This window comes from Hippopotamus amphibius, chromosome 3 (genome assembly GCF_030028045.1).
Source record: "Hippopotamus amphibius kiboko isolate mHipAmp2 chromosome 3, mHipAmp2.hap2, whole genome shotgun sequence".
Lineage (NCBI taxonomy): Eukaryota > Metazoa > Chordata > Mammalia > Artiodactyla > Hippopotamidae > Hippopotamus > Hippopotamus amphibius.
In genome coordinates, this window is record NC_080188.1 from 101,583,258 (window position 1) to 101,655,346 (window position 72,089).

Sequence of the window (72,089 nt, forward strand, 5' to 3'; positions counted from 1 at the left end):
TGGTGGCTGAGATGACTTGCCACGTGGGTGGCTAGCACGAGGTGGCACCCAGCTGTGCGTGGTGTGAACGGGCCAAGATGATACCCGGCAGCCGTGACAGCCTTGCCACGCTGGTTACCCCTGTGTGGTGGCATCCTACTGGGTGGTGTATGACTGGGCCAAGGTGACAACCAGCAGCCATGAAGGCCTCACTACATGGGTGACATTCGTGAGTTGAAACCCCACTGGGTGGTGTGTGCCCAGGCCTAGGAGAAACATGGCGGCCGTGAGGGCCTCAACACACTGGTGACCCGCATGAGGTGGTATCCTGCTGGGTGGGGTGTGCCCATGCCGAGGTGACATCTGGTTGCTGTGATTGCCCTGCAACGTGGGTTACCAGTGCTGGGTGGGGTGCACCCAGGTTGAGGTGACACATGGTTGGTGTGACAGATGAGCAATATGGGTGGCATGTGAAAGGTGACTCTCCACTGGGGAGGGTGTGACCAGGCTGAGGTGACACCTTGTGGCTGTGATGGCCTTGCCATGTGGGTGGCATGTATGAGGTAGCACCCCACCAGGTAGGGAGTGATGGGGCCGAGGTTCCACCAGGCCACTGTAATGTCCTCAACATGCGGGTGACCAATGAGATGTAGCATCCCACAAGGTGGGGTGTGCCCAGGCCTAGGTGACACCTGGCAGCCATGAAGGCCTCACATTTCAGGTGACTCATGCGAAGTGGCATTGCACACGGCAAGGTGCACCTGGGTTGAGGTGACACATGATGACTGTGATGGACTCACAACACGTGTGGCTTGCATGAGGTGACACACTGGAGGACAGAGTGTGATTGAGCTAAGGTGACACCTGGTGGCTGTGGTGTCCTCATCACATGGGTGGCATGCAAGAGATGACACCCCCCCAGGTGTGGTGTCATGGGGATGAGGTGACAGCTAGTGGCTGTGACTGCATTGTCATGTGGGTGGCACATGTGAGGTAGCACCCCATCAGGTAGGGAGAGTTGGGGCCGAGGTGACACATGGTGGCTGTGACGGCCTCACCACATGGGTGACCTGCATGAGGTGGCATTCCACCATGAGGTGTGTGTCTGGGCCATTTTGACACCCAGTGGCTGTGAAGTCCTCACCACGTGGGTGGCTCATGCAAGGTTTCACCCTGCCAGGTGGTGTGTTATGGGGCTGAGGTGACACGCCACGGTCATGATGACCTTGCCATGCTGGTGACATTTGTGAGGTTTTACCTGACCTGGTGGGGTTTGACAGGACTGATGTGACACCTGGCGGCCATGATGGGTTTGCCTCACAGGTGACCCGTGTGAGGTGGCACCCTGATGGGTGGAGTACAATGGGGCTGAGGTGACACCTGGTGGCTGTGACGGCCTTGCAATGTGGGTGGCCTGTACGAGGTAGCACCCCACCAGGTAGGGAGTGATGGGGCCGAGGTTCCACCAGGCCACAGTAATGTCCTCAACATGCGGGTGACCAATGAGATGTAGCATCCCACCAGGTGGGGTGTGCCCAGGCCTAGGTGAAACCTGGCAGTGTGTGGGCCTCACCAAATGGGTGACCCTGGCTGGCTGGAACCCCACTGGGCAGGTGTTTCTGGGCCAAGGTCAAACACAGTTTCTGTGATGGCCTCACCACATGGGTGGCACCCCACCAGGTTGGGTGTGCCCAGGCTAAGGTGACACTCAGGGGCCATGACAGCCTTACCACGTGGGTGACCAGTGTGATGTGGCAACCTGTTGGGCAGCACATGACTGTGCCAAAGTGACACCTGGTGGCTGTGATGGCCTCACCATGCAGGTGACCTGTACAAGGCCTCACCACATGGGGCATGCATGAGGTTGCTCTCCACTGGGCAGAGTGTCCCAAGGCCGAGGTGACACCTGGTGGCCATGATGGCCTCACCATGCGGATGGCACATGTGGAGTGGCATCCCTCTCAATGGGAGTTGCCCAGGCCGAGGTCAAACCCCACTTCCATTATGGCCTCAAAACGTGGGTGACCCACATGAGGTTGCACCCAGCTGGGCGGGTTGTGCCAGTTCTGAGGTGAAACCCAGTGGGCATCTAGGCCTAGCCACACGGGAGACCCACACATGGTGGCACACAGCCAGGCAGTGTGTAACTGGGCCGAGGGGACCCCCAGTGTCCATTACGGCCTTGCCTCATGGGTGATATGTGTGAAGTGGCACTCTGTTGGGTGGGGTGTGACCAGGCCTAAGTGACACCCTGGCCATGAGGGTCTTGCCATGTGCATCACCTGCATGAGGTGGCTCCCCACTGGGCAGGTTGTGAAGTGGCCGAGGTGAAACTCGGCATCCTGACCACATCGCCATGCAGGTGGCATGTGCGATGTGTCACCGTGATGGGTGGGGTGTGCCCAGGTCTAGGTGACACCCAGCTGCCATGCAGGCCTCATCAGGCAGATGCACCACAGTATGTGGCACTCCTCCAGTTGGTGTGTGCCCAGGCGAAGGTGAATCCCATCCTTCATGAGGGCATCAACATGTGGGTGACCCATGCGAGGTGGCAGCCCCCAGGTGATGTGTGACTGGGCTGGGGCAACACCCAATGGCATGACAGCCTCACCACATAGGTGACCCTGGTGTGGTGGCATCCCACCAGGCGGCGTGTGCCCAGGCCAATGTCAAACACAGCTTCTGTGATGGCCTTGCCACTCGGGTGACAGGGGCAAGGTGGCTCCCCATCAGGTGGCGTGTGCCTGGGCTGAGGTGACAGCCAGCCGCTATGATGTACTTGCCACGTGGGTTACCTTTGTGAGGTGGCACCCCACTGGGTGGATATGCCCAGGTTGATGTGACACCTGGCAGCCCTGATGGCCACAGCACGTGGGTGACTGATGTGACGTGGCACTCTGCTAGGTGGGGTGTGATGGATCTGATGTGACATCTGGCAGCCATAATGGCCTTGCAACATGGGTGGCACATGCAAAGTGGCACACCGCAGGTGGGATGTGAGGGGGTCTAGGTACCCCCGGTGGATTTGACGGTGCAGCTATGTGTGTGACAAGTGCAAGGGTGCTCCCATCAGGGTGGGGTGTTACTGGAACGAGGTTACACCTTGTGACCATAATGGCCTCAGCACTTGGGTGGTATGCATGATGTGGCACCCTGCCAGCAGGGTGTGATGGGGCCAATGGACACCCCGTGGTTGTGACAGGCTCTCAACACGGATGACCCATGTGAGGTGGCTTTTTGCCAGGCAGGGTGTGACTGAGCTGAGGTGACATCTGGCAGCCATTACAGCCTCACCACATGGCTGACCCATGCATGGTGGCATCCTGTTGGGCTGGATGTGCCTGGGCCTAGGTGACAGCCGGTTGCCATGAGGGCCATGCCACAAGTGTGACCCTTGTGAGATGGCACTCTGGTGGGTGGGGTGTGCATGGGCCTAGGTGCCACCTGGTGGCTGAGAGGGCCTCACAACCCAGGTGACCCTCACGAGATGGCACCCTGCCTGATGGGGTGTGCCCAATTCAAGGTGATACCTGATGGTCATGACAGCATCACCACATGCATGGCATGCCCAAGGTGGTACACTGTTGGGCTGTGTTTGATAATCCTAGGTGACACCCTGTGGCCGTCATGGCCTTGCCATGTGGGTGGCATGCACGAAGTGGCTCTTGGCCAGACATGGTGTCCCTGGGCTGAGGTGAGACCTGGCAACACTGACAGCCTCACCACATGGCTTACATATGTAAGGTGGCACCCCACAGGGTGGATGTACCTGGGCTGAGGTGAGGCCTGATATCCCTGATGGCCTCACCACGTGGGTGAATCACATGAGTTGACACCCCCCAGGCAGGGTGTGGCGGGGCTGAAGTGACACCCAGCAGCCGTAATGGCCTTGCAATGTGGGTGGAACCTGCAAAGTGCCACTGCTCTGGGCAGGGTGTAAGGGTGCCAAGGTGACACATGGTGCTGTGATGGCCCAGCTACATGAGTGGCAAGTGCAAGGTTGCACCCAACCAGGTGGGGTGTTACAGGGCCGAGGTGGCACCTGGTGGCTGTGATGGCCTCACCACTTGGGTGGCACACACATGGTAACACCCTGCCAGGCAAGGTGCGATGGGGCCAATGGACACCCTGTGGCTGTGACAGCCTCACAACCCTGGTGACCTATACTAGGTGGCTTCCTGCTGCGCAGGTTGTGACTGAGCTGAGGTGACACCCGGCAGCAGTGATGGCCTTGCCACATGGGTGACCTGCAAGAGGTGGCACCATGCTGTGTGGGTTGTGACCAGGCCAAGGGGACACCTGGCGGCCATGACAGCCACACCACAATCATAGCAAGTGTGAGATTGCACCCTGCAGGCTGCAGTGTGAGCAGGCCAAAGTGATCCACAGCAGCTGTGAGAGCCACATCACATGGGTGACCCTTGCAAATTGGCACCCTGTTAGGTGGTGTGTGACTGGTCCAAGGTGATGCCCAGTGGCCATGAGGACCTCACCACATGGGTGACCCACATGAGCTGGCACCCTGCCTGGCAGGGTGTAACCAGGCCAAGGTGACATCTGGTGGCATAGAGGTGCTCACAACGTGAGTAACCATGCGAGGTGGCATCTCACATGGTGGGGTATGCCCGGATTGAGGTGACACACTTTGACCGAGACAGACTTGAAGCACAGGTGGCATGCACCAGGTGACACCCCACTGTGCAGTGTGTGATCGGGCTGAGGTGACACCTGGTGGCTGTGATGGTCTCGTCCTGAGGGAAGCACATGCTAGTTGACACCCTGGCAGGTGGGTATTGACCAGGAAGAGGTGACACCCAGTTGCCGTGATGGCCTCACTACATGGGGGACACACAAGAGATGACATGGTGCCAGGTGTGGTGTCACAGGGACAAGGTGGCATCTAGTGGTGTGATTGCCTAGCTATGTGGGTGGCACATCAAGGTGGCACCTGGCAGGGTGGGGAATGACGGGGCTGAAGTGACACCCAGTGGCCATGATGGCCTAGCCATGTGAGTAGCATGCACTATGTAGCACCCCATCGGGCAGTGTCTGAGTGGGCTTAGGTGACACCTCGCGGCCTTGATAGCCTCACCATGCTGGTGACATGGGTGAGGTAGCACCTTGCCTGGTGGGGTGTGATGTGGCTGAGATGACACATGGTGGTCATGATCCCTTGCCTCTTAGGTGGCTCTAGCATGGTGGCACCCTGCTGTGAATGCTATGAAGGGGTCAAGGTGACATCCCATGGCTAGGACAGCCTCACCACATGGGTGACCCAAGTGAGGTGGCTCCCCACAAGACATGGTGTGACTGAGCTAAGCTGTCACCCAGTGGCAGTGATGGCTTCTCCATGCAGGTGACCCATACGAGGTTGTACCCCTCTGGGTGGTGTGTGAAGCAACCAGGGTGACACCTGGTGGCTGTGAGGGCCTCATCACGTGGGTGATCTGTGCATGGTGGCTCCCCACCAGGCATTGTGTGCTCAGGCAGAGGAGACATCTGGCAGCCATGACAGCCTCACCATACAGTTGACATTTGCCAGGTGGCAACCTGCGGGGTGGGGTGTGACCATGCAGACGTGACACCCAGTGGTGTGACCACCTTGCCATGCAGGTGCCATGTTGAGGTGACATTCTCCTGGGCAGGGAGTGACGGGGCTGAACATTGGTGGCCGTGAGTGCTGCACCATGTGGGTGGCACATGCTAGGTGACATCCCAATGGGCAAGGTGTACCCAGGTCGAGATGACACTCAGTGGCTGTGAAGGCCTCACAACACAGGTGACCCATGCGATTTGGAATCCTGCATGGTGTGTTGTGACTGGGTTGACATGACACAGCGACCAGATTGGACTTGCAATGTGGGTGGCATGCATGAGGTTAGCCCTGCCAGGTAGGGTGTGATCGGGCTGAGGTGACACCCAGCAGCCATGATGGGCTTGCCACATGGATGGCACACAAGAGATGACACACCACTGGGCATGGTGTCATGGGGATGAGGTAAAACACTATGGCTGTTACTGCCTCACCATGTGGGTACACATGTGAGGTCACACCCCACCAGGCCTAGAGTGATGGGGCCAAAGGGAAACATGGTGGCTGAGATGACTTGCCACGTGGGTGGCTAGCACGAGGTGGCACCCAGCTGTGCGTGGTGTGAACGGGCCAAGATGACACCCGGCAGCCGTGACAGCCTTGCCACGCTGGTTACCCCTGTGTGGTGGCATCCTACTGGGTGGTGTATGACTGGGCCAAGGTGACAACCAGCAGCCATGAAGGCCTCACTACATGGGTGACATTCGTGAGTTGAAACCCCACTGGGTGGTGTGTGCCCAGGCCTAGGAGAAACATGGCGGCCGTGAGGGCCTCAACACACTGGTGACCCACATGAGGTGGTATCCTGCTGGGTGGGGTGTGCCCATGCCGAGGTGACATCTGGTTGCTGTGATTGCCCTGCAACGTGGGTTACCAGTGCTGGGTGGGGTGCACCCAGGTTGAGGTGACACATGGTTGGTGTGACAGATGAGCAATATGGGTGGCATGTGAAAGGTGACTCTCCACTGGGGAGGGTGTGACCAGGCTGAGGTGACACCTTGTGGCTGTGATGGCCTTGCCATGTGGGTGGCATGTATGAGGTAGCACCCCACCAGGTAGGGAGTGATGGGGCCGAGGTTCCACCAGGCCACTGTAATGTCCTCAACATGCGGGTGACCAATGAGATGTAGCATCCCACCAGGTGGGGTGTGCCCAGGCCTAGGTGACACCTGGCAGCCATGAAGGCCTCACATTTCAGGTGACTCATGCGAAGTGGCATTGCACACGGCAAGGTGCACCTGGGTTGAGGTGAAACATGATGACTGTGATGGACTCACAACACGTGTGGCTTGCATGAGGTGACACACTGGAGGACAGAGTGTGATTGAGCTAAGGTGACACCTGGTGGCTGTGGTGTCCTCATCACATGGGTGGCATGCAAGAGATGACACCCCACCAGGTGTGGTGTCATGGGGATGAGGTGACAGCTAGTGGCTGTGACTGCATTGTCATGTGGGTGGCACATGTGAGGTAGCACCCCATCAGGTAGGGAGAGTTGGGGCCGAGGTGACACATGGTGGCTGTGACGGCCTCACCACATGGGTGACCTGCATGAGGTGGCATTCCACCATGAGGTGTGTGTCTGGGCCATTTTGACACCCAGTGGCTGTGAAGTCCTCACCACGTGGGTGGCTCATGCAAGGTTTCACCCTGCCAGGTGGTGTGTTATGGGGCTGAGGTGACACGCCACGGTCATGATGACCTTGCCATGCTGGTGACATTTGTGAGGTTTTACCTGACCTGGTGGGGTTTGACAGGACTGATGTGACACCTGGCGGCCATGATGGGTTTGCCTCACAGGTGACCTGTGTGAGGTGGCACCCTGATGGGTGGAGTACAATGGGGCTGAGGTGACACCTGGTGGCTGTGACGGCCTTGCAATGTGGGTGGCCTGTACGAGGTAGCACCCCACCAGGTAGGGAGTGATGGGGCCGAGGTTCCACCAGGCCACAGTAATGTCCTGAACATGCGGGTGACCAATGAGATGTAGCATCCCACCAGGTGGGGTGTGCCCAGGCCTAGGTGACACCTGGCAGTGTGTGGGCCTCACCAAATGGGTGACCCTGGCTGGCTGGAACCCCACTGGGCAGGTGTTTCTGGGCCAAGGTCAAACACAGTTTCTGTGATGGCCTCACCACATGGGTGGCACCCCACCAGGTTGGGTGTGCCCAGGCTAAGGTGACACTCAGGGGCCATGACAGCCTTACCACGTGGGTGACCAGTGTGATGTGGCAACCTGTTGGGCAGCACATGACTGTGCCAAAGTGACACCTGGTGGCTGTGATGGCCTCACCATGCAGGTGACCTGTACAAGGCCTCACCACATGGGTGGCATGCATGAGGTTGCTCTCCACTGGGCAGAGTGTCCCAAGGCCGAGGTGACACCTGGTGGCCATGATGGCCTCACCATGCGGATGGCACATGTGGAGTGGCATCCCTCTCGATGGGAGTTGCCCAGGCCGAGGTCAAACCCCACTTCCATTATGGCCTCAAAACGTGGGTGACCCACATGAGGTTGCACCCAGCTGGGCGGGTTGTGCCAGTTCTGAGGTGAAACCCAGTGGGCATCTAGGCCTAGCCACACGGGAGACCCACACATGGTGGCACACAGCCAGGCAGTGTGTAACTGGGCCGAGGGGACCCCCAGTGTCCATTACGGCCTTGCCTCATGGGTGATATGTGTGAAGTGGCACTCTGTTGGGTGGGGTGTGACCAGGCCTAAGTGACACCCTGGCCATGAGGGTCTTGCCATGTGCATCACCTGCATGAGGTGGCTCCCCACTGGGCAGGTTGTGAAGTGGCCGAGGTGAAACTCGGCATCCTGACCACATCGCCATGCAGGTGGCATGTGCGATGTGTCACCGTGATGGGTGGGGTGTGCCCAGGTCTAGGTGACACCCAGCTGCCATGCAGGCCTCATCAGGCAGATGCACCACAGTATGTGGCACTCCTCCAGTTGGTGTGTGCCCAGGCGAAGGTGAATCCCATCCTTCATGAGGGCATCAACATGTGGGTGACCCATGCGAGGGGGCAGCCCCCAGGTGATGTGTGACTGGGCTGAGGCAACACCCAATGGCATGACAGCCTCACCACATAGGTGACCCTGGTGTGGTGGCATCCCACCAGGCGGCGTGTGCCCAGGCCAATGTCAAACACAGCTTCTGTGATGGCCTTGCCACTCGGGTGACAGGGGCAAGGTGGCTCCCCATCAGGTGGCGTGTGCCTGGGCTGAGGTGACAGCCAGCCGCTATGATGTACTTGCCACGTGGGTTACCTTTGTGAGGTGGCACCCCACTGGGTGGATATGCCCAGGTTGATGTGACACCTGGCAGCCCTGATGGCCACAGCACGTGGGTGACTGATGTGACGTGGCACTCTGCTAGGTGGGGTGTGATGGATCTGATGTGACATCTGGCAGCCATAATGGCCTTGCAACATGGGTGGCACATGCAAAGTGGCACACCGCAGGTGGGATGTGAGGGGGTCTAGGTACCCCCGGTGGATTTGACGGTGCAGCTATGTGTGTGACAAGTGCAAGGGTGCTCCCATCAGGGTGGGGTGTTACTGGAACGAGGTTACACCTTGTGACCATAATGGCCTCAGCACTTGGGTGGTATGCATGATGTGGCACCCTGCCAGCAGGGTGTGATGGGGCCAATGGACACCCCGTGGTTGTGACAGGCTCTCAACACGGATGACCCATGTGAGGTGGCTTTTTGCCAGGCAGGGTGTGACTGAGCTGAGGTGACATCTGGCAGCCATTACAGCCTCACCACATGGCTGACCCATGCATGGTGGCATCCTGTTGGGCTGGATGTGCCTGGGCCTAGGTGACAGCCGGTTGCCATGAGGGCCATGCCACAAGTGTGACCCTTGTGAGATGGCACTCTGGTGGGTGGGGTGTGCATGGGCCTAGGTGCCACCTGGTGGCTGAGAGGGCCTCACAACCCAGGTGACCCTCACGAGATGGCACCCTGCCTGATGGGGTGTGCCCAATTCAAGGTGATACCTGATGGTCATGACAGCATCACCACATGCATGGCATGCCCAAGGTGGTACACTGTTGGGCTGTGTTTGATAATCCTAGGTGACACCCTGTGGCCGTCATGGCCTTGCCATGTGGGTGGCATGCACGAAGTGGCTCTTGGCCAGACATGGTGTCCCTGGGCTGAGGTGAGACCTGGCAACACTGACAGCCTCACCACATGGCTTACATATGTAAGGTGGCACCCCACAGGGTGGATGTACCTGGGCTGAGGTGAGGCCTGATATCCCTGATGGCCTCACCACGTGGGTGAATCACATGAGTTGACACCCCCCAGGCAGGGTGTGGCGGGGCTGAAGTGACACCCAGCAGCCGTAATGGCCTTGCAATGTGGGTGGAACCTGCAAAGTGCCACTGCTCTGGGCAGGGTGTAAGGGTGCCAAGGTGACACATGGTGCTGTGATGGCCCAGCTACATGAGTGGCAAGTGCAAGGTTGCACCCAACCAGGTGGGGTGTTACAGGGCCGAGGTGGCACCTGGTGGCTGTGATGGCCTCACCACTTGGGTGGCACACACATGGTAGCACCCTGCCAGGCAAGGTGCGATGGGGCCAATGGACACCCTGTGGCTGTGACAGCCTCACAACCCTGGTGACCTATACTAGGTGGCTTCCTGCTGCGCAGGTTGTGACTGAGCTGAGGTGACACCCGGCAGCAGTGATGGCCTTGCCACATGGGTGACCTGCAAGAGGTGGCACCATGCTGTGTGGGTTGTGACCAGGCCAAGGGGACACCTGGCGGCCATGACAGCCACACCACAATCGTAGCAAGTGTGAGATTGCACCCTGCAGGCTGCAGTGTGAGCAGGCCAAAGTGATCCACAGCAGCTGTGAGAGCCACATCACATGGGTGACCCTTGCAAATTGGCACCCTGTTAGGTGGTGTGTGACTGGTCCAAGGTGATGCCCAGTGGCCATGAGGACCTCACCACATGGGTGACCCACATGAGCTGGCACCCTGCCTGGCAGGGTGTAACCAGGCCAAGGTGACATCTGGTGGCATAGAGGTGCTCACAACGTGAGTAACCATGCGAGGTGGCATCTCACATGGTGGGGTATGCCCGGATTGAGGTGACACACTTTGACCGAGACAGACTTGAAGCACAGGTGGCATGCACCAGGTGACACCCCACTGTGCAGTGTGTGATCGGGCTGAGGTGACACCTGGTGGCTGTGATGGTCTCGTCCTGAGGGAAGCACATGCTAGTTGACACCCTGGCAGGTGGGTATTGACCAGGAAGAGGTGACACCCAGTTGCCGTGATGGCCTCACTACATGGGGGACACACAAGAGATGACATGGTGCCAGGTGTGGTGTCACAGGGACAAGGTGGCATCTAGTGGTGTGATTGCCTAGCTATGCGGGTGGCACATCAAGGTGGCACCTGGCAGGGTGGGGAATGACGGGGCTGAAGTGACACCCAGTGGCCATGATGGCCTAGCCATGTGAGTAGCATGCACTATGTAGCACCCCATCGGGCAGTGTCTGAGTGGGCTTAGGTGACACCTCGCGGCCTTGATAGCCTCACCATGCTGGTGACATGGGTGAGGTAGCACCTTGCCTGGTGGGGTGTGACGTGGCTGAGATGACACATGGTGGTCATGATCCCTTGCCTCTTAGGTGGCTCTAGCATGGTGGCACCCTGCTGTGAATGCTATGAAGGGGTCAAGGTGACATCCCATGGCTAGGACAGCCTCACCACATGGGTGACCCAAGTGAGGTGGCTCCCCACAAGACATGGTGTGACTGAGCTAAGCTGTCACCCAGTGGCAGTGATGGCTTCTCCATGCAGGTGACCCATACGAGGTTGTACCCCTCTGGGTGGTGTGTGAAGCAACCAGGGTGACACCTGGTGGCTGTGAGGGCCTCATCACGTGGGTGATCTGTGCATGGTGGCTCCCCACCAGGCATTGTGTGCTCAGGCAGAGGAGACATCTGGCAGCCATGACAGCCTCACCATACAGTTGACCTTTGCCAGGTGGCAACCTGCGGGGTGGGGTATGACCATGCAGACGTGACACCCAGTGGTGTGACCACCTTGCCATGCAGGTGCCATGTTGAGGTGACATTCTCCTGGGCAGGGAGTGACGGGGCTGAACATTGGTGGCCGTGAGTGCTGCACCATGTGGGTGGCACATGCTAGGTGACATCCCAATGGGCAAGGTGTACCCAGGTCGAGATGACACTCAGTGGCTGTGAAGGCCTCACAACACAGGTGACCCATGCGATTTGGAATCCTGCATGGTGTGTTGTGACTGGGTTGACATGACACAGCGACCAGATTGGACTTGCAATGTGGGTGGCATGCGTGAGGTTAGCCCTGCCAGGTAGGGTGTGATCGGGCTGAGGTGACACCCAGCAGCCATGATGGGCTTGCCACATGGATGGCACACAAGAGATGACACACCACTGGGCATGGTGTCATGGGGATGAGGTAAAACACTATGGCTGTTACTGCCTCACCATGTGGGTACACATGTGAGGTCACACCCCACCAGGCCTAGTGTGATGGGGCCAAAGGGAAACATGGTGGCTGAGATGACTTGCCACGTGGGTGGCTAGCACGAGGTGGCACCCAGCTGTGCGTGGTGTGAACGGGCCAAGATGACACCCGGCAGCCGTGACAGCCTTGCCACGCTGGTTACCCCTGTGTGGTGGCATCCTACTGGGTGGTGCATGACTGGGCCAAGGTGACAACCAGCAGCCATGAAGGCCTCACTACATGGGTGACATTCGTGAGTTGAAACCCCACTGGGTGGTGTGTGCCCAGGCCTAGGAGAAACATGGCGGCCGTGAGGGCCTCAACACACTGGTGACCCGCATGAGGTGGTATCCTGCTGGGTGGGGTGTGCCCATGCCGAGGTGACATCTGGTTGCTGTGATTGCCCTGCAACGTGGGTTACCAGTGCTGGGTGGGGTGCACCCAGGTTGAGGTGACACATGGTTGGTGTGACAGATGAGCAATATGGGTGGCATGTGAAAGGTGACTCTCCACTGGGGAGGGTGTGACCAGGCTGAGGTGACACCTTGTGGCTGTGATGGCCTTGCCATGTGGGTGGCATGTATGAGGTAGCACCCCACCAGGTAGGGAGTGATGGGGCCGAGGTTCCACCAGGCCACTGTAATGTCCTCAACATGCGGGTGACCAATGAGATGTAGCATCCCACCAGGTGGGGTGTGCCCAGGCCTAGGTGACACCTGGCAGCCATGAAGGCCTCACATTTCAGGTGACTCATGCGAAGTGGCATTGCACACGGCAAGGTGCACCTGGGTTGAGGTGACACATGATGACTGTGATGGACTCACAACATGTGTGGCTTGCATGAGGTGACACACTGGAGGACAGAGTGTGATTGAGCTAAGGTGACACCTGGTGGCTGTGGTGTCCTCATCACATGGGTGGCATGCAAGAGATGACACCCCACCAGGTGTGGTGTCATGGGGATGAGGTGACAGCTAGTGGCTGTGACTGCATTGTCATGTGGGTGGCACATGTGAGGTAGCACCCCATCAGGTAGGGAGAGTTGGGGCCGAGGTGACACATGGTGGCTGTGACGGCCTCACCACATGGGTGACCTGCATGAGGTGGCATTCCACCATGAGGTGTGTGTCTGGGCCATTTTGACACCCAGTGGCTGTGAAGTCCTCACCACGTGGGTGGCTCATGCAAGGTTTCACCCTGCCAGGTGGTGTGTTATGGGGCTGAGGTGACACGCCACGGTCATGATGACCTTGCCATGCTGGTGACATTTGTGAGGTTTTACCTGACCTGGTGGGGTTTGACAGGACTGATGTGACACCTGGCGGCCATGATGGGTTTGCCTCACAGGTGACCCGTGTGAGGTGGCACCCTGATGGGTGGAGTACAATGGGGCTGAGGTGACACCTGGTGGCTGTGACGGCCTTGCAATGTGGGTGGTCTGTACGAGGTAGCACCCCACCAGGTAGGGAGTGATGGGGCCGAGGTTCCACCAGGCCACAGTAATGTCCTCAACATGCGGGTGACCAATGAGATGTAGCATCCCACCAGGTGGGGTGTGCCCAGGCCTAGGTGAAACCTGGCAGTGTGTGGGCCTCACCAAATGGGTGACCCTGGCTGGCTGGAACCCCACTGGGCAGGTGTTTCTGGGCCAAGGTCAAACACAGTTTCTGTGATGGCCTCACCACATGGGTGGCACCCCACCAGGTTGGGTGTGCCCAGGCTAAGGTGACACTCAGGGGCCATGACAGCCTTACCACGTGGGTGACCAGTGTGATGTGGCAACCTGTTGGGCAGCACATGACTGTGCCAAAGTGACACCTGGTGGCTGTGATGGCCTCACCATGCAGGTGACCTGTACAAGGCCTCACCACATGGGTGGCATGCATGAGGTTGCTCTCCACTGGGCAGAGTGTCCCAAGGCCGAGGTGACACCTGGTGGCCATGATGGCCTCACCATGCGGATGGCACATGTGGAGTGGCATCCCTCTCAATGGGAGTTGCCCAGGCCGAGGTCAAACCCCACTTCCATTATGGCCTCAAAACGTGGGTGACCCACATGAGGTTGCACCCAGCTGGGTGGGTTGTGCCAGTTCTGAGGTGAAACCCAGTGGGCATCTAGGCCTAGCCACACGGGAGACCCACACATGGTGGCACACAGCCAGGCAGTGTGTAACTGGGCCGAGGGGACCCCCAGTGTCCATTACGGCCTTGCCTCATGGGTGATATGTGTGAAGTGGCACTCTGTTGGGTGGGGTGTGACCAGGCCTAAGTGACACCCTGGCCATGAGGGTCTTGCCATGTGCATCACCTGCATGAGGTGGCTCCCCACTGGGCAGGTTGTGAAGTGGCCGAGGTGAAACTCGGCATCCTGACCACATCGCCATGCAGGTGGCATGTGCGATGTGTCACCGTGATGGGTGGGGTGTGCCCAGGTCTAGGTGACACCCAGCTGCCATGCAGGCCTCATCAGGCAGATGCACCACAGTATGTGGCACTCCTCCAGTTGGTGTGTGCCCAGGCGAAGGTGAATCCCATCCTTCATGAGGGCATCAACATGTGGGTGACCCATGCGAGGGGGCAGCCCCCAGGTGATGTGTGACTGGGCTGAGGCAACACCCAATGGCATGACAGCCTCACCACATAGGTGACCCTGGTGTGGTGGCATCCCACCAGGCGGCGTGTGCCCAGGCCAATGTCAAACACAGCTTCTGTGATGGCCTTGCCACTCGGGTGACAGGGGCAAGGTGGCTCCCCATCAGGTGGCGTGTGCCTGGGCTGAGGTGACAGCCAGCCGCTATGATGTACTTGCCACGTGGGTTACCTTTGTGAGGTGGCACCCCACTGGGTGGATATGCCCAGGTTGATGTGACACCTGGCAGCCCTGATGGCCACAGCACGTGGGTGACTGATGTGACGTGGCACTCTGCTAGGTGGGGTGTGATGGATCTGAGGTGACATCTGGCAGCCATAATGGCCTTGCAACATGGGTGGCACATGCAAATTGGCACACCGCAGGTGGGATGTGAGGGGGTCTAGGTACCCCCGGTGGATTTGACGGTGCAGCTATGTGTGTGACAAGTGCAAGGGTGCTCCCATCAGGGTGGGGTGTTACTGGACCGAGGTTACACCTTGTGACCATAATGGCCTCAGCACTTGGGTGGTATGCATGATGTGGCACCCTGCCAGCAGGGTGTGATGGGGCCAATGGACACCCCGTGGTTGTGACAGGCTCTCAACACGGATGACCCATGTGAGGTGGCTTTTTGCCAGGCAGGGTGTGACTGAGCTGAGGTGACATCTGGCAGCCATTACAGCCTCACCACATGGCTGACCCATGCATGGTGGCATCCTGTTGGGCTGGATGTGCCTGGGCCTAGGTGACAGCCGGTTGCCATGAGGGCCATGCCACAAGTGTGACCCTTGTGAGATGGCACTCTGGTGGGTGGGGTGTGCATGGGCCTAGGTGCCACCTGGTGGCTGAGAGGGCCTCACAACCCAGGTGACCCTCACGAGATGGCACCCTGCCTGATGGGGTGTGCCCAATTCAAGGTGATACCTGATGGTCATGACAGCATCACCACATGCATGGCATGCCCAAGGTGGTACACTGTTGGGCTGTGTTTGATAATCCTAGGTGACACCCTGTGGCCGTCATGGCCTTGCCATGTGGGTGGCATGCACGAAGTGGCTCTTGGCCAGACATGGTGTCCCTGGGCTGAGGTGAGACCTGGCAACACTGACAGCCTCACCACATGGCTTACATATGTAAGGTGGCACCCCACAGGGTGGATGTACCTGGGCTGAGGTGAGGCCTGATATCCCTGATGGCCTCACCACGTGGGTGAATCACATGAGTTGACACCCCCCAGGCAGGGTGTGGCGGGGCTGAAGTGACACCCAGCAGCTGTAATGGCCTTGCAATGTGGGTGGAACCTGCAAAGTGCCACTGCTCTGGGCAGGGTGTAAGGGTGCCAAGGTGACACATGGTGCTGTGATGGCCCAGCTACATGAGTGGCAAGTGCAAGGTTGCACCCAACCAGGTGGGGTGTTACAGGGCCGAGGTGGCACCTGGTGGCTGTGATGGCCTCACCACTTGGGTGGCACACACATGGTAGCACCCTGCCAGGCAAGGTGCGATGGGGCCAATGGACACCCTGTGGCTGTGACAGCCTCACAACCCTGGTGACCTATACTAGGTGGCTTCCTGCTGCGCAGGTTGTGACTGAGCTGAGGTGACACCCGGCAGCAGTGATGGCCTTGCCACATGGGTGACCTGCAAGAGGTGGCACCATGCTGTGTGGGTTGTGACCAGGCCAAGGGGACACCTGGCGGCCATGACAGCCACACCACAATCGTAGCAAGTGTGAGATTGCACCCTGCAGGCTGCAGTGTGAGCAGGCCAAAGTGATCCGCAGCAGCTGTGAGAGCCACATCACATGGGTGACCCTTGCAAATTGGCACCCTGTTAGGTGGTGTGTGACTGGTCCAAGGTGATGCCCAGTGGCCATGAGGACCTCACCACATGGGTGACCCACATGAGCTGGCACCCTGCCTGGCAGGGTGTAACCAGGCCAAGGTGACATCTGGTGGCATAGAGGTGCTCACAACGTGAGTAACCATGCGAGGTGGCATCTCACATGGTGGGGTATGCCTGGATTGAGGTGACACACTTTGACCGAGACAGACTTGCAGCACAGGTGGCATGCACCAGGTGACACCCCACTGTGCAGTGTGTGATCGGGCTGAGGTGACACCTGGTGGCTGTGATGGTCTCGTCCTGAGGGAAGCACATGCTAGTTGACACCCTGGCAGGTGGGTATTGACCAGGAAGAGTTGACACCCAGTTGCCGTGATGGCCTCACTACATGGGGGACACACAAGAGATGACATGGTGCCAGGTGTGGTGTCACAGGGACAAGGTGGCATCTAGTGGTGTGATTGCCTAGCTATGCGGGTGGCACATCAAGGTGGCACCTGGCAGGGTGGGGAATGACGGGGCTGAAGTGACACCCGGTGGCCATGATGGCCTAGCCATGTGAGTAGCATGCACTATGTAGCACCCCATCGGGCAGTGTCTGAGTGGGCTTAGGTGACACCTCGCGGCCTTGATAGCCTCACCATGCTGGTGACATGGGTGAGGTAGCACCTTGCCTGGTGGGGTGTGACGTGGCTGAGATGACACATGGTGGTCATGATCCCTTGCCTCTTAGGTGGCTCTAGCATGGTGGCACCCTGCTGTGAATGCTATGAAGGGGTCAAGGTGACATCCCATGGCTAGGACAGCCTCACCACATGGGTGACCCAAGTGAGGTGGCTCCCCACAAGACATGGTGTGACTGAGCTAAGCTGTCACCCAGTGGCAGTGATGGCTTCTCCATGCAGGTGACCCATACGAGGTTGTACCCCTCTGGGTGGTGTGTGAAGCAACCAGGGTGACACCTGGTGGCTGTGAGGGCCTCATCACGTGGGTGATCTGTGCATGGTGGCTCCCCACCAGGCATTGTGTGCTCAGGCAGAGGAGACATCTGGCAGCCATGACAGCCTCACCATACAGTTGACCTTTGCCAGGTGGCAACCTGCGGGGTGGGGTGTGACCATGCAGACGTGACACCCAGTGGTGTGACCACCTTGCCATGCAGGTGCCATGTTGAGGTGACATTCTCCTGGGCAGGGAGTGATGGGGCTGAACATTGGTGGCCGTGAGTGCTGCACCATGTGGGTGGCACATGCTAGGTGACATCCCAATGGGCAAGGTGTACCCAGGTCGAGATGACACTCAGTGGCTGTGAAGGCCTCACAACACAGGTGACCCATGCGATTTGGAATCCTGCATGGTGTGTTGTGACTGGGTTGACATGACACAGCGACCAGATTGGACTTGCAATGTGGGTGGCATGCATGAGGTTAGCCCTGCCAGGTAGGGTGTGATCGGGCTGAGGTGACACCCAGCAGCCATGATGGGCTTGCCACATGGATGGCACACAAGAGATGACACACCACTGGGCATGGTGTCATGGGGATGAGGTAAAACACTATGGCTGTTACTGCCTCACCATGTGGGTACACATGTGAGGTCACACCCCACCAGGCCTAGAGTGATGGGGCCAAAGGGAAACATGGTGGCTGAGATGGCTTGCCACGTGGGTGGCTAGCACGAGGTGGCACCCAGCTGTGCGTGGTGTGAACGGGCCAAGATGACACCCGGCAGCCGTGACAGCCTTGCCACGCTGGTTACCCCTGTGTGGTGGCATCCTACTGGGTGGTGTATGACTGGGCCAAGGTGACAACCAGCAGCCATGAAGGCCTCACTACATGGGTGACATTCGTGAGTTGAAACCCCACTGGGTGGTGTGTGCCCAGGCCTAGGAGAAACATGGCGGCCGTGAGGGCCTCAACACACTGGTGACCCGCATGAGGTGGTATCCTGCTGGGTGGGGTGTGCCCATGCCGAGGTGACATCTGGTTGCTGTGATTGCCCTGCAACGTGGGTTACCAGTGCTGGGTGGGGTGCACCCAGGTTGAGGTGACACATGGTTGGTGTGACAGATGAGCAATATGGGTGGCATGTGAATGGTGACTCTCCACTGGGGAGGGTGTGACCAGGCTGAGGTGACACCTTGTGGCTGTGATGGCCTTGCCATGTGGGTGGCATGTATGAGGTAGCACCCCACCAGGTAGGGAGTGATGGGGCCGAGGTTCCACCAGGCCACTGTAATGTCCTCAACATGCGGGTGACCAATGAGATGTAGCATCCCACCAGGTGGGGTGTGCCCAGGCCTAGGTGACACCTGGCAGTGTGTGGGCCTCACCAAATGGGTGACCCTGGCTGGCTGGAACCCCACTGGGCAGGTGTTTCTGGGCCAAGGTCAAACACAGTTTCTGTGATGGCCTCACCACATGGGTGGCACCCCACCAGGTTGGGTGTGCCCAGGCCAAGGTGACACTCAGGGGCCATGACAGCCTTACCACGTGGGTGACCAGTGTGATGTGGCAACCTGTTGGGCAGCACATGACTGTGCCAAAGTGACACCTGGTGGCTGTGATGGCCTCACCATGCAGGTGACCTGTACAAGGCCTCACCACATGGGGCATGCATGAGGTTGCTCTCCACTGGGCAGAGTGTCCCAAGGCCGAGGTGACACCTGGTGGCCATGATGGCCTCACCATGCGGATGGCACATGTGGAGTGGCATCCCTCTCAATGGGAGTTGCCCAGGCCGAGGTCAAACCCCACTTCCATTATGGCCTCAAAACGTGGGTGACCCACATGAGGTTGCACCCAGTTGGGTGGGTTGTGCCAGTTCTGAGGTGAAACCCAGTGGGCATCTAGGCCTAGCCACACGGGAGACCCACACATGGTGGCACACAGCCAGGCAGTGTGTAACTGGGCCGAGGGGACCCCCAGTGTCCATTACGGCCTTGCCTCATGGGTGATATGTGTGAAGTGGCACTCTGTTGGGTGGGGTGTGACCAGGCCTAAGTGACACCCTGGCCATGAGGGTCTTGCCATGTGCATCACCTGCATGAGGTGGCTCCCCACTGGGCAGGTTGTGAAGTGGCCGAGGTGAAACTCGGCATCCTGACCACATCGCCATGCAGGTGGCATGTGCGATGTGTCACCGTGATGGGTGGGGTGTGCCCAGGTCTAGGTGACACCCAGCTGCCATGCAGGCCTCATCAGGCAGATGCACCACAGTATGTGGCACTCCTCCAGTTGGTGTGTGCCCAGGCGAAGGTGAATCCCATCCTTCATGAGGGCATCAACATGTGGGTGACCCATGCGAGGTGGCAGCCCCCAGGTGATGTGTGACTGGGCTGAGGCAACACCCAATGGCATGACAGCCTCACCACATAGGTGACCCTGGTGTGGTGGCATCCCACCAGGCGGCGTGTGCCCAGGCCAATGTCAAACACAGCTTCTGTGATGGCCTTGCCACTCGGGTGACAGGGGCAAGGTGGCTCCCCATCAGGTGGCGTGTGCCTGGGCTGAGGTGACAGCCAGCCGCTATGATGTACTTGCCACGTGGGTTACCTTTGTGAGGTGGCACCCCACTGGGTGGATATGCCCAGGTTGATGTGACACCTGGCAGCCCTGATGGCCACAGCACGTGGGTGACTGATGTGACGTGGCACTCTGCTAGGTGGGGTGTGATGGATCTGATGTGACATCTGGCAGCCATAATGGCCTTGCAACATGGGTGGCACATGCAAAGTGGCACACCGCAGGTGGGATGTGAGGGGGTCTAGGTACCCCCGGTGGATTTGACGGTGCAGCTATGTGTGTGACAAGTGCAAGGGTGCTCCCATCAGGGTGGGGTGTTACTGGACCGAGGTTACACCTTGTGACCATAATGGCCTCAGCACTTGGGTGGTATGCATGATGTGGCACCCTGCCAGCAGGGTGTGATGGGGCCAATGGACACCCCGTGGTTGTGACAGGCTCTCAACACGGATGACCCATGTGAGGTGGCTTTTTGCCAGGCAGGGTGTGACTGAGCTGAGGTGACATCTGGCAGCCATTACAGCCTCACCACATGGCTGACCCATGCATGGTGGCATCCTGTTGGGCTGGATGTGCCTGGGCCTAGGTGACAGCCGGTTGCCATGAGGGCCATGCCACAAGTGTGACCCTTGTGAGATGGCACTCTGGTGGGTGGGGTGTGCATGGGCCTAGGTGCCACCTGGTGGCTGAGAGGGCCTCACAACCCAGGTGACCCTCACGAGATGGCACCCTGCCTGATGGGGTGTGCCCAATTCAAGGTGATACCTGATGGTCATGACAGCATCACCACATGCATGGCATGCCCAAGGTGGTACACTGTTGGGCTGTGTTTGATAATCCTAGGTGACACCCTGTGGTCGTCATGGCCTTGCCATGTGGGTGGCATGCACGAAGTGGCTCCTGGCCGGACATGGTGTCCCTGGGCTGAGGTGAGACCTGGCAACACTGACGGCCTCACCACATGGCTTACACATGTAAGGTGGCACCCCACAGGGTGGATGTGCCTGGGCTGAGGTGAGGCCTGATATCCCTGATGGCCTCACCACGTGGGTGAATCACATGAGTTGACACCCCACCAGGCAGGGTGTGGTGGGGCTGAAGTGACACCCAGCAGCCGTAATGACCTTGCACTGTGGGTGGAACCTGCAAAGTGCCACCGCTCTTGGCAGGGTGTAAGGGTGCCAAGGTGACACATGGTGCTGTGATGGCCCAGCTACATGGGTGGCAAGTGCAAGGTTGCACCCAACCAGGTGGGGTGTTACAGGGCCGAGGTGGCACCTGGTGGCTGTGATGGCCTCACCACTTGGGTGGCACACACATGGTAGCACCCTGCCAGGCAAGGTGCGATGGGGCCAATGGACACCCTGTGGCTGTGACAGCCTCACAACCCTGGTGACCTATACTAGGTGGCTTCCTGCTGCGCAGGTTGTGACTGAGCTGAGGTGACACCCGGCAGCAGTGATGGCCTTGCCACATGGGTGACCTGCAAGAGGTGGCACCATGCTGTGTGGGTTGTGACCAGGCCAAGGGGACACCTGGCGGCCATGACAGCCACACCACAATCGTAGCAAGTGTGAGATTGCACCCTGCAGGCTGCAGTGTGAGCAGGCCAAAGTGATCCGCAGCAGCTGTGAGAGCCACATCACATGGGTGACCCTTGCAAATTGGCACCCTGTTAGGTGGTGTGTGACTGGTCCAAGGTGATGCCCAGTGGCCATGAGGACCTCACCACATGGGTGACCCACATGAGCTGGCACCCTGCCTGGCAGGGTGTAACCAGGCCAAGGTGACATCTGGTGGCATAGAGGTGCTCACAACGTGAGTAACCATGCGAGGTGGCATCTCACATGGTGGGGTATGCCCGGATTGAGGTGACACACTTTGACCGAGACAGACTTGAAGCACAGGTGGCATGCACCAGGTGACACCCCACTGTGCAGTGTGTGATCGGGCTGAGGTGACACCTGGTGGCTGTGATGGTCTCGTCCTGAGGGAAGCACATGCTAGTTGACACCCTGGCAGGTGGGTATTGACCAGGAAGAGTTGACACCCAGTTGCCGTGATGGCCTCACTACATGGGGGACACACAAGAGATGACATGGTGCCAGGTGTGGTGTCACAGGGACAAGGTGGCATCTAGTGGTGTGATTGCCTAGCTATGCGGGTGGCACATCAAGGTGGCACCTGGCAGGGTGGGGAATGACGGGGCTGAAGTGACACCCAGTGGCCATGATGGCCTAGCCATGTGAGTAGCATGCACTATGTAGCACCCCATCGGGCAGTGTCTGAGTGGGCTTAGGTGACACCTCGCGGCCTTGATAGCCTCACCATGCTGGTGACATGGGTGAGGTAGCACCTTGCCTGGTGGGGTGTGACGTGGCTGAGATGACACATGGTGGTCATGATCCCTTGCCTCTTAGGTGGCTCTAGCATGGTGGCACCCTGCTGTGAATGCTATGAAGGGGTCAAGGTGACATCCCATGGCTAGGACAGCCTCACCACATGGGTGACCCAAGTGAGGTGGCTCCCCACAAGACATGGTGTGACTGAGCTAAGCTGTCACCCAGTGGCAGTGATGGCTTCTCCATGCAGGTGACCCATACGAGGTTGTACCCCTCTGGGTGGTGTGTGAAGCAACCAGGGTGACACCTGGTGGCTGTGAGGGCCTCATCACGTGGGTGATCTGTGCATGGTGGCTCCCCACCAGGCATTGTGTGCTCAGGCAGAGGAGACATCTGGCAGCCATGACAGCCTCACCATACAGTTGACCTTTGCCAGGTGGCAACCTGCGGGGTGGGGTGTGACCATGCAGACGTGACACCCAGTGGTGTGACCACCTTGCCATGCAGGTGCCATGTTGAGGTGACATTCTCCTGGGCAGGGAGTGACGGGGCTGAACATTGGTGGCCGTGAGTGCTGCACCATGTGGGTGGCACATGCTAGGTGACATCCCAATGGGCAAGGTGTACCCAGGTCGAGATGACACTCAGTGGCTGTGAAGGCCTCACAACACAGGTGACCCATGCGATTTGGAATCCTGCATGGTGTGTTGTGACTGGGTTGACATGACACAGCGACCAGATTGGACTTGCAATGTGGGTGGCATGCATGAGGTTAGCCCTGCCAGGTAGGGTGTGATCGGGCTGAGGTGACACCCAGCAGCCATGATGGGCTTGCCACATGGATGGCACACAAGAGATGACACACCACTGGGCATGGTGTCATGGGGATGAGGTAAAACACTATGGCTGTTACTGCCTCACCATGTGGGTACACATGTGAGGTCACACCCCACCAGGCCTAGAGTGATGGGGCCAAAGGGAAACATGGTGGCTGAGATGACTTGCCACGTGGGTGGCTAGCACGAGGTGGCACCCAGCTGTGCGTGGTGTGAACGGGCCAAGATGACACCCGGCAGCCGTGACAGCCTTGCCACGCTGGTTACCCCTGTGTGGTGGCATCCTACTGGGTGGTGTATGACTGGGCCAAGGTGACAACCAGCAGCCATGAAGGCCTCACTACATGGGTGACATTCGTGAGTTGAAACCCCACTGGGTGGTGTGTGCCCAGGCCTAGGAGAAACATGGCGGCCGTGAGGGCCTCAACACACTGGTGACCCGCATGAGGTGGTATCCTGCTGGGTGGGGTGTGCCCATGCCGAGGTGACATCTGGTTGCTGTGATTGCCCTGCAACGTGGGTTACCAGTGCTGGGTGGGGTGCACCCAGGTTGAGGTGACACATGGTTGGTGTGACAGATGAGCAATATGGGTGGCATGTGAATGGTGACTCTCCACTGGGGAGGGTGTGACCAGGCTGAGGTGACACCTTGTGGCTGTGATGGCCTTGCCATGTGGGTGGCATGTATGAGGTAGCACCCCACCAGGTAGGGAGTGATGGGGCCGAGGTTCCACCAGGCCACTGTAATGTCCTCAACATGCGGGTGACCAATGAGATGTAGCATCCCACCAGGTGGGGTGTGCCCAGGCCTAGGTGACACCTGGCAGTGTGTGGGCCTCACCAAATGGGTGACCCTGGCTGGCTGGAACCCCACTGGGCAGGTGTTTCTGGGCCAAGGTCAAACACAGTTTCTGTGATGGCCTCACCACATGGGTGGCACCCCACCAGGTTGGGTGTGCCCAGGCTAAGGTGACACTCAGGGGCCATGACAGCCTTACCACGTGGGTGACCAGTGTGATGTGGCAACCTGTTGGGCAGCACATGACTGTGCCAAAGTGACACCTGGTGGCTGTGATGGCCTCACCATGCAGGTGACCTGTACAAGGCCTCACCACATGGGGCATGCATGAGGTTGCTCTCCACTGGGCAGAGTGTCCCAAGGCCGAGGTGACACCTGGTGGCCATGATGGCCTCACCATGCGGATGGCACATGTGGAGTGGCATCCCTCTCTATGGGAGTTGCCCAGGCCGAGGTCAAACCCCACTTCCATTATGGCCTCAAAACGTGGGTGACCCACATGAGGTTGCACCCAGCTGGGTGGGTTGTGCCAGTTCTGAGGTGAAACCCAGTGGGCATCTAGGCCTAGCCACACGGGAGACCCACACATGGTGGCACACAGCCAGGCAGTGTGTAACTGGGCCGAGGGGACCCCCAGTGTCCATTACGGCCTTGCCTCATGGGTGATATGTGTGAAGTGGCACTCTGTTGGGTGGGGTGTGACCAGGCCTAAGTGACACCCTGGCCATGAGGGTCTTGCCATGTGCATCACCTGCATGAGGTGGCTCCCCACTGGGCAGGTTGTGAAGTGGCCGAGGTGAAACTCGGCATCCTGACCACATCGCCATGCAGGTGGCATGTGCGATGTGTCACCGTGATGGGTGGGGTGTGCCCAGGTCTAGGTGACACCCAGCTGCCATGCAGGCCTCATCAGGCAGATGCACCACAGTATGTGGCACTCCTCCAGTTGGTGTGTGCCCAGGCGAATGTGAATCCCATCCTTCATGAGGGCATCAACATGTGGGTGACCCATGCGAGGTGGCAGCCCCCAGGTGATGTGTGACTGGGCTGAGGCAACACCCAATGGCATGACAGCCTCACCACATAGGTGACCCTGGTGTGGTGGCATCCCACCAGGCGGCGTGTGCCCAGGCCAATGTCAAACACAGCTTCTGTGATGGCCTTGCCACTCGGGTGACAGGGGCAAGGTGGCTCCCCATCAGGTGGCGTGTGCCTGGGCTGAGGTGACAGCCAGCCGCTATGATGTACTTGCCACGTGGGTTACCTTTGTGAGGTGGCACCCCACTGGGTGGATATGCCCAGGTTGATGTGACACCTGGCAGCCCTGATGGCCACAGCACGTGGGTGACTGATGTGACGTGGCACTCTGCTAGGTGGGGTGTGATGGATCTGATGTGACATCTGGCAGCCATAATGGCCTTGCAACATGGGTGGCACATGCAAAGTGGCACACCGCAGGTGGGATGTGAGGGGGTCTAGGTACCCCCGGTGGATTTGACGGTGCAGCTATGTGTGTGACAAGTGCAAGGGTGCTCCCATCAGGGTGGGGTGTTACTGGACCGAGGTTACACCTTGTGACCATAATGGCCTCAGCACTTGGGTGGTATGCATGATGTGGCACCCTGCCAGCAGGGTGTGATGGGGCCAATGGACACCCCGTGGTTGTGACAGGCTCTCAACACGGATGACCCATGTGAGGTGGCTTTTTGCCAGGCAGGGTGTGACTGAGCTGAGGTGACATCTGGCAGCCATTACAGCCTCACCACATGGCTGACCCATGCATGGTGGCATCCTGTTGGGCTGGATGTGCCTGGGCCTAGGTGACAGCCGGTTGCCATGAGGGCCATGCCACAAGTGTGACCCTTGTGAGATGGCACTCTGGTGGGTGGGGTGTGCATGGGCCTAGGTGCCACCTGGTGGCTGAGAGGGCCTCACAACCCAGGTGACCCTCACGAGATGGCACCCTGCCTGATGGGGTGTGCCCAATTCAAGGTGATACCTGATGGTCATGACAGCATCACCACATGCATGGCATGCCCAAGGTGGTACACTGTTGGGCTGTGTTTGATAATCCTAGGTGACACCCTGTGGTCGTCATGGCCTTGCCATGTGGGTGGCATGCACGAAGTGGCTCCTGGCCGGACATGGTGTCCCTGGGCTGAGGTGAGACCTGGCAACACTGACGGCCTCACCACATGGCTTACACATGTAAGGTGGCACCCCACAGGGTGGATGTGCCTGGGCTGAGGTGAGGCCTGATATCCCTGATGGCCTCACCACGTGGGTGAATCACATGAGTTGACACCCCACCAGGCAGGGTGTGGTGGGGCTGAAGTGACACCCAGCAGCCGTAATGACCTTGCACTGTGGGTGGAACCTGCAAAGTGCCACCGCTCTTGGCAGGGTGTAAGGGTGCCAAGGTGACACATGGTGCTGTGATGGCCCAGCTACATGGGTGGCAAGTGCAAGGTTGCACCCAACCAGGTGGGGTGTTACAGGGCCGAGGTGGCACCTGGTGGCTGTGATGGCCTCACCACTTGGGTGGCACACACATGGTAGCACCCTGCCAGGCAAGGTGCGATGGGGCCAATGGACACCCTGTGGCTGTGACAGCCTCACAACCCTGGTGACCTATACTAGGTGGCTTCCTGCTGCGCAGGTTGTGACTGAGCTGAGGTGACACCCGGCAGCAGTGATGGCCTTGCCACATGGGTGACCTGCAAGAGGTGGCACCATGCTGTGTGGGTTGTGACCAGGCCAAGGGGACACCTGGCGGCCATGACAGCCACACCACAATCGTAGCAAGTGTGAGATTGCACCCTGCAGGCTGCAGTGTGAGCAGGCCAAAGTGATCCGCAGCAGCTGTGAGAGCCACATCACATGGGTGACCCTTGCAAATTGGCACCCTGTTAGGTGGTGTGTGACTGGTCCAAGGTGATGCCCAGTGGCCATGAGGACCTCACCACATGGGTGACCCACATGAGCTGGCACCCTGCCTGGCAGGGTGTAACCAGGCCAAGGTGACATCTGGTGGCATAGAGGTGCTCACAACGTGAGTAACCATGCGAGGTGGCATCTCACATGGTGGGGTATGCCCGGATTGAGGTGACACACTTTGACCGAGACAGACTTGAAGCACAGGTGGCATGCACCAGGTGACACCCCACTGTGCAGTGTGTGATCGGGCTGAGGTGACACCTGGTGGCTGTGATGGTCTCGTCCTGAGGGAAGCACATGCTAGTTGACACCCTGGCAGGTGGGTATTGACCAGGAAGAGTTGACACCCAGTTGCCGTGATGGCCTCACTACATGGGGGACACACAAGAGATGACATGGTGCCAGGTGTGGTGTCACAGGGACAAGGTGGCATCTAGTGGTGTGATTGCCTAGCTATGCGGGTGGCACATCAAGGTGGCACCTGGCAGGGTGGGGAATGACGGGGCTGAAGTGACACCCAGTGGCCATGATGGCCTAGCCATGTGAGTAGCATGCACTATGTAGCACCCCATCGGGCAGTGTCTGAGTGGGCTTAGGTGACACCTCGCGGCCTTGATAGCCTCACCATGCTGGTGACATGGGTGAGGTAGCACCTTGCCTGGTGGGGTGTGACGTGGCTGAGATGACACATGGTGGTCATGATCCCTTGCCTCTTAGGTGGCTCTAGCATGGTGGCACCCTGCTGTGAATGCTATGAAGGGGTCAAGGTGACATCCCATGGCTAGGACAGCCTCACCACATGGGTGACCCAAGTGAGGTGGCTCCCCACAAGACATGGTGTGACTGAGCTAAGCTGTCACCCAGTGGCAGTGATGGCTTCTCCATGCAGGTGACCCATACGAGGTTGTACCCCTCTGGGTGGTGTGTGAAGCAACCAGGGTGACACCTGGTGGCTGTGAGGGCCTCATCACGTGGGTGATCTGTGCATGGTGGCTCCCCACCAGGCATTGTGTGCTCAGGCAGAGGAGACATCTGGCAGCCATGACAGCCTCACCATACAGTTGACCTTTGCCAGGTGGCAACCTGCGGGGTGGGGTGTGACCATGCAGACGTGACACCCAGTGGTGTGACCACCTTGCCATGCAGGTGCCATGTTGAGGTGACATTCTCCTGGGCAGGGAGTGACGGGGCTGAACATTGGTGGCCGTGAGTGCTGCACCATGTGGGTGGCACATGCTAGGTGACATCCCAATGGGCAAGGTGTACCCAGGTCGAGATGACACTCAGTGGCTGTGAAGGCCTCACAACACAGGTGACCCATGCGATTTGGAATCCTGCATGGTGTGTTGTGACTGGGTTGACATGACACAGCGACCAGATTGGACTTGCAATGTGGGTGGCATGCATGAGGTTAGCCCTGCCAGGTAGGGTGTGATCGGGCTGAGGTGACACCCAGCAGCCATGATGGGCTTGCCACATGGATGGCACACAAGAGATGACACCCCACTGGGCATGGTGTCATGGGGATGAGGTAAAACACTATGGCTGTTACTGCCTCACCATGTGGGTACACATGTGAGGTCACACCCCACCAGGCCTAGAGTGATGGGGCCAAAGGGAAACATGGTGGCTGAGATGACTTGCCACGTGGGTGGCTAGCACGAGGTGGCACCCAGCTGTGCGTGGTGTGAACGGGCCAAGATGACACCCGGCAGCCGTGACAGCCTTGCCACGCTGGTTACCCCTGTGTGGTGGCATCCTACTGGGTGGTGTATGACTGGGCCAAGGTGACAACCAGCAGCCATGAAGGCCTCACTACATGGGTGACATTCGTGAGTTGAAACCCCACTGGGTGGTGTGTGCCCAGGCCTAGGAGAAACATGGCGGCCGTGAGGGCCTCAACACACTGGTGACCCGCATGAGGTGGTATCCTGCTGGGTGGGGTGTGCCCATGCCGAGGTGACATCTGGTTGCTGTGATTGCCCTGCAACGTGGGTTACCAGTGCTGGGTGGGGTGCACCCAGGTTGAGGTGACACATGGTTGGTGTGACAGATGAGCAATATGGGTGGCATGTGAATGGTGACTCTCCACTGGGGAGGGTGTGACCAGGCTGAGGTGACACCTTGTGGCTGTGATGGCCTTGCCATGTGGGTGGCATGTATGAGGTAGCACCCCACCAGGTAGGGAGTGATGGGGCCGAGGTTCCACCAGGCCACTGTAATGTCCTCAACATGCGGGTGACCAATGAGATGTAGCATCCCACCAGGTGGGGTGTGCCCAGGCCTAGGTGACACCTGGCAGTGTGTGGGCCTCACCAAATGGGTGACCCTGGCTGGCTGGAACCCCACTGGGCAGGTGTTTCTGGGCCAAGGTCAAACACAGTTTCTGTGATGGCCTCACCACATGGGTGGCACCCCACCAGGTTGGGTGTGCCCAGGCTAAGGTGACACTCAGGGGCCATGACAGCCTTACCACGTGGGTGACCAGTGTGATGTGGCAACCTGTTGGGCAGCACATGACTGTGCCAAAGTGACACCTGGTGGCTGTGATGGCCTCACCATGCAGGTGACCTGTACAAGGCCTCACCACATGGGGCATGCATGAGGTTGCTCTCCACTGGGCAGAGTGTCCCAAGGCCGAGGTGACACCTGGTGGCCATGATGGCCTCACCATGCGGATGGCACATGTGGAGTGGCATCCCTCTCAATGGGAGTTGCCCAGGCCGAGGTCAAACCCCACTTCCATTATGGCCTCAAAACGTGGGTGACCCACATGAGGTTGCACCCAGCTGGGTGGGTTGTGCCAGTTCTGAGGTGAAACCCAGTGGGCATCTAGGCCTAGCCACACGGGAGACCCACACATGGTGGCACACAGCCAGGCAGTGTGTAACTGGGCCGAGGGGACCCCCAGTGTCCATTACGGCCTTGCCTCATGGGTGATATGTGTGAAGTGGCACTCTGTTGGGTGGGGTGTGACCAGGCCTAAGTGACACCCTGGCCATGAGGGTCTTGCCATGTGCATCACCTGCATGAGGTGGCTCCCCACTGGGCAGGTTGTGAAGTGGCCGAGGTGAAACTCGGCATCCTGACCACATCGCCATGCAGGTGGCATGTGCGATGTGTCACCGTGATGGGTGGGGTGTGCCCAGGTCTAGGTGACACCCAGCTGCCATGCAGGCCTCATCAGGCAGATGCACCACAGTATGTGGCACTCCTCCAGTTGGTGTGTGCCCAGGCGAATGTGAATCCCATCCTTCATGAGGGCATCAACATGTGGGTGACCCATGCGAGGTGGCAGCCCCCAGGTGATGTGTGACTGGGCTGAGGCAACACCCAATGGCATGACAGCCTCACCACATAGGTGACCCTGGTGTGGTGGCATCCCACCAGGCGGCGTGTGCCCAGGCCAATGTCAAACACAGCTTCTGTGATGGCCTTGCCACTCGGGTGACAGGGGCAAGGTGGCTCCCCATCAGGTGGCGTGTGCCTGGGCTGAGGTGACAGCCAGCCGCTATGATGTACTTGCCACGTGGGTTACCTTTGTGAGGTGGCACCCCACTGGGTGGATATGCCCAGGTTGATGTGACACCTGGCAGCCCTGATGGCCACAGCACGTGGGTGACTGATGTGACGTGGCACTCTGCTAGGTGGGGTGTGATGGATCTGATGTGACATCTGGCAGCCATAATGGCCTTGCAACATGGGTGGCACATGCAAAGTGGCACACCGCAGGTGGGATGTGAGGGGGTCTAGGTACCCCCGGTGGATTTGACGGTGCAGCTATGTGTGTGACAAGTGCAAGGGTGCTCCCATCAGGGTGGGGTGTTACTGGACCGAGGTTACACCTTGTGACCATAATGGCCTCAGCACTTGGGTGGTATGCATGATGTGGCACCCTGCCAGCAGGGTGTGATGGGGCCAATGGACACCCCGTGGTTGTGACAGGCTCTCAACACGGATGACCCATGTGAGGTGGCTTTTTGCCAGGCAGGGTGTGACTGAGCTGAGGTGACATCTGGCAGCCATTACAGCCTCACCACATGGCTGACCCATGCATGGTGGCATCCTGTTGGGCTGGATGTGCCTGGGCCTAGGTGACAGCCGGTTGCCATGAGGGCCATGCCACAAGTGTGACCCTTGTGAGATGGCACTCTGGTGGGTGGGGTGTGCATGGGCCTAGGTGCCACCTGGTGGCTGAGAGGGCCTCACAACCCAGGTGACCCTCACGAGATGGCACCCTGCCTGATGGGGTGTGCCCAATTCAAGGTGATACCTGATGGTCATGACAGCATCACCACATGCATGGCATGCCCAAGGTGGTACACTGTTGGGCTGTGTTTGATAATCCTAGGTGACACCCTGTGGTCGTCATGGCCTTGCCATGTGGGTGGCATGCACGAAGTGGCTCCTGGCCGGACATGGTGTCCCTGGGCTGAGGTGAGACCTGGCAACACTGACGGCCTCACCACATGGCTTACACATGTAAGGTGGCACCCCACAGGGTGGATGTGCCTGGGCTGAGGTGAGGCCTGATATCCCTGATGGCCTCACCACGTGGGTGAATCACATGAGTTGACACCCCACCAGGCAGGGTGTGGTGGGGCTGAAGTGACACCCAGCAGCCGTAATGACCTTGCACTGTGGGTGGAACCTGCAAAGTGCCACCGCTCTTGGCAGGGTGTAAGGGTGCCAAGGTGACACATGGTGCTGTGATGGCCCAGCTACATGGGTGGCAAGTGCAAGGTTGCACCCAACCAGGTGGGGTGTTACAGGGCCGAGGTGGCACCTGGTGGCTGTGATGGCCTCACCACTTGGGTGGCACACACATGGTAGCACCCTGCCAGGCAAGGTGCGATGGGGCCAATGGACACCCTGTGGCTGTGACAGCCTCACAACCCTGGTGACCTATACTAGGTGGCTTCCTGCTGCGCAGGTTGTGACTGAGCTGAGGTGACACCCGGCAGCAGTGATGGCCTTGCCACATGGGTGACCTGCAAGAGGTGGCACCATGCTGTGTGGGTTGTGACCAGGCCAAGGGGACACCTGGCGGCCATGACAGCCACACCACAATCGTAGCAAGTGTGAGATTGCACCCTGCAGGCTGCAGTGTGAGCAGGCCAAAGTGATCCGCAGCAGCTGTGAGAGCCACATCACATGGGTGACCCTTGCAAATTGGCACCCTGTTAGGTGGTGTGTGACTGGTCCAAGGTGATGCCCAGTGGCCATGAGGACCTCACCACATGGGTGACCCACATGAGCTGGCACCCTGCCTGGCAGGGTGTAACCAGGCCAAGGTGACATCTGGTGGCATAGAGGTGCTCACAACGTGAGTAACCATGCGAGGTGGCATCTCACATGGTGGGGTATGCCCGGATTGAGGTGACACACTTTGACCGAGACAGACTTGCAGCACAGGTGGCATGCACCAGGTGACACCCCACTGTGCAGTGTGTGATCGGGCTGAGGTGACACCTGGTGGCTGTGATGGTCTCGTCCTGAGGGAAGCACATGCTAGTTGACACCCTGGCAGGTGGGTATTGACCAGGAAGAGGTGACACCCAGTTGCCGTGATGGCCTCACTACATGGGGGACACACAAGAGATGACATGGTGCCAGGTGTGGTGTCACAGGGACAAGGTGGCATCTAGTGGTGTGATTGCCTAGCTATGCGGGTGGCACATCAAGGTGGCACCTGGCAGGGTGGGGAATGACGGGGCTGAAGTGACACCCAGTGGCCATGATGGCCTAGCCATGTGAGTAGCATGCACTATGTAGCACCCCATCGGGCAGTGTCTGAGTGGGCTTAGGTGACACCTCGCGGCCTTGATAGCCTCACCATGCTGGTGACATGGGTGAGGTAGCACCTTGCCTGGTGGGGTGTGACGTGGCTGAGATGACACATGGTGGTCATGATCCCTTGCCTCTTAGGTGGCTCTAGCATGGTGGCACCCTGCTGTGAATGCTATGAAGGGGTCAAGGTGACATCCCATGGCTAGGACAGCCTCACCACATGGGTGACCCAAGTGAGGTGGCTCCCCACAAGACATGGTGTGACTGAGCTAAGCTGTCACCCAGTGGCAGTGATGGCTTCTCCATGCAGGTGACCCATACGAGGTTGTACCCCTCTGGGTGGTGTGTGAAGCAACCAGGGTGACACCTGGTGGCTGTGAGGGCCTCATCACGTGGGTGATCTGTGCATGGTGGCTCCCCACCAGGCATTGTGTGCTCAGGCAGAGGAGACATCTGGCAGCCATGACAGCCTCACCATACAGTTGACCTTTGCCAGGTGGCAACCTGCGGGGTGGGGTGTGACCATGCAGACGTGACACCCAGTGGTGTGACCACCTTGCCATGCAGGTGCCATGTTGAGGTGACATTCTCCTGGGCAGGGAGTGACGGGGCTGAACATTGGTGGCCGTGAGTGCTGCACCATGTGGGTGGCACATGCTAGGTGACATCCCAATGGGCAAGGTGTACCCAGGTCGAGATGACACTCAGTGGCTGTGAAGGCCTCACAACACAGGTGACCCATGCGATTTGGAATCCTGCATGGTGTGTTGTGACTGGGTTGACATGACACAGCGACCAGATTGGACTTGCAATGTGGGTGGCATGCATGAGGTTAGCCCTGCCAGGTAGGGTGTGATCGGGCTGAGGTGACACCCAGCAGCCATGATGGGCTTGCCACATGGATGGCACACAAGAGATGACACACCACTGGGCATGGTGTCATGGGGATGAGGTAAAACACTATGGCTGTTACTGCCTCACCATGTGGGTACACATGTGAGGTCACACCCCACCAGGCCTAGAGTGATGGGGCCAAAGGGAAACATGGTGGCTGAGATGACTTGCCACGTGGGTGGCTAGCACGAGGTGGCACCCAGCTGTGCGTGGTGTGAACGGGCCAAGATGACACCCGGCAGCCGTGACAGCCTTGCCACGCTGGTTACCCCTGTGTGGTGGCATCCTACTGGGTGGTGTATGACTGGGCCAAGGTGACAACCAGCAGCCATGAAGGCCTCACTACATGGGTGACATTCGTGAGTTGAAACCCCACTGGGTGGTGTGTGCCCAGGCCTAGGAGAAACATGGCGGCCGTGAGGGCCTCAACACACTGGTGACCCGCATGAGGTGGTATCCTGCTGGGTGGGGTGTGCCCATGCCGAGGTGACATCTGGTTGCTGTGATTGCCCTGCAACGTGGGTTACCAGTGCTGGGTGGGGTGCACCCAGGTTGAGGTGACACATGGTTGGTGTGACAGATGAGCAATATGGGTGGCATGTGAAAGGTGACTCTCCACTGGGGAGGGTGTGACCAGGCTGAGGTGACACCTTGTGGCTGTGATGGCCTTGCCATGTGGGTGGCATGTATGAGGTAGCACCCCACCAGGTAGGGAGTGATGGGGCCGAGGTTCCACCAGGCCACTGTAATGTCCTCAACATGCGGGTGACCAATGAGATGTAGCATCCCACCAGGTGGGGTGTGCCCAGGCCTAGGTGACACCTGGCAGCCATGAAGGCCTCACATTTCAGGTGACTCATGCGAAGTGGCATTGCACATGGCAAGGTGCACCTGGGTTGAGGTGAAACATGATGACTGTGATGGACTCACAACACGTGTGGCTTGCATGAGGTGACACACTGGAGGACAGAGTGTGATTGAGCTAAGGTGACACCTGGTGGCTGTGGTGTCCTCATCACATGGGTGGCATGCAAGAGATGACACCCCACCAGGTGTGGTGTCATGGGGATGAGGTGACAGCTAGTGGCTGTGACTGCATTGTCATGTGGGTGGCACATGTGAGGTAGCACCCCATCAGGTAGGGAGAGTTGGGGCCGAGGTGACACATGGTGGCTGTGACGGCCTCACCACATGGGTGACCTGCATGAGGTGGCATTCCACCATGAGGCGTGTGTCTGGGCCATTTTGACACCCAGTGGCTGTGAAGTCCTCACCACGTGGGTGGCTCATGCAAGGTTTCACCCTGCCAGGTGGTGTGTTATGGGGCTGAGGTGACACGCCACGGTCATGATGACCTTGCCATGCTGGTGACATTTGTGAGGTTTTACCTGACCTGGTGGGGTTTGACAGGACTGATGTGACACCTGGCGGCCATGATGGGTTTGCCTCACAGGTGACCTGTGTGAGGTGGCACCCTGATGGGTGGAGTACAATGGGGCTGAGGTGACACCTGGTGGCTGTGACGGCCTTGCAATGTGGGTGGCCTGTACGAGGTAGCACCCCACCAGGTAGGGAGTGATGGGGCCGAGGTTCCACCAGGCCACAGTAATGTCCTCAACATGCGGGTGACCAATGAGATGTAGCATCCCACCAGGTGGGGTGTGCCCAGGCCTAGGTGACACCTGGCAGTGTGTGGGCCTCACCAAATGGGTGACCCTGGCTGGCTGGAACCCCACTGGGCAGGTGTTTCTGGGCCAAGGTCAAACACAGTTTCTGTGATGGCCTCACCACATGGGTGGCACCCCACCAGGTTGGGTGTGCCCAGGCTAAGGTGACACTCAGGGGCCATGACAGCCTTACCACGTGGGTGACCAGTGTGATGTGGCAACCTGTTGGGCAGCACATGACTGTGCCAAAGTGACACCTGGTGGCTGTGATGGCCTCACCATGCAGGTGACCTGTACAAGGCCTCACCACATGGGTGGCATGCATGAGGTTGCTCTCCACTGGGCAGAGTGTCCCAAGGCCGAGGTGACACCTGGTGGCCATGATGGCCTCACCATGCGGATGGCACATGTGGAGTGGCATCCCTCTCTATGGGAGTTGCCCAGGCCGAGGTCAAACCCCACTTCCATTATGGCCTCAAAACGTGGGTGACCCACATGAGGTTGCACCCAGCTGGGCGGGTTGTGCCAGTTCTGAGGTGAAACCCAGTGGGCATCTAGGCCTAGCCACACGGGAGACCCACACATGGTGGCACACAGCCAGGCAGTGTGTAACTGGGCCGAGGGGACCCCCAGTGTCCATTACGGCCTTGCCTCATGGGTGATATGTGTGAAGTGGCACTCTGTTGGGTGGGGTGTGACCAGGCCTAAGTGACACCCTGGCCATGAGGGTCTTGCCATGTGCATCACCTGCATGAGGTGGCTCCCCACTGGGCAGGTTGTGAAGTGGCCGAGGTGAAACTCGGCATCCTGACCACATCGCCATGCAGGTGGCATGTGCGATGTGTCACCGTGATGGGTGGGGTGTGCCCAGGTCTAGGTGACACCCAGCTGCCATGCAGGCCTCATCAGGCAGATGCACCACAGTATGTGGCACTCCTCCAGTTGGTGTGTGCCCAGGCGAAGGTGAATCCCATCCTTCATGAGGGCATCAACATGTGGGTGACCCATGCGAGGGGGCAGCCCCCAGGTGATGTGTGACTGGGCTGAGGCAACACCCAATGGCATGACAGCCTCACCACATAGGTGACCCTGGTGTGGTGGCATCCCACCAGGCGGCGTGTGCCCAGGCCAATGTCAAACACAGCTTCTGTGATGGCCTTGCCACTCGGGTGACAGGGGCAAGGTGGCTCCCCATCAGGTGGCGTGTGCCTGGGCTGAGGTGACAGCCAGCCGCTATGATGTACTTGCCACGTGGGTTACCTATGTGAGGTGGCACCCCACTGGGTGGATATGCCCAGGTTGATGTGACACCTGGCAGCCCTGATGGCCACAGCACGTGGGGGACTGATGTGACGTGGCACTCTGCTAGGTGGGGTGTGATGGATCTGATGTGACATCTGGCAGCCATAATGGCCTTGCAACATGGGTGGCACATGCAAAGTGGCACACCGCAGGTGGGATGTGAGGGGGTCTAGGTACCCCCGGTGGATTTGATGGTGCAGCTATGTGTGTGACAAGTGCAAGGGTGCTCCCATCAGGGTGGGGTGTTACTGGACCGAGGTTACACCTTGTGACCATAATGGCCTCAGCACTTGGGTGGTATGCATGATGTGGCACCCTGCCAGCAGGGTGTGATGGGGCCAATGGACACCCCGTGGTTGTGACAGGCTCTCAACACGGATGACCCATGTGAGGTGGCTTTTTGCCAGGCAGGGTGTGACTGAGCTGAGGTGACATCTGGCAGCCATTACAGCCTCACCACATGGCTGACCCATGCATGGTGGCATCCTGTTGGGCTGCATGTGCCTGGGCCTAGGAGACAGCCGGTTGCCATGAGGGCCATGCCACAAGTGTGACCCTTGTGAGATGGCACTCTGGTGGGTGGGGTGTGCATGGGCCTAGGTGCCACCTGGTGGCTGAGAGGGCCTCACAACCCAGGTGACCCTCACGAGATGGCACCCTGCCTGATGGGGTGTGCCCAATTCAAGGTGATACCTGATGGTCATGACAGCATCACCACATGCATGGCATGCCCAAGGTGGTACACTGTTGGGCTGTGTTTGATAATCCTAGGTGACACCCTGTGGCCGTCATGGCCTTGCCATGTGGGTGGCATGCACGAAGTGGCTCCTGGCCGGACATGGTGTCCCTGGGCTGAGGTGAGACCTGGCAACACTGACGGCCTCACCACATGGCTTACACATGTAAGGTGGCACCCCACAGGGTGGATGTGCCTGGGCTGAGGTGAGGCCTGATATCCCTGATGGCCTCACCACGTGGGTGAATCACATGAGTTGACACCCCACCAGGCAGGGTGTGGTGGGGCTGAAGTGACACCCAGCAGCTGTAATGGCCTTGCAATGTGGGTGGAACCTGCAAAGTGCCACCGCTCTGGGCAGGGTGTAAGGGTGCCAAGGTGACACATGGTGCTGTGATGGCCCAGCTACATGAGTGGCAAGTGCAAGGTTGCACCCAACCAGGTGGGGTGTTACAGGGCCGAGATGGCACCTGGTGGCTGTGATGGCCTCACCACTTGGGTGGCACACACATGGTAGCACCCTGCCAGGCAAGGTGCGATGGGGCCAATGGACACCCTGTGGCTGTGACAGCCTCACAACCCTGGTGACCTATACTAGGTGGCTTCCTGCTGCGCAGGTTGTGACCGAGCTGAGGTGACACCCGGCAGCAGTGATGGCCTTGCCACATAGGTGACCTGCAAGAGGTGGCACCATGCTGTGTGGGTTGTGACCAGGCCAAGGGGACACCTGGCGGCCATGACAGCCACGCCACAATCGTAGCAAGTGTGAGATTGCACCCTGCAGGCTGCAGTGTGAGCAGGCCAAAGTGATCCACAGCAGCTGTGAGAGCCACATCACATGGGTGACCCTTGCAAATTGGCACCCTGTTAGGTGGTGTGTGACTGGTCCAAGGTGATGCCCAGTGGCCATGAGGACCTCACCACATGGGTGACCCACATGAGCTGGCACCCTGCCTGGCAGGGTGTAACCAGGCCAAGGTGACATCTGGTGGCATAGAGGTGCTCACAACGTGAGTAACCATGCGAGGTGGCATCTCACATGGTGGGGTATGCCCGGATTGAGGTGACACACTTTGACCGAGACAGACTTGCAGCACAGGTGGCATGCACCAGGTGACACCCCACTGTGCAGTGTGTGATCGGGCTGAGGTGACACCTGGTGGCTGTGATGGTCTCGTCCTGAGGGAAGCACATGCTAGTTGACACCCTGGTAGGTGGGTATTGACCAGGAAGAGGTGACACCCAGGGGCCGTGATGGCCTCACTACATGGGGGACACACAGAGATGACATGGTGCCAGGTGTGGTGTCACAGGGACAAGGTGGCACCTAGTGGTGTGATTGCCTAGCTATGCAGGTGGCACATCAAGGTGGCACCTGGCAGGGTGGGGAATGACGGGGCTGAAGTGACACCCAGTGGCCATGATGGCCTAGCCATGTGAGTAGCATGCACTATGTGGCACCCCATCGGGCAGTGTCTGAGTGGGCTTAGGTGACACCTCGCGGCCTTGATAGCCTCACCATGCTGGTGACATGGGTGAGGTAGCACCTTGCCTGGTGGGGTGTGACGTGGCTGAGATGACACATGGTGGTCATGATCCCTTGCCTCTTAGGTGGCTCTAGCATGGTGGCACCCTGCTGTGAATGCTATGAAGGGGTCAAGGTGACATCCCATGGCTATGACAGCCTCACCACAAGGGTGACCCAAGTGAGGTGGCTCCCCACAAGACATGGTGTGACTGAGCTAAGCTGTCACCCAGGGGCAGTGATGGCTTCTCCATGCAGGTGACCCATACGAGGTTGTACCCCGCTGGGTGGTGTGTGAAGCAACCAGGGTGACACCTGGTGGCTGTGAGGGCCTCATCACGTGGGTGATCTGTGCATGGTGGCTCCCCACCAGGCATTGTGTGCTCAGGCAGAGGAGACATCTGGCAGCCATGACAGCCTCACCATACAGTTGACCTTTGCCAGGTGGCAACCTGCGGGGTGGGGTGTGACCATGCAGACGTGACACCCAGTGGTGTGACCACCTTGCCATGCAGGTGCCATGTTGAGGTGACATTCTCCTGGGCAGGGAGTGACGGGGCTGAACATTGGTGGCCGTGAGTGCTGCACCATGTGGGTGGCACATGCTAGGTGACATCCCAATGGGCAAGGTGTACCCAGGTCGAGATGACACTCAGTGGCTGTGAAGGCCTCACAACACAGGTGACCCATGCGATTTGGAATCCTGCATGGTGTGTTGTGACTGGGTTGACATGACACAGCGACCAGATTGGACTTGCAATGTGGGTGGCATGCATGAGGTTAGCCCTGCCAGGTAGGGTGTGATCGGGCTGAGGTGACACCCAGCAGCCATGATGGGCTTGCCACATGGATGGCACACAAGAGATGACACCCCACTGGGCATGGTGTCATGGGGATGAGGTAAAACACTATGGCTGTTACTGCCTCACTAAGTGGGTAGCACATGTGAGGTCACACCCCACCAGGCCTAGAGTGATGGGGCCAAAGGGAAACATGGTGGCTGAGATGACTTGCCACGTGGGTGGCTAGTACGAGGTGGCACCCAGCTGTGCGTGGTGTGAACGGGCCAAGATGACACCCGGCAGCCGTGACAGCCTTGCCACGCCAGTTACCCCTGTGTGGTGGCATCCTACTGGGTGGCGTATGACTGGGCCAAGGTGACAACCAGCAGCCATGAAGGCCTCACTACATGGGTGACATTCGTGAGTTGAAACCCCACTGGGTGGGGTGTGCCCAGGCCTAGGTGAAACATGGCTGCCGTGAGGGCCTCAACACACTGGTGACCCGCATGAGGTGGTATCCTGCTGGGTGGGGTGTGCCCATGCTGAGGTGACATCTGGCTGCTGTGATTGCCCTGCAATGTGGGTTACCAGTGCTGGGTGGGGTGCACCCAGGTTGAGGTGACACATGGTTGGTGTGACAGATGAGCAATATGGGTGGCATTCAAAAGGTGACACTCCACTGGGGAGGGTGTGACCAGGCTGAGGTGACACCTTGTGGCTGTGATGGCCTTGCCATGTGGGTGGCATGTACGAGGTAGCACCCCACCAGGTAGGGAGTGATGGGGCCGAGGTTCCACCAGGCCACTGTAATGTCCTCAACATGCGGGTGACCAATGAGATGTAGCATCCCACCAGGTGGGGTGTGCCCCGGCCTAGGTGACACCTGGCAGCAATGAAGGCCTCACATTTCAGGTGACTCGTGCGAAGTGGCATTGCACACGGCAAGGTGCACCTGGGTTGAGGTGACACATGATGACTGTGATGGACTCACAACACGTGTGGCTTGCATGAGGTGACACACTGGAGGACAGAGTGTGATTGAGCTAAGGTGACACCTGGTGGCTGTGGTGTCCTCATCACATGGGTGGCATGCAAGAGATGACACCCCCCCCAGGTGTGGTGTCATGGGGATGAGGTGACAGCTAGTGGCTGTGACTGCATTGTCATGTGGGTGGCACATGTGAGGTAGCACCCCATCAGGTAGGGAGAGTTGGGGCCGAGGTGACACATGGTGGCTGTGACGGCCTCACCGCATGGGTGACCTGCATGAGGTGGCATTCCACCATGAGGTGTGTGTCTGGGCCATTTTGACACCCAGTGGCTGTGAAGTCCTCACCACGTGGGTGGCTCATGAAAGGTTTCACCCTGCCAGGTGGTGTGTTATGGGGCTGAGGTGACACGCCACGGTCATGATGACCTTGCCATGCTGGTGACATATGTGAGGTTTTACCTGACCTGGTGGGGTTTGACAGGACTGATGTGACACCTGGCGGCCATGATGGGTTTGCCTCACAGGTGACCCGTGTGAGGTGGCACCCTGATGGGTGGAGTACAATGGGGCTGAGGTGACACCTGGTGGCTGTGACGGCCTTGCAATGTGGGTGGCCTTTACGAGGTAACACCCCACCAGGTAGGGAGTGATGGGGCCGAGGTTCCACCAGGCCACAGTAATGTCCTCAACATGCGGGTGACCAATGAGATGTAGCATCCCACCAGGTGGGGTGTGCCCAGGCCTAGGTGACACCTGGCAGTGTGTGGGCCTCACCAAATGGGTGACCCTGGCTGGCTGGAACCCCACTGGGCAGGTGTTTCTGGGCCAAGGTCAAACACAGTTTCTGTGATGGCCTCACCACATGGGTGGCACCCCACCGGGTTGGGTGTGCCCAGGCCAAGGTGACACTCTGGGGCCATGACAGCCTTACCACGTGGGTGACCAGTGTGATGTGGCAACCTGTTGGGCAGCACATGACTGTGCCAAAGTCACACCTGGTAGCTGTGATGGCCTCACCATGCAGGTGACCTGTACAAGGCCTCACCACATGGGTGGCATGCATGAGGTTGCTCTCCAATGGGCAGAGTGTCTCAAGGCCGAGGTGACACCTGGTGGCCATGATGGCCTCACCTTGCGGATGGCACATGTGGAGTGGCATCCCTCTGGATGGGATTTGCCCAGGCCGAGGTCAAACCCCACTTCCATTATGGCCTCAAAACGTGGGTGACCCACATGAGGTTGCACCCAGCTGGGCGGGTTGTGCCAGTTCTGAGGTGAAACCCAGTGGGCATGAAGGCCTAGCCACACGGGAGACCCACACATGGTGGGACACAGCCAGGCAGTGTGTAACTGGGCCGAGGTGACCCCCAGTGACCATTATGGCCTTGCCTCATGGGTGATATGTGTGAAGTGGCACTCTGTGGGGTGGGGTGTGACCAGGCCTAAGTGACACCCTGGCCATGAGGGTCTTGCCATGTGCATCACCTGCATGAGGTGGCTCCCCACTGGGCAGGTTGTGAAGTGGCCGAGGTGAAACTCGGCATCCTGACCACATCGCCACGCAGGTGGCATGTGCGATGTGTCACCGTGATGGGTGGGGTGTGCCCAGGTCTAGGTGACACCCAGCTGCCATGCAGGCCTCATCAGGCAGAGGCACCACAGTATGTGGCACTCCTCCAGTTGGTGTGTGCCCAGGCGAAGGTGAATCCCATCCTTCATGAGGGCATCAACATGTGGGTGACCCATGCGAGGTGGCAGCCCCCAGGTGATGTGTGACTGGGCTGAGGCAACACCCAATGGCATGACAGCCTCACCACATAGGTGACCCTGGTGTGGTGGCATCACACCAGGTGGCGTGTGCCCAGGCCAATGTCAAACACAGCTTCTGTGATGGCCTTGCCACTCGGGTGACAGGGGCAAGGTGGCTCCCCATCAGGTGGCGTGTGCCTGGGCTGAGGTGACAGCCAGCCGCTATGATGTACTTGCCACGTGGGTTACCTATGTGAGGTGGCACCCCACTGGGTGGATATGCCCAGGTTGATGTGACACCTGGCAGCCCTGATGGCCACAGCACGTGGGGGACTGATGTGACGTGGCACTCTGCTAGGTGGGGTGTGATGGATCTGATGTGACATCTGGCAGCCATAATGGCCTTGCAACATGGGTGGCACATGCAAAGTGGCACACCGCAGGTGGGATGTGAGGGGGTCTAGATACCCCCGGTGGATTTGACGGTGCAGCTATGTGTGTGACAAGTGCAAGGGTGCTCCCATCAGGGTGCGGTGTTACTGGACAGAGGTTACACCTTGTGACCATAATGGCCTCAGCACTTGGGTGGTATGCATGATGTGGCACCCTGCCAGCAGGGTGTGATGGGGCCAATGGACACCCCGTGGTTGTGACAGGCTCTCAACACGGATGACCCATGTGAGGTGGCTTTTTGCCAGGCAGGGTGTGACTGAGCTGAGGTGACATCTGGCAGCCATTACAGCCTCACCACATGGCTGACCCATGCATGGTGGCATCCTGTTGGGCTGGATGTGCCTGGGCCTAGGTGACAGCCGGTTGCCATGAGGGCCATGCCACAAGTGTGACCCTTGTGAGATGGCACTCTGGTGGGTGGGGTGTGCATGGGCCTAGGTGCCACCTGGTGGCTGAGAGGGCCTCACAACCCAGGTGACCCTCACGAGATGGCACCCTGCCTGATGGGGTGTGCCCAATTCAAGGTGATACCTGATGGTCATGACAGCATCACCACATGCATGGCATGCCCAAGGTGGTACACTGTTGGGCTGTGTTTGATAATCCTAGGTGACACCCTGTGGCCGTCATGGCCTTGCCATGTGGGTGGCATGCACGAAGTGGCTCTTGGCCAGACATGGTGTCCCTGGGCTGAGGTGAGACCTGGCAACACTGACAGCCTCACCACATGGCTTACATATGTAAGGTGGCACCCCACAGGGTGGATGTACCTGGGCTGAGGTGAGGCCTGATATCCCTGATGGCCTCACCACGTGGGTGAATCACATGAGTTGACACCCCACCAGGCAGGGTGTGGCGGGGCTGAAGTGACACCCAGCAGCCGTAATGGCCTTGCAATGTGGGTGGAACCTGCAAAGTGCCACTGCTCTGGGCAGGGTGTAAGGGTGCCAAGGTGACACATGGTGCTGTGATGGCCCAGCTACATGAGTGGCAAGTGCAAGGTTGCACCCAACCAGGTGGGGTGTTACAGGGCCGAGGTGGCACCTGGTGGCTGTGATGGCCTCACCACTTGGGTGGCACACACATGGTAGCACCCTGCCAGGCAAGGTGCGATGGGGCCAATGGACACCCTGTGGCTGTGACAGCCTCACAACCCTGGTGACCTATACTAGGTGGCTTCCTGCTGCGCAGGTTGTGACCGAGCTGAGGTGACACCCGGCAGCAGTGATGGCCTTGCCACATAGGTGACCTGCAAGAGGTGGCACCATGCTGTGTGGGTTGTGACCAGGCCAAGGGGACACCTGGCGGCCATGACAGCCACGCCACAATCGTAGCAAGTGTGAGATTGCACCCTGCAGGCTGCAGTGTGAGCAGGCCAAAGTGATCCACAGCAGCTGTGAGAGCCACATCACATGGGTGACCCTTGCAAATTGGCACCCTGTTAGGTGGTGTGTGACTGGTCCAAGGTGATGCCCAGTGGCCATGAGGACCTCACCACATGGGTGACCCACATGAGCTGGCACCCTGCCTGGCAGGGTGTAACCAGGCCAAGGTGACATCTGGTGGCATAGAGGTGCTCACAACGTGAGTAACCATGCGAGGTGGCATCTCACATGGTGGGGTATGCCCGGATTGAGGTGACACACTTTGACCGAGACAGACTTGCAGCACAGGTGGCATGCACCAGGTGACACCCCACTGTGCAGTGTGTGATTGGGCTGAGGTGACACCTGGTGGCTGTGATGGTCTCGTCCTGAGGGAAGCACATGCTAGTTGACACCCTGGCAGGTGGGTATTGACCAGGAAGAGGTGACACCCAGTGGCCATGATGGCCTCACTACATGGGGGACACACAAGAGATGACATGGTGCCAGGTGTGGTGTCACAGGGACAAGGTGGCACCTAGTGGTGTGATTGCCTAGCTATGCAGGTGGCACATCAAGGTGGCACCTGGCAGGGTGGGGAATGACGGGGCTGAAGTGACACCCAGTGGCCATGATGGCCTAGCCATGTGAGTAGCATGCACTATGTAGCACCCCATCGGGCAGTGTCTGAGTGGGCTTAGGTGACACCTCGCGGCCTTGATAGCCTCACCATGCTGGTGACATGGGTGAGGTAGCACCTTGCCTGGTGGGGTGTGACGTGGCTGAGATGACACATGGTGGTCATGATCCCTTGCCTCTTAGGTGGCTCTAGCATGGTGGCACCCTGCTGTGAATGCTATGAAGGGGTCAAGGTGACATCCCATGGCTATGACAGCCTCACCACATGGGTGACCCAAGTGAGGTGGCTCCCCACAAGACATGGTGTGACTGAGCTAAGCTGTCACCCAGGGGCAGTGATGGCTTCTCCATGCAGGTGACCCATACGAGGTTGTACCCCGCTGGGTGGTGTGTGAAGCAACCAGGGTGACACCTGGTGGCTGTGAGGGCCTCATCACGTGGGTGATCTGTGCATGGTGGCTCCCCACCAGGCATTGTGTGCTCAGGCAGAGGAGACATCTGGCAGCCATGACAGCCTCACCATACAGTTGACCTTTGCCAGGTGGCAACCTGCGGGGTGGGGTGTGACCATGCAGACGTGACACCCAGTGGTGTGACCACCTTGCCATGCAGGTGCCATGTTGAGGTGACATTCTCCTGGGCAGGGAGTGACGGGGCTGAACATTGGTGGCCGTGAGTGCTGCACCATGTGGGTGGCACATGCTAGGTGACATCCCAATGGGCAAGGTGTACCCAGGTCGAGATGACACTCAGTGGCTGTGAAGGCCTCACAACACAGGTGACCCATGCGATTTGGAATCCTGCATGGTGTGTTGTGACTGGGTTGACATGACACAGCGACCAGATTGGACTTGCAATGTGGGTGGCATGCATGAGGTTAGCCCTGCCAGGTAGGGTGTGATCGGGCTGAGGTGACACCCGGCAGCCATGATGGGCTTGCCACATGGATGGCACACAAGAGATGACACCCCACTGGGCATGGTGTCATGGGGATGAGGTAAAACACTATGGCTGTTACTGCCTCACCATGTGGGTAGCACATGTGAGGTCACACCCCACCAGGCCTAGAGTGATGGGGCCAAAGGGAAACATGGTGGCTGAGATGACTTGCCACATGGGTGGCTAGTACGAGGTGGCACCCAGCTGTGCGTGGTGTGAACGGGCCAAGATGACACCCGGCAGCCATGACAGCCTTGCCACGCCGGTTACCCCTGTGTGGTGGCATCCTACTGGGTGGCGTATGACTGGGCCAAGGTGACAACCAGCAGCCATGAAGGCCTCACTACATGGGTGACATTCGTGAGTTGAAACCCCACTGGGTGGGGTGTGCCCAGGCCTAGGTGAAACATGGCTGCCGTGAGGGCCTCAACACACTGGTGACCCGCATGAGGTGGTATCCTGCTGGGTGGGGTGTGCCCATGCCGAGGTGACATCTGGTTGCTGTGATTGCCCTGCAACGTGGGTTACCAGTGCTGGGTGGGGTGCACCCAGGTTGAGGTGACACATGGTTGGTGTGACAGATGAGCAATATGGGTGGCATGCGAAAGGTGACTCTCCACTGGGGAGGGTGTGACCAGGCTGAGGTGACACCTTGTGGCTGTGATGGCCTTGCCATGTGGGTGGCATGTATGAGTTAGCACCCCACCAGGTAGGGAGTGATGGGGCTGAGGTTCCGACAGGCCACTGTAATGTCCTCAACATGCGGGTGACCAATGAGATGTAGCATCCCACCAGGTGGGGTGTGCCCAGGCCTAGGTGACACCTGGCAGCCATGAAGGCCTCACATTTCAGGTGACTCATGCGAAGTGGCATTGCACACGGCAAGGTGCACCTGGGTTGAGGTGACACATGATGACTGTGATGGACTCACAACACGTGTGGCTTGCATGAGGTGACACACTGGAGGACAGTGTGTGATTGAGCTAAGGTGACACCTGGTGGCTGTGGTGTCCTCATCACATGGGTGGCATGCAAGAGATGACACCCCACCAGGTGTGGTGTCATGGGGATGAGGTGACAGCTAGTGGCTGTGACTGCATTGTCATGTGGGTGGCACATGTGAGGTAGCACCCCATCAGGTAGGGAGAGTTGGGGCCGAGGTGACACATGGTGGCTGTGACGGCCTCACCACATGGGTGATCTGCATGAGGTGGCATTCCACCATGAGGTGTGTGTCTGGGCCATTTTGACACCCAGTGGCTGTGAAGTCCTCACCACGTGGGTGGCTCATGCAAGGTTTCACCCTGCCAGGTGGTGTGTTATGGGGCTGAGGTGACACGCCACGGTCATGATGACCTTGCCATGCTGGTGACATTTGTGAGGTTTTACCTGACCTGGTGGGGTTTGACAGGACTGATGTGACACCTGGCGGCCATGATGGGTTTGCCTCACAGGTGACCCGTGTGAGGTGGCACCCTGATGGGTGGAGTACAATGGGGCTGAGGTGACACCTGGTGGCTGTGACGGCCTTGCAATGTGGGTGGCCTGTACGAGGTAGCACCCCACCAGGTAGGGAGTGATGGGGCCGAGGTTCCAGCAGGCCACAGTAATGTCCTGAACATGCGGGTGACCAATGAGATGTAGCATCCCACCAGGTGGGGTGTGCCCAGGCCTAGGTGACACCTGGCAGTGTGTGGGCCTCACCAAATGGGTGACCCTGGCTGGCTGGAACCCCACTGGGCAGGTGTTTCTGGGCCAAGGTCAAACACAGTTTCTGTGATGGCCTCACCACATGGGTGGCACCCCACCAGGTTGGGTGTGCCCAGGCTAAGGTGACACTCAGGGGCCATGACAGCCTTACCACGTGGGTGACCAGTGTGATGTGGCAACCTGTTGGGCAGCACATGACTGTGCCAAAGTGACACCTGGTGGCTGTGATGGCCTCACCATGCAGGTGACCTGTACAAGGCCTCACCACATGGGGCATGCATGAGGTTGCTCTCCACTGGGCAGAGTGTCCCAAGGCCGAGGTGACACCTGGTGGCCATGATGGCCTCACCATGCGGATGGCACATGTGGAGTGGCATCCCTCTCAATGGGAGTTGCCCAGGCCGAGGTCAAACCCCACTTCCATTATGGCCTCAAAACGTGGCTGACCCACATGAGGTTGCACCCAGCTGGGTGGGTTGTGCCAGTTCTGAGGTGAAACCCAGTGGGCATCTAGGCCTAGCCACACGGGAGACCCACACATGGTGGCACACAGCCAGGCAGTGTGTAACTGGGCCGAGGGGACCCCCAGTGTCCATTAAGGCTTTGCCTCATGGGTGATATGTGTGAAGTGGCACTCTGTTGGGTGGGGTGTGACCAGGCCTAAGTGACACCCTGGCCATGAGGGTCTTGCCATGTGCATCACCTGCATGAGGTGGCTCCCCACTGGGCAGGTTGTGAAGTGGCCGAGGTGAAACTCGGCATCCTGACCACATCGCCATGCAGGTGGCATGTGCGATGTGTCACCGTGATGGGTGGGGTGTGCCCAGGTCTAGGTGACACCCAGCTGCCATGCAGGCCTCATCAGGCAGATGCACCACAGTATGTGGCACTCCTCCAGTTGGTGTGTGCCCAGGCGAAGGTGAATCCCATCCTTCATGAGGGCATCAACATGTGGGTGACCCATGCGAGGTGGCAGCAACCAGGTGATGTGTGACTGGGCTGAGGCAACACCCAATGGCATGACAGCCTCACCACATAGGTGACCCTGGTGTGGTGGCATCCCACCAGGTGGCGTGTGCCCAGGCCAATGTCAAACACAGCTTCTGTGATGGCCTTGCCACTCGGGTGACAGGGGCAAGGTGGCTCCCCATCAGGTGGCGTGTGCCTGGGCTGAGGTGACAGCCAGCCGCTATGATGTACTTGCCACGTGGGTTACCTATGTGAGGTGGCACCCCACTGGGTGGATATGCCCAGGTTGATGTGACACCTGGCAGCCCTGATGGCCACAGCACGTGGGTGACTGATGTGACGTGGCACTCTGCTAGGTGGGGTGTGATGGATCTGATGTGACATCTGGCAGCCATAATGGCCTTGCAACATGGGTGGCACATGCAAAGTGGCACACCGCAGGTGGGATGTGAGGGGGTCTAGGTACCCCCGGTGGATTTGACGGTGCAGCTATGTGTGTGACAAGTGCAAGGGTGCTCCCATCAGGGTGGGGTGTTACTGGACCGAGGTTACACCTTGTGACCATAATGGCCTCAGCACTTGGGTGGTATGCATGATGTGGCACCCTGCCAGCAGGGTGTGATGGGGCCAATGGACACCCCGTGGTTGTGACAGGCTCTCAACACGGATGACCCATGTGAGGTGGCTTTTTGCCAGGCAGGGTGTGACTGAGCTGAGGTGACATCTGGCAGCCATTACAGCCTCACCACATGGCTGACCCATGCATGGTGGCATCCTGTTGGGCTGGATGTGCCTGGGCCTAGGTGACAGCCGGTTGCCATGAGGGCCATGCCACAAGTGTGACCCTTGTGAGATGGCACTCTGGTGGGTGGGGTGTGCATGGGCCTAGGTGCCACCTGGTGGCTGAGAGGGCCTCACAACCCAGGTGACCCTCACGAGATGGCACCCTGCCTGATGGGGTGTGCCCAATTCAAGGTGATACCTGATGGTCATGACAGCATCACCACATGCATGGCATGCCCAAGGTGGTACACTGTTGGGCTGTGTTTGATAATCCTAGGTGACACCCTGTGGCCGTCATGGCCTTGCCATGTGGGTGGCATGCACGAAGTGGCTCTTGGCCAGACATGGTGTCCCTGGGCTGAGGTGAGACCTGGCAACACTGACAGCCTCACCACATGGCTTACATATGTAAGGTGGCACCCCACAGGGTGGATGTACCTGGGCTGAGGTGAGGCCTGATATCCCTGATGGCCTCACCACGTGGGTGAATCACATGAGTTGACACCCCCCAGGCAGGGTGTGGCGGGGCTGAAGTGACACCCAGCAGCCGTAATGGCCTTGCAATGTGGGTGGAACCTGCAAAGTGCCACTGCTCTGGGCAGGGTGTAAGGGTGCCAAGGTGACACATGGTGCTGTGATGGCCCAGCTACATGAGTGGCAAGTGCAAGGTTGCACCCAACCAGGTGGGGTGTTACAGGGCCGAGGTGGCACCTGGTGGCTGTGATGGCCTCACCACTTGGGTGGCACACACATGGTAGCACCCTGCCAGGCAAGGTGCGATGGGGCCAATGGACACCCTGTGGCTGTGACAGCCTCACAACCCTGGTGACCTATACTAGGTGGCTTCCTGCTGCGCAGGTTGTGACTGAGCTGAGGTGACACCCGGCAGCAGTGATGGCCTTGCCACATGGGTGACCTGCAAGAGGTGGCACCATGCTGTGTGGGTTGTGACCAGGCCAAGGGGACACCTGGCGGCCATGACAGCCACACCACAATCGTAGCAAGTGTGAGATTGCACCCTGCAGGCTGCAGTGTGAGCAGGCCAAAGTGATCCACAGCAGCTGTGAGAGCCACATCACATGGGTGACCCTTGCAAATTGGCACCCTGTTAGGTGGTGTGTGACTGGTCCAAGGTGATGCCCAGTGGCCATGAGGACCTCACCACATGGGTGACCCACATGAGCTGGCACCCTGCCTGGCAGGGTGTAACCAGGCCAAGGTGACATCTGGTGGCATAGAGGTGCTCACAACGTGAGTAACCATGCGAGGTGGCATCTCACATGGTGGGGTATGCCCGGATTGAGGTGACACACTTTGACCGAGACAGACTTGCAGCACAGGTGGCATGCACCAGGTGACACCCCACTGTGCAGTGTGTGATCGGGCTGAGGTGACACCTGGTGGCTGTGATGGTCTCGTCCTGAGGGAAGCACATGCTAGTTGACACCCTGGCAGGTGGGTATTGACCAGGAAGAGGTGACACCCAGTTGCCGTGATGGCCTCACTACATGGGGGACACACAAGAGATGACATGGTGCCAGGTGTGGTGTCACAGGGACAAGGTGGCATCTAGTGGTGTGATTGCCTAGCTATGTGGGTGGCACATCAAGGTGGCACCTGGCAGGGTGGGGAATGACGGGGCTGAAGTGACACCCAGTGGCCATGATGGCCTAGCCATGTGAGTAGCATGCACTATGTAGCACCCCATCGGGCAGTGTCTGAGTGGGCTTAGGTGACACCTCGCGGCCTTGATAGCCTCACCATGCTGGTGACATGGGTGAGGTAGCACCTTGCCTGGTGGGGTGTGACGTGGCTGAGATGACACATGGTGGTCATGATCCCTTGCCTCTTAGGTGGCTCTAGCATGGTGGCACCCTGCTGTGAATGCTATGAAGGGGTCAAGGTGACATCCCATGGCTAGGACAGCCTCACCACATGGGTGACCCAAGTGAGGTGGCTCCCCACAAGACATGGTGTGACTGAGCTAAGCTGTCACCCAGTGGCAGTGATGGCTTCTCCATGCAGGTGACCCATACGAGGTTGTACCCCTCTGGGTGGTGTGTGAAGCAACCAGGGTGACACCTGGTGGCTGTGAGGGCCTCATCACGTGGGTGATCTGTGCATGGTGGCTCCCCACCAGGCATTGTGTGCTCAGGCAGAGGAGACATCTGGCAGCCATGACAACCTCACCATACAGTTGACATTTGCCAGGTGGCAACCTGCGGGGTGGGGTGTGACCATGCAGACGTGACACCCAGTGGTGTGACCACCTTGCCATGCAGGTGCCATGTTGAGGTGACATTCTCCTGGGCAGGGAGTGACGGGGCTGAACATTGGTGGCCGTGAGTGCTGCACCATGTGGGTGGCACATGCTAGGTGACATCCCAATGGGCAAGGTGTACCCAGGTCGAGATGACACTCAGTGGCTGTGAAGGCCTCACAACACAGGTGACCCATGCGATTTGGAATCCTGCATGGTGTGTTGTGACTGGGTTGACATGACACAGCGACCAGATTGGACTTGCAATGTGGGTGGCATGCATGAGGTTAGCCCTGCCAGGTAGGGTGTGATCGGCCTGAGGTGACACCCAGCAGCCATGATGGGCTTGCCACATGGATGGCACACAAGAGATGACACACCACTGGGCATGGTGTCATGGGGATGAGGTAAAACACTATGGCTGTTACTGCCTCACCATGTGGGTACACATGTGAGGTCACACCCCACCAGGCCTAGAGTGATGGGGCCAAAGGGAAACATGGTGGCTGAGATGACTTGCCACGTGGGTGGCTAGCACGAGGTGGCACCCAGCTGTGCGTGGTGTGAACGGGCCAAGATGACACCCGGCAGCCGTGACAGCCTTGCCACGCTGGTTACCCCTGTGTGGTGGCATCCTACTGGGTGGTGTATGACTGGGCCAAGGTGACAACCAGCAGCCATGAAGGCCTCACTACATGGGTGACATTCGTGAGTTGAAACCCCACTGGGTGGTGTGTGCCCAGGCCTAGGAGAAACATGGCGGCCGTGAGGGCCTCAACACACTGGTGACCCGCATGAGGTGGTATCCTGCTGGGTGGGGTGTGCCCATGCCGAGGTGACATCTGGTTGCTGTGATTGCCCTGCAACGTGGGTTACCAGTGCTGGGTGGGGTGCACCCAGGTTGAGGTGACACATGGTTGGTGTGACAGATGAGCAATATGGGTGGCATGTGAAAGGTGACTCTCCACTGGGGAGGGTGTGACCAGGCTGAGGTGACACCTTGTGGCTGTGATGGCCTTGCCATGTGGGTGGCATGTACGAGGTAGCACCCCACCAGGTAGGGAGTGATGGGGCCGAGGTTCCACCAGGCCACTGTAATGTCCTCAACATGCGGGTGACCAATGAGATGTAGCATCCCACCAGGTGGGGTGTGCCCAGGCCTAGGTGACACCTGGCAGCCATGAAGGCCTCACATTTCAGGTGACTCGTGCGAAGTGGCATTGCACACGGCAAGGTGCACCTGGGTTGAGGTGACACATGATGACTGTGATGGACTCACAACACGTGTGGCTTGCATGAGGTGACACACTGGAGGACAGAGTGTGATTGAGCTAAGGTGACACCTGGTGGCTGTGGTGTCCTCATCACATGGGTGGCATGCAAGAGATGACACCCCACCAGGTGTGGTGTCATGGGGATGAGGTGACAGCTAGTGGCTGTGACTGCATTGTCATGTGGGTGGCACATGTGAGGTAGCACCCCATCAGGTAGGGAGAGTTGGGGCCGAGGTGACACATGGTGGCTGTGATGGCCTCACCACATGGGTGACCTGCATGAGGTGGCATTCCAGCATGAGGTGTGTGTCTGGGCCATTTTGACACCCAGTGGCTGTGAAGTCCTCACCACGTGGGTGGCTCATGCAAGGTTTCACCCTGCCAGGTGGTGTGTTATGGGGCTGAGGTGACACGCCACGGTCATGATGACCTTGCCATGCTGGTGACATTTGTGAGGTTTTACCTGACCTGGTGGGGTTTGACAGGACTGATGTGACACCTGGCGGCCATGATGGGTTTGCCTCACAGGTGACCTGTGTGAGGTGGCACCCTGATGGGTGGAGTACAATGGGGCTGAGGTGACACCTGGTGGCTGTGACGGCCTTGCAATGTGGGTGGCCTGTACGAGGTAGCACCCCACCAGGTAGGGAGTGATGGGGCCGAGGTTCCACCAGGCCACAGTAATGTCCTCAACATGCGGGTGACCAATGAGATGTAGCATCCCACCAGGTGGGGTGTGCCCAGGCCTAGGTGACACCTGGCAGTGTGTGGGCCTCACCAAATGGGTGACCCTGGCTGGCTGGAACCCCACTGGGCAGGTGTTTCTGGGCCAAGGTCAAACACAGTTTCTGTGATGGCCTCACCACATGGGTGGCACCCCACCAGGTTGGGTGTGCCCAGGCTAAGGTGACACTCAGGGGCCATGACAGCCTTACCACGTGGGTGACCAGTGTGATGTGGCAACCTGTTGGGCAGCACATGACTGTGCCAAAGTGACACCTGGTGGCTGTGATGGCCTCACCATGCAGGTGACCTGTACAAGGCCTCACCACATGGGTGGCATGCATGAGGTTGCTCTCCACTGGGCAGAGTGTCCCAAGGCCGAGGTGACACCTGGTGGCCATGATGGCCTCACCATGCGGATGGCACATGTGGAGTGGCATCCCTCTCAATGGGAGTTGCCCAGGCCGAGGTCAAACCCCACTTCCATTATGGCCTCAAAACGTGGGTGACCCACATGAGGTTGCACCCAGCTGGGCGGGTTGTGCCAGTTCTGAGGTGAAACCCAGTGGGCATCTAGGCCTAGCCACACGGGAGACCCACACATGGTGGCACACAGCCAGGCAGTGTGTAACTGGGCCGAGGGGACCCCCAGTGTCCATTACGGCCTTGCCTCATGGGTGATATGTGTGAAGTGGCACTCTGTTGGGTGGGGTGTGACCAGGCCTAAGTGACACCCTGGCCATGAGGGTCTTGCCATGTGCATCACCTGCATGAGGTGGCTCCCCACTGGGCAGGTTGTGAAGTGGCCGAGGTGAAACTCGGCATCCTGACCACATCGCCATGCAGGTGGCATGTGCGATGTGTCACCGTGATGGGTGGGGTGTGCCCAGGTCTAGGTGACACCCAGCTGCCATGCAGGCCTCATCAGGCAGATGCACCACAGTATGTGGCACTCCTCCAGTTGGTGTGTGCCCAGGCGAAGGTGAATCCCATCCTTCATGAGGGCATCAACATGTGGGTGACCCATGCGAGGGGGCAGCCCCCAGGTGATGTGTGACTGGGCTGAGGCAACACCCAATGGCATGACAGCCTCACCACATAGGTGACCCTGGTGTGGTGGCATCCCACCAGGCGGCATGTGCCCAGGCCAATGTCAAACACAGCTTCTGTGATGGCCTTGCCACTCGGGTGACAGGGGCAAGGTGGCTCCCCATCAGGTGGCGTGTGCCTGGGCTGAGGTGACAGCCAGCCGCTATGATGTACTTGCCACGTGGGTTACCTTTGTGAGGTGGCACCCCACTGGGTGGATATGCCCAGGTTGATGTGACACCTGGCAGCCCTGATGGCCACAGCACGTGGGTGACTGATGTGACGTGGCACTCTGCTAGGTGGGGTGTGATGGATCTGATGTGACATCTGGCAGCCATAATGGCCTTGCAACATGGGTGGCACATGCAAAGTGGCACACCGCAGGTGGGATGTGAGGGGGTCTAGGTACCCCCGGTGGATTTGACGGTGCAGCTATGTGTGTGACAAGTGCAAGGGTGCTCCCATCAGGGTGGGGTGTTACTGGAACGAGGTTACACCTTGTGACCGTAATGGCCTCAGCACTTGGGTGGTATGCATGATGTGGCACCCTGCCAGCAGGGTGTGATGGGGCCAATGGACACCCCGTGGTTGTGACAGGCTCTCAACACGGATGACCCATGTGAGGTGGCTTTTTGCCAGGCAGGGTGTGACTGAGCTGAGGTGACATCTGGCAGCCATTACAGCCTCACCACATGGCTGACCCATGCATGGTGGCATCCTGTTGGGCTGGATGTGCCTGGGCCTAGGTGACAGCCGGTTGCCATGAGGGCCATGCCACAAGTGTGACCCTTGTGAGATGGCACTCTGGTGGGTGGGGTGTGCATGGGCCTAGGTGCCACCTGGTGGCTGAGAGGGCCTCACAACCCAGGTGACCCTCACGAGATGGCACCCTGCCTGATGGGGTGTGCCCAATTCAAGGTGATACCTGATGGTCATGACAGCATCACCACATGCATGGCATGCCCAAGGTGGTACACTGTTGGGCTGTGTTTGATAATCCTAGGTGACACCCTGTGGCCGTCATGGCCTTGCCATGTGGGTGGCATGCACGAAGTGGCTCTTGGCCAGACATGGTGTCCCTGGGCTGAGGTGAGACCTGGCAACACTGACAGCCTCACCACATGGCTTACATATGTAAGGTGGCACCCCACAGGGTGGATGTACCTGGGCTGAGGTGAGGCCTGATATCCCTGATGGCCTCACCACGTGGGTGAATCACATGAGTTGACACCCCCCAGGCAGGGTGTGGCGGGGCTGAAGTGACACCCAGCAGCCGTAATGGCCTTGCAATGTGGGTGGAACCTGCAAAGTGCCACTGCTCTGGGCAGGGTGTAAGGGTGCCAAGGTGACACATGGTGCTGTGATGGCCCAGCTACATGAGTGGCAAGTGCAAGGTTGCACCCAACCAGGTGGGGTGTTACAGGGCCGAGGTGGCACCTGGTGGCTGTGATGGCCTCACCACTTGGGTGGCACACACATGGTAGCACCCTGCCAGGCAAGGTGCGATGGGGCCAATGGACACCCTGTGGCTGTGACAGCCTCACAACCCTGGTGACCTATACTAGGTGGCTTCCTGCTGCGCAGGTTGTGACTGAGCTGAGGTGACACCCGGCAGCAGTGATGGCCTTGCCACATGGGTGACCTGCAAGAGGTGGCACCATGCTGTGTGGGTTGTGACCAGGCCAAGGGGACACCTGGCGGCCATGACAGCCACACCACAATCGTAGCAAGTGTGAGATTGCACCCTGCAGGCTGCAGTGTGAGCAGGCCAAAGTGATCCACAGCAGCTGTGAGAGCCACATCACATGGGTGACCCTTGCAAATTGGCACCCTGTTAGGTGGTGTGTGACTGGTCCAAGGTGATGCCCAGTGGCCATGAGGACCTCACCACATGGGTGACCCACATGAGCTGGCACCCTGCCTGGCAGGGTGTAACCAGGCCAAGGTGACATCTGGTGGCATAGAGGTGCTCACAACGTGAGTAACCATGCGAGGTGGCATCTCACATGGTGGGGTATGCCCGGATTGAGGTGACACACTTTGACCGAGACAGACTTGAAGCACAGGTGGCATGCACCAGGTGACACCCCACTGTGCAGTGTGTGATCGGGCTGAGGTGACACCTGGTGGCTGTGATGGTCTCGTCCTGAGGGAAGCACATGCTAGTTGACACCCTGGCAGGTGGGTATTGACCAGGAAGAGGTGACACCCAGTTGCCGTGATGGCCTCACTACATGGGGGACACACAAGAGATGACATGGTGCCAGGTGTGGTGTCACAGGGACAAGGTGGCATCTAGTGGTGTGATTGCCTAGCTATGCGGGTGGCACATCAAGGTGGCACCTGGCAGGGTGGGGAATGACGGGGCTGAAGTGACACCCAGTGGCCATGATGGCCTAGCCATGTGAGTAGCATGCACTATGTAGCACCCCATCGGGCAGTGTCTGAGTGGGCTTAGGTGACACCTCGCGGCCTTGATAGCCTCACCATGCTGGTGACATGGGTGAGGTAGCACCTTGCCTGGTGGGGTGTGACGTGGCTGAGATGACACATGGTGGTCATGATCCCTTGCCTCTTAGGTGGCTCTAGCATGGTGGCACCCTGCTGTGAATGCTATGAAGGGGTCAAGGTGACATCCCATGGCTAGGACAGCCTCACCACATGGGTGACCCAAGTGAGGTGGCTCCCCACAAGACATGGTGTGACTGAGCTAAGCTGTCACCCAGTGGCAGTGATGGCTTCTCCATGCAGGTGACCCATACGAGGTTGTACCCCTCTGGGTGGTGTGTGAAGCAACCAGGGTGACACCTGGTGGCTGTGAGGGCCTCATCACGTGGGTGATCTGTGCATGGTGGCTCCCCACCAGGCATTGTGTGCTCAGGCAGAGGAGACATCTGGCAGCCATGACAGCCTCACCATACAGTTGACCTTTGCCAGGTGGCAACCTGCGGGGTGGGGTGTGACCATGCAGACGTGACACCCAGTGGTGTGACCACCTTGCCATGCAGGTGCCATGTTGAGGTGACATTCTCCTGGGCAGGGAGTGACGGGGCTGAACATTGGTGGCCGTGAGTGCTGCACCATGTGGGTGGCACATGCTAGGTGACATCCCAATGGGCAAGGTGTACCCAGGTCGAGATGACACTCAGTGGCTGTGAAGGCCTCACAACACAGGTGACCCATGCGATTTGGAATCCTGCATGGTGTGTTGTGACTGGGTTGACATGACACAGCGACCAGATTGGACTTGCAATGTGGGTGGCATGCATGAGGTTAGCCCTGCCAGGTAGGGTGTGATCGGGCTGAGGTGACACCCAGCAGCCATGATGGGCTTGCCACATGGATGGCACACAAGAGATGACACACCACTGGGCATGGTGTCATGGGGATGAGGTAAAACACTATGGCTGTTACTGCCTCACCATGTGGGTACACATGTGAGGTCACACCCCACCAGGCCTAGAGTGATGGGGCCAAAGGGAAACATGGTGGCTGAGATGACTTGCCACGTGGGTGGCTAGCACGAGGTGGCACCCAGCTGTGCGTGGTGTGAACGGGCCAAGATGACACCCGGCAGCCGTGACAGCCTTGCCACGCTGGTTACCCCTGTGTGGTGGCATCCTACTGGGTGGTGTATGACTGGGCCAAGGTGACAACCAGCAGCCATGAAGGCCTCACTACATGGGTGACATTCGTGAGTTGAAACCCCACTGGGTGGTGTGTGCCCAGGCCTAGGAGAAACATGGCGGCCGTGAGGGCCTCAACACACTGGTGACCCGCATGAGGTGGTATCCTGCTGGGTGGGGTGTGCCCATGCCGAGGTGACATCTGGTTGCTGTGATTGCCCTGCAACGTGGGTTACCAGTGCTGGGTGGGGTGCACCCAGGTTGAGGTGACACATGGTTGGTGTGACAGATGAGCAATATGGGTGGCATGTGAAAGGTGACTCTCCACTGGGGAGGGTGTGACCAGGCTGAGGTGACACCTTGTGGCTGTGATGGCCTTGCCATGTGGGTGGCATGTACGAGGTAGCACCCCACCAGGTAGGGAGTGATGGGGCCGAGGTTCCACCAGGCCACTGTAATGTCCTCAACATGCGGGTGACCAATGAGATGTAGCATCCCACCAGGTGGGGTGTGCCCAGGCCTAGGTGACACCTGGCAGCCATGAAGGCCTCACATTTCAGGTGACTCATGCGAAGTGGCATTGCACACGGCAAGGTGCACCTGGGTTGAGGTGACACATGATGACTGTGATGGACTCACAACACGTGTGGCTTGCATGAGGTGACACACTGGAGGACAGAGTGTGATTGAGCTAAGGTGACACCTGGTGGCTGTGGTGTCCTCATCACATGGGTGGCATGCAAGAGATGACACCCCACCAGGTGTGGTGTCATGGGGATGAGGTGACAGCTAGTGGCTGTGACTGCATTGTCATGTGGGTGGCACATGTGAGGTAGCACCCCATCAGGTAGGGAGAGTTGGGGCCGAGGTGACACATGGTGGCTGTGACGGCCTCACCACATGGGTGACCTGCATGAGGTGGCATTCCACCATGAGGTGTGTGTCTGGGCCATTTTGACACCCAGTGGCTGTGAAGTCCTCACCACGTGGGTGGCTCATGCAAGGTTTCACCCTGCCAGGTGGTGTGTTATGGGGCTGAGGTGACACGCCACGGTCATGATGACCTTGCCATGCTGGTGACATTTGTGAGGTTTTACCTGACCTGGTGGGGTTTGACAGGACTGATGTGACACCTGGCGGCCATGATGGGTTTGCCTCACAGGTGACCTGTGTGAGGTGGCACCCTGATGGGTGGAGTACAATGGGGCTGAGGTGACACCTGGTGGCTGTGACGGCCTTGCAATCTGGGTGGCCTGTACGAGGTAGCACCCCACCAGGTAGGGAGTGATGGGGCCGAGGTTCCACCAGGCCACAGTAATGTCCTCAACATGCGGGTGACCAATGAGATGTAGCATCCCACCAGGTGGGGTGTGCCCAGGCCTAGGTGACACCTGGCAGTGTGTGGGCCTCACCAAATGGGTGACCCTGGCTGGCTGGAACCCCACTGGGCAGGTGTTTCTGGGCCAAGGTCAAACACAGTTTCTGTGATGGCCTCACCACATGGGTGGCACCCCACCAGGTTGGGTGTGCCCAGGCTAAGGTGACACTCAGGGGCCATGACAGCCTTACCACGTGGGTGACCAGTGTGATGTGGCAACCTGTTGGGCAGCACATGACTGTGCCAAAGTGACACCTGGTGGCTGTGATGGCCTCACCATGCAGGTGACCTGTACAAGGCCTCACCACATGGGTGGCATGCATGAGGTTGCTCTCCACTGGGCAGAGTGTCCCAAGGCCGAGGTGACACCTGGTGGCCATGATGGCCTCACCATGCGGATGGCACATGTGGAGTGGCATCCCTCTCAATGGGAGTTGCCCAGGCCGAGGTCAAACCCCACTTCCATTATGGCCTCAAAACGTGGGTGACCCACATGAGGTTGCACCCAGCTGGGCGGGTTGTGCCAGTTCTGAGGTGAAACCCAGTGGGCATCTAGGCCTAGCCACACGGGAGACCCACACATGGTGGCACACAGCCAGGCAGTGTGTAACTGGGCCGAGGGGACCCCCAGTGTCCATTACGGCCTTGCCTCATGGGTGATATGTGTGAAGTGGCACTCTGTTGGGTGGGGTGTGACCAGGCCTAAGTGACACCCTGGCCATGAGGGTCTTGCCATGTGCATCACCTGCATGAGGTGGCTCCCCACTGGGCAGGTTGTGAAGTGGCCGAGGTGAAACTCGGCATCCTGACCACATCGCCATGCAGGTGGCATGTGCGATGTGTCACCGTGATGGGTGGGGTGTGCCCAGGTCTAGGTGACACCCAGGTGCCATGCAGGCCTCATCAGGCAGATGCACCACAGTATGTGGCACTCCTCCAGTTGGTGTGTGCCCAGGCAAAGGTGAATCCCATCCTTCATGAGGGCATCAACATGTGGGTGACCCATGCGAGGGGGCAGCCCCCAGGTGATGTGTGACTGGGCTGAGGCAACACCCAATGGCATGACAGCCTCACCACATAGGTGACCCTGGTGTGGTGGCATCCCACCAGGCGGCGTGTGCCCAGGCCAATGTCAAACACAGCTTCTGTGATGGCCTTGCCACTCGGGTGACAGGGGCAAGGTGGCTCCCCATCAGGTGGCGTGTGCCTGGGCTGAGGTGACAGCCAGCCGCTATGATGTACTTGCCACGTGGGTTACCTTTGTGAGGTGGCACCCCACTGGGTGGATATGTCCAGGTTGATGTGACACCTGGCAGCCCTGATGGCCACAGCACGTGGGTGACTGATGTGACGTGGCACTCTGCTAGGTGGGGTGTGATGGATCTGATGTGACATCTGGCAGCCATAATGGCCTTGCAACATGGGTGGCACATGCAAAGTGGCACACCGCAGGTGGGATGTGAGGGGGTCTAGGTACCCCCGGTGGATTTGACGGTGCAGCTATGTGTGTGACAAGTGCAAGGGTGCTCCCATCAGGGTGGGGTGTTACTGGAACGAGGTTACACCTTGTGACCATAATGGCCTCAGCACTTGGGTGGTATGCATGATGTGGCACCCTGCCAGCAGGGTGTGATGGGGCCAATGGACACCCCGTGGTTGTGACAGGCTCTCAACACGGATGACCCATGTGAGGTGGCTTTTTGCCAGGCAGGGTGTGACTGAGCTGAGGTGACATCTGGCAGCCATTACAGCCTCACCACATGGCTGACCCATGCATGGTGGCATCCTGTTGGGCTGGATGTGCCTGGGCCTAGGTGACAGCCGGTTGCCATGAGGGCCATGCCACAAGTGTGACCCTTGTGAGATGGCACTCTGGTGGGTGGGGTGTGCATGGGCCTAGGTGCCACCTGGTGGCTGAGAGGGCCTCACAACCCAGGTGACCCTCACGAGATGGCACCCTGCCTGATGGGGTGTGCCCAATTCAAGGTGATACCTGATGGTCATGACAGCATCACCACATGCATGGCATGCCCAAGGTGGTACACTGTTGGGCTGTGTTTGATAATCCTAGGTGACACCCTGTGGCCGTCATGGCCTTGCCATGTGGGTGGCATGCACGAAGTGGCTCTTGGCCAGACATGGTGTCCCTGGGCTGAGGTGAGACCTGGCAACACTGACAGCCTCACCACATGGCTTACATATGTAAGGTGGCACCCCACAGGGTGGATGTACCTGGGCTGAGGTGAGGCCTGATATCCCTGATGGCCTCACCACGTGGGTGAATCACATGAGTTGACACCCCCCAGGCAGGGTGTGGCGGGGCTGAAGTGACACCCAGCAGCCGTAATGGCCTTGCAATGTGGGTGGAACCTGCAAAGTGCCACTGCTCTGGGCAGGGTGTAAGGGTGCCAAGGTGACACATGGTGCTGTGATGGCCCAGCTACATGAGTGGCAAGTGCAAGGTTGCACCCAACCAGGTGGGGTGTTACAGGGCCGAGGTGGCACCTGGTGGCTGTGATGGCCTCACCACTTGGGTGGCACACACATGGTAGCACCCTGCCAGGCAAGGTGCGATGGGGCCAATGGACACCCTGTGGCTGTGACAGCCTCACAACCCTGGTGACCTATACTAGGTGGCTTCCTGCTGCGCAGGTTGTGACTGAGCTGAGGTGACACCCGGCAGCAGTGATGGCCTTGCCACATGGGTGACCTGCAAGAGGTGGCACCATGCTGTGTGGGTTGTGACCAGGCCAAGGGGACACCTGGCGGCCATGACAGCCACACCACAATCGTAGCAAGTGTGAGATTGCACCCTGCAGGCTGCAGTGTGAGCAGGCCAAAGTGATCCACAGCAGCTGTGAGAGCCACATCACATGGGTGACCCTTGCAAATTGGCACCCTGTTAGGTGGTGTGTGACTGGTCCAAGGTGATGCCCAGTGGCCATGAGGACCTCACCACATGGGTGACCCACATGAGCTGGCACCCTGCCTGGCAGGGTGTAACCAGGCCAAGGTGACATCTGGTGGCATAGAGGTGCTCACAACGTGAGTAACCATGCGAGGTGGCATCTCACATGGTGGGGTATGCCCGGATTGAGGTGACACACTTTGACCGAGACAGACTTGAAGCACAGGTGGCATGCACCAGGTGACACCCCACTGTGCAGTGTGTGATCGGGCTGAGGTGACACCTGGTGGCTGTGATGGTCTCGTCCTGAGGGAAGCACATGCTAGTTGACACCCTGGCAGGTGGGTATTGACCAGGAAGAGGTGACACCCAGTGGCCGTGATGGCCTCACTACATGGGGGACACACAAGAGATGACATGGTGCCAGGTGTGGTGTCACAGGGACAAGGTGGCATCTAGTGGTGTGATTGCCTAGCTATGCGGGTGGCACATCAAGGTGGCACCTGGCAGGGTGGGGAATGACGGGGCTGAAGTGACACCCAGTGGCCATGATGGCCTAGCCATGTGAGTAGCATGCACTATGTAGCACCCCATCGGGCAGTGTCTGAGTGGGCTTAGGTGACACCTCGTGGCCTTGATAGCCTCACCATGCTGGTGACATGGGTGAGGTAGCACCTTGCCTGGTGGGGTGTGACGTGGCTGAGATGACACATGGTGGTCATGATCCCTTGCCTCTTAGGTGGCTCTAGCATGGTGGCACCCTGCTGTGAATGCTATGAAGGGGTCAAGGTGACATCCCATGGCTAGGACAGCCTCACCACATGGGTGACCCAAGTGAGGTGGCTCCCCACAAGACATGGTGTGACTGAGCTAAGCTGTCACCCAGTGGCAGTGATGGCTTCTCCATGCAGGTGACCCATACGAGGTTGTACCCCTCTGGGTGGTGTGTGAAGCAACCAGGGTGACACCTGGTGGCTGTGAGGGCCTCATCACGTGGGTGATCTGTGCATGGTGGCTCCCCACCAGGCATTGTGTGCTCAGGCAGAGGAGACATCTGGCAGCCATGACAGCCTCACCATACAGTTGACCTTTGCCAGGTGGCAACCTGCGGGGTGGGGTGTGACCATGCAGACGTGACACCCAGTGGTGTGACCACCTTGCCATGCAGGTGCCATGTTGAGGTGACATTCTCCTGGGCAGGGAGTGACGGGGCTGAACATTGGTGGCCGTGAGTGCTGCACCATGTGGGTGGCACATGCTAGGTGACATCCCAATGGGCAAGGTGTACCCAGGTCGAGATGACACTCAGTGGCTGTGAAGGCCTCACAACACAGGTGACCCATGCGATTTGGAATCCTGCATGGTGTGTTGTGACTGGGTTGACATGACACAGCGACCAGATTGGACTTGCAATGTGGGTGGCATGCATGAGGTTAGCCCTGCCAGGTAGGGTGTGATCGGGCTGAGGTGACACCCAGCAGCCATGATGGGCTTGCCACATGGATGGCACACAAGAGATGACACACCACTGGGCATGGTGTCATGGGGATGAGGTAAAACACTATGGCTGTTACTGCCTCACCATGTGGGTACACATGTGAGGTCACACCCCACCAGGCCTAGAGTGATGGGGCCAAAGGGAAACATGGTGGCTGAGATGACTTGCCACGTGGGTGGCTAGCACGAGGTGGCACCCAGCTGTGCGTGGTGTGAACGGGCCAAGATGACACCCGGCAGCCGTGACAGCCTTGCCACGCTGGTTACCCCTGTGTGGTGGCATCCTACTGGGTGGTGTATGACTGGGCCAAGGTGACAACCAGCAGCCATGAAGGCCTCACTACATGGGTGACATTCGTGAGTTGAAACCCCACTGGGTGGTGTGTGCCCAGGCCTAGGAGAAACATGGCGGCCGTGAGGGCCTCAACACACTGGTGACCCGCATGAGGTGGTATCCTGCTGGGTGGGGTGTGCCCATGCCGAGGTGACATCTGGTTGCTGTGATTGCCCTGCAACGTGGGTTACCAGTGCTGGGTGGGGTGCACCCAGGTTGAGGTGACACATGGTTGGTGTGACAGATGAGCAATATGGGTGGCATGTGAAAGGTGACTCTCCACTGGGGAGGGTGTGACCAGGCTGAGGTGACACCTTGTGGCTGTGATGGCCTTGCCATGTGGGTGGCATGTATGAGGTAGCACCCCACCAGGTAGGGAGTGATGGGGCCGAGGTTCCACCAGGCCACTGTAATGTCCTCAACATGCGGGTGACCAATGAGATGTAGCATCCCACCAGGTGGGGTGTGCCCAGGCCTAGGTGACACCTGGCAGCCATGAAGGCCTCACATTTCAGGTGACTCATGCGAAGTGGCATTGCACACGGCAAGGTGCACCTGGGTTGAGGTGACACATGATGACTGTGATGGACTCACAACACGTGTGGCTTGCATGAGGTGACACACTGGAGGACAGAGTGTGATTGAGCTAAGGTGACACCTGGTGGCTGTGGTGTCCTCATCACATGGGTGGCATGCAAGAGATGACACCCCACCAGGTGTGGTGTCATGGGGATGAGGTGACAGCTAGTGGCTGTGACTGCATTGTCATGTGGGTGGCACATGTGAGGTAGCACCCCATCAGGTAGGGAGAGTTGGGGCCGAGGTGACACATGGTGGCTGTGACGGCCTCACCACATGGGTGACCTGCATGAGGTGGCATTCCACCATGAGGCGTGTGTCTGGGCCATTTTGACACCCAGTGGCTGTGAAGTCCTCACCACGTGGGTGGCTCATGCAAGGTTTCACCCTGCCAGGTGGTGTGTTATGGGGCTGAGGTGACACGCCACGGTCATGATGACCTTGCCATGCTGGTGACATTTGTGAGGTTTTACCTGACCTGGTGGGGTTTGACAGGACTGATGTGACACCTGGCGGCCATGATGGGTTTGCCTCACAGGTGACCCGTGTGAGGTGGCACCCTGATGGGTGGAGTACAATGGGGCTGAGGTGACACCTGGTGGCTGTGACGGCCTTGCAATGTGGGTGGCCTGTACGAGGTAGCACCCCACCAGGTAGGGAGTGATGGGGCCGAGGTTCCACCAGGCCACAGTAATGTCCTCAACATGCGGGTGACCAATGAGATGTAGCATCCCACCAGGTGGGGTGTGCCCAGGCCTAGGTGAAACCTGGCAGTGTGTGGGCCTCACCAAATGGGTGACCCTGGCTGGCTGGAACCCCACTGGGCAGGTGTTTCTGGGCCAAGGTCAAACACAGTTTCTGTGATGGCCTCACCACATGGGTGGCACCCCACCAGGTTGGGTGTGCCCAGGCTAAGGTGACACTCAGGGGCCATGACAGCCTTACCACGTGGGTGACCAGTGTGATGTGGCCACCTGTTGGGCAGCACATGACTGTGCCAAAGTGACACCTGGTGGCTGTGATGGCCTCACCATGCAGGTGACCTGTACAAGGCCTCACCACATGGGGCATGCATGAGGTTGCTCTCCACTGGGCAGAGTGTCCCAAGGCCGAGGTGACACCTGGTGGCCATGATGGCCTCACCATGCGGATGGCACATGTGGAGTGGCATCCCTCTCGATGGGAGTTGCCCAGGCCGAGGTCAAACCCCACTTCCATTATGGCCTCAAAACGTGGGTGACCCACATGAGGTTGCACCCAGCTGGGTGGGTTGTGCCAGTTCTGAGGTGAAACCCAGTGGGCATCTAGGCCTAGCCACACGGGAGACCCACACATGGTGGCACACAGCCAGGCAGTGTGTAACTGGGCCGAGGGGACCCCCAGTGTCCATTACGGCCTTGCCTCATGGGTGATATGTGTGAAGTGGCACTCTGTTGGGTGGGGTGTGACCAGGCCTAAGTGACACCCTGGCCATGAGGGTCTTGCCATGTGCATCACCTGCATGAGGTGGCTCCCCACTGGGCAGGTTGTGAAGTGGCCGAGGTGAAACTCGGCATCCTGACCACATCGCCATGCAGGTGGCATGTGCGATGTGTCACCGTGATGGGTGGGGTGTGCCCAGGTCTAGGTGACACCCAGCTGCCATGCAGGCCTCATCAGGCAGATGCACCACAGTATGTGGCACTCCTCCAGTTGGTGTGTGCCCAGGCGAAGGTGAATCCCATCCTTCATGAGGGCATCAACATGTGGGTGACCCATGCGAGGGGGCAGCCCCCAGGTGATGTGTGACTGGGCTGAGGCAACACCCAATGGCATGACAGCCTCACCACATAGGTGACCCTGGTGTGGTGGCATCCCACCAGGCGGCGTGTGCCCAGGCCAATGTCAAACACAGCTTCTGTGATGGCCTTGCCACTCGGGTGACAGGGGCAAGGTGGCTCCCCATCAGGTGGCGTGTGCCTGGGCTGAGGTGACAGCCAGCCGCTATGATGTACTTGCCACGTGGGTTACCTTTGTGAGGTGGCACCCCACTGGGTGGATATGCCCAGGTTGATGTGACACCTGGCAGCCCTGATGGCCACAGCACGTGGGTGACTGATGTGACGTGGCACTCTGCTAGGTGGGGTGTGATGGATCTGATGTGACATCTGGCAGCCATAATGGCCTTGCAACATGGGTGGCACATGCAAAGTGGCACACCGCAGGTGGGATGTGAGGGGGTCTAGGTACCCCCGGTGGATTTGACGGTGCAGCTATGTGTGTGACAAGTGCAAGGGTGCTCCCATCAGGGTGGGGTGTTACTGGAACGAGGTTACACCTTGTGACCATAATGGCCTCAGCACTTGGGTGGTATGCATGATGTGGCACCCTGCCAGCAGGGTGTGATGGGGCCAATGGACACCCCGTGGTTGTGACAGGCTCTCAACACGGATGACCCATGTGAGGTGGCTTTTTGCCAGGCAGGGTGTGACTGAGCTGAGGTGACATCTGGCAGCCATTACAGCCTCACCACATGGCTGACCCATGCATGGTGGCATCCTGTTGGGCTGGATGTGCCTGGGCCTAGGTGACAGCCGGTTGCCATGAGGGCCATGCCACAAGTGTGACCCTTGTGAGATGGCACTCTGGTGGGTGGGGTGTGCATGGGCCTAGGTGCCACCTGGTGGCTGAGAGGGCCTCACAACCCAGGTGACCCTCACGAGATGGCACCCTGCCTGATGGGGTGTGCCCAATTCAAGGTGATACCTGATGGTCATGACAGCATCACCACATGCATGGCATGCCCAAGGTGGTACACTGTTGGGCTGTGTTTGATAATCCTAGGTGACACCCTGTGGCCGTCATGGCCTTGCCATGTGGGTGGCATGCACGAAGTGGCTCTTGGCCAGACATGGTGTCCCTGGGCTGAGGTGAGACCTGGCAACACTGACAGCCTCACCACATGGCTTACATATGTAAGGTGGCACCCCACAGGGTGGATGTACCTGGGCTGAGGTGAGGCCTGATATCCCTGATGGCCTCACCACGTGGGTGAATCACATGAGTTGACACCCCCCAGGCAGGGTGTGGCGGGGCTGAAGTGACACCCAGCAGCCGTAATGGCCTTGCAATGTGGGTGGAACCTGCAAAGTGCCACTGCTCTGGGCAGGGTGTAAGGGTGCCAAGGTGACACATGGTGCTGTGATGGCCCAGCTACATGAGTGGCAAGTGCAAGGTTGCACCCAACCAGGTGGGGTGTTACAGGGCCGAGGTGGCACCTGGTGGCTGTGATGGCCTCACCACTTGGGTGGCACACACATGGTAGCACCCTGCCAGGCAAGGTGCGATGGGGCCAATGGACACCCTGTGGCTGTGACAGCCTCACAACCCTGGTGACCTATACTAGGTGGCTTCCTGCTGCGCAGGTTGTGACTGAGCTGAGGTGACACCCGGCAGCAGTGATGGCCTTGCCACATGGGTGACCTGCAAGAGGTGGCACCATGCTGTGTGGGTTGTGACCAGGCCAAGGGGACACCTGGTGGCCATGACAGCCACACCACAATCGTAGCAAGTGTGAGATTGCACCCTGCAGGCTGCAGTGTGAGCAGGCCAAAGTGATCCACAGCAGCTGTGAGAGCCACATCACATGGGTGACCCTTGCAAATTGGCACCCTGTTAGGTGGTGTGTGACTGGTCCAAGGTGATGCCCAGTGGCCATGAGGACCTCACCACATGGGTGACCCACATGAGCTGGCACCCTGCCTGGCAGGGTGTAACCAGGCCAAGGTGACATCTGGTGGCATAGAGGTGCTCACAACGTGAGTAACCATGCGAGGTGGCATCTCACATGGTGGGGTATGCCCGGATTGAGGTGACACACTTTGACCGAGACAGACTTGAAGCACAGGTGGCATGCACCAGGTGACACCCCACTGTGCAGTGTGTGATCGGGCTGAGGTGACACCTGGTGGCTGTGATGGTCTCGTCCTGAGGGAAGCACATGCTAGTTGACACCCTGGCAGGTGGGTATTGACCAGGAAGAGTTGACACCCAGTTGCCGTGATGGCCTCACTACATGGGGGACACACAAGAGATGACATGGTGCCAGGTGTGGTGTCACAGGGACAAGGTGGCATCTAGTGGTGTGATTGCCTAGCTATGCGGGTGGCACATCAAGGTGGCACCTGGCAGGGTGGGGAATGACGGGGCTGAAGTGACACCCAGTGGCCATGATGGCCTAGCCATGTGAGTAGCATGCACTATGTAGCACCCCATCGGGCAGTGTCTGAGTGGGCTTAGGTGACACCTCGCGGCCTTGATAGCCTCACCATGCTGGTGACATGGGTGAGGTAGCACCTTGCCTGGTGGGGTGTGACGTGGCTGAGATGACACATGGTGGTCATGATCCCTTGCCTCTTAGGTGGCTCTAGCATGGTGGCACCCTGCTGTGAATGCTATGAAGGGGTCAAGGTGACATCCCATGGCTAGGACAGCCTCACCACATGGGTGACCCAAGTGAGGTGGCTCCCCACAAGACATGGTGTGACTGAGCTAAGCTGTCACCCAGTGGCAGTGATGGCTTCTCCATGCAGGTGACCCATACGAGGTTGTACCCCTCTGGGTGGTGTGTGAAGCAACCAGGGTGACACCTGGTGGCTGTGAGGGCCTCATCACGTGGGTGATCTGTGCATGGTGGCTCCCCACCAGGCATTGTGTGCTCAGGCAGAGGAGACATCTGGCAGCCATGACAACCTCACCATACAGTTGACATTTGCCAGGTGGCAACCTGCGGGGTGGGGTGTGACCATGCAGACGTGACACCCAGTGGTGTGACCACCTTGCCATGCAGGTGCCATGTTGAGGTGACATTCTCCTGGGCAGGGAGTGACGGGGCTGAACATTGGTGGCCGTGAGTGCTGCACCATGTGGGTGGCACATGCTAGGTGACATCCCAATGGGCAAGGTGTACCCAGGTCGAGATGACACTCAGTGGCTGTGAAGGCCTCACAACACAGGTGACCCATGCGATTTGGAATCCTGCATGGTGTGTTGTGACTGGGTTGACATGACACAGCGACCAGATTGGACTTGCAATGTGGGTGGCATGCATGAGGTTAGCCCTGCCAGGTAGGGTGTGATCGGCCTGAGGTGACACCCAGCAGCCATGATGGGCTTGCCACATGGATGGCACACAAGAGATGACACACCACTGGGCATGGTGTCATGGGGATGAGGTAAAACACTATGGCTGTTACTGCCTCACCATGTGGGTACACATGTGAGGTCACACCCCACCAGGCCTAGAGTGATGGGGCCAAAGGGAAACATGGTGGCTGAGATGACTTGCCACGTGGGTGGCTAGCACGAGGTGGCACCCAGCTGTGCGTGGTGTGAATGGGCCAAGATGACACCCGGCAGCCGTGACAGCCTTGCCACGCTGGTTACCCCTGTGTGGTGGCATCCTACTGGGTGGTGTATGACTGGGCCAAGGTGACAACCAGCAGCCATGAAGGCCTCACTACATGGGTGACATTCGTGAGTTGAAACCCCACTGGGTGGTGTGTGCCCAGGCCTAGGAGAAACATGGCGGCCGTGAGGGCCTCAACACACTGGTGACCCGCATGAGGTGGTATCCTGCTGGGTGGGGTGTGCCCATGCCGAGGTGACATCTGGTTGCTGTGATTGCCCTGCAACGTGGGTTACCAGTGCTGGGTGGGGTGCACCCAGGTTGAGGTGACACATGGTTGGTGTGACAGATGAGCAATATGGGTGGCATGTGAAAGGTGACTCTCCACTGGGGAGGGTGTGACCAGGCTGAGGTGACACCTTGTGGCTGTGATGGCCTTGCCATGTGGGTGGCATGTACGAGGTAGCACCCCACCAGGTAGGGAGTGATGGGGCCGAGGTTCCACCAGGCCACTGTAATGTCCTCAACATGCGGGTGACCAATGAGATGTAGCATCCCACCAGGTGGGGTGTGCCCAGGCCTAGGTGACACCTGGCAGCCATGAAGGCCTCACATTTCAGGTGACTCGTGCGAAGTGGCATTGCACACGGCAAGGTGCACCTGGGTTGAGGTGACACATGATGACTGTGATGGACTCACAACACGTGTGGCTTGCATGAGGTGACACACTGGAGGACAGAGTGTGATTGAGCTAAGGTGACACCTGGTGGCTGTGGTGTCCTCATCACATGGGTGGCATGCAAGAGATGACACCCCACCAGGTGTGGTGTCATGGGATGAGGTGACAGCTAGTGGCTGTGACTGCATTGTCATGTGGGTGGCACATGTGAGGTAGCACCCCATCAGGTAGGGAGAGTTGGGGCCGAGGTGACACATGGTGGCTGTGATGGCCTCACCACATGGGTGACCTGCATGAGGTGGCATTCCAGCATGAGGTGTGTGTCTGGGCCATTTTGACACCCAGTGGCTGTGAAGTCCACACCACGTGGGTGGCTCATGCAAGGTTTCACCCTGCCAGGTGGTGTGTTATGGGGCTGAGGTGACACGCCACGGTCATGATGACCTTGCCATGCTGGTGACATTTGTGAGGTTTTACCTGACCTGGTGGGGTTTGACAGGACTGATGTGACACCTGGCGGCCATGATGGGTTTGCCTCACAGGTGACCTGTGTGAGGTGGCACCCTGATGGGTGGAGTACAATGGGGCTGAGGTGACACCTGGTGGCTGTGACGGCCTTGCAATGTGGGTGGCCTGTACGAGGTAGCACCCCACCAGGTAGGGAGTGATGGGGCCGAGGTTCCACCAGGCCACAGTAATGTCCTCAACATGCGGGTGACCAATGAGATGTAGCATCCACCAGGTGGGGTGTGCCCAGGCCTAGGTGACACCTGGCAGTGTGTGGGCCTCACCAAATGGGTGACCCTGGCTGGCTGGAACCCCACTGGGCAGGTGTTTCTGGGCCAAGGTCAAACACAGTTTCTGTGATGGCCTCACCACATGGGTGGCACCCCACCAGGTTGGGTGTGCCCAGGCTAAGGTGACACTCAGGGGCCATGACAGCCTTACCACGTGGGTGACCAGTGTGATGTGGCAACCTGTTGGGCAGCACATGACTGTGCCAAAGTGACACCTGGTGGCTGTGATGGCCTCACCATGCAGGTGACCTGTA